Source organism: Papio anubis, chromosome 3, assembly GCF_008728515.1.
Source record: "Papio anubis isolate 15944 chromosome 3, Panubis1.0, whole genome shotgun sequence".
Taxonomy (NCBI): domain Eukaryota; kingdom Metazoa; phylum Chordata; class Mammalia; order Primates; family Cercopithecidae; genus Papio; species Papio anubis.
The window spans coordinates 1,722,571-1,794,287 of record NC_044978.1 but is presented as its reverse complement, the minus strand read 5'-3'; the positions used below and the strand labels follow the sequence as shown (position 1 = coordinate 1,794,287).

Below are 71,717 nucleotides of genomic sequence, written 5' to 3'. Positions count from 1 at the left end.
CTACTCATCAGTCTAAGACTCGGAGCATTCTAAGCACCAATACTTTGACCTGCTTTCTACGGAGACCCCTGAGTGTTCAACTTAGCACATCCCCAGAGGACCTTTCCTCTACACTTGGCTCGTCCTCTGTGCTCCGTATTTCTCTTCCTGACACTTCTATCTCCCCATCTCCCAAGGCGCAAGTTACAGCATCCCATTTTACACTTGATAATAACTGAATATCGTCTCGTATCAATCTCTTGGCCCTTTTTTACTAACACCATCTTCAAATGGACTACAAAAATAGCCTTCTAATAGGATCCTCCCCACCCAGTTTCTGGCTCCAGCGTATTTTGCAAAAGGCTGTCAGTTTGATTTGCTCGCACAGTGCTTTCGGCAATGATGGCAGTGTTCTAGAGCTGCTCCATCTGACATGGCCACAACTAGCCACAGTGGCTACTGGGCACTTACGTGTGCTCAGCAGGCTGAAGAACTGACGTTTGCATTTCCTTTTGTGTTACTCAGTTTGAATTTAGGTAAGTACCTGTGGCTAGTGGCTAGTGCGCTGGTCGGTACAGTTCTAGAAGGAAAGCTCTGAGCCGTGCCCCTCTCTCCAGGTGGAATTAGATTTTACACATTCACTGACTCAGGCCTGAGCAGTTCCTGGACTGGTATCAGCCTAACGGTCCCTCTTCATCAAATAAAAACATAATTTTGTGTATTGGACTGCAAGCTGCATTTGTTCTTTTAATTCTCCTCAAGTAATTGAATAAGAACCTTTTTTTTTTTTTTGAGACAGAATCTCGCTTTATCGCCCAGCTGGAGTGCAGCGGTGCGATCTCGGTTCACTGCAACCTCCGCCTCCCGGTTCAAGCAATTCTCCTGCCTCAGCCTCCCAAGTTACTGGGACTACAGGCACAGGCCAGCACGCCCAGCTAGTTTTTTGTATTTTTTAGTAGAGACAGGGTTTCACCATAGTGGACAGGATGGTCTCAAACTCCTGACCTCATGATCTGCCCACCTTGGCCTCCCAAAGTGCTGAGATTACAGGCGAGAGCTACCATGCCCAGTCAGGAACTGCTTTTTAATGCAAGAGCTTTTCTCACTACTGACCATGGATTCTGGATTATGTTTTTAAGTGGCTGGGCCCCGTTCTACAGATATACCAAAAACCTCCCAATCTCTATGCATTATCTCCATTTGAAATGCTCTATACTTGGCCAGGTGTGGTGGCTCATGCCTGTAATCCCAGCACTTTGGGAGGCTGAGGTGGGTGGATCAACTGAGGTCAGGAGTTCGAGACCAGCCTGGCCAACATGGTGAAACCCTGTCTCTATTAAAAATACAAAAATTAGCTGGGTGTGGTGGGGCATGCCTGTAATCCCAGCTACTTGGGAGGCTGAGGCAGAAGAATCGCTTGAACCCAGGAGGCAGAGGTTGCAGTGAGCTGAGATTGAGCCACTGTATTCCAGTCTGAGTGACAGAGCAAGGCTCTGCCTCGGAAAAAAAAAAAAAAAAAAAAAAGAAATGCACTTTCCGGCCAGGCACGGTGGTTCATGCCTGTAATCCCAGCACTTTGGGAGGCCGAAGCGGGCAGATCACGAGTTCAGAGGTTCGAGACCAGCCTGGCTAACATAGTGAAACCCTGTCTCTATTAAAAATATAAAAATTAGCCAGGTGTGGTGGTGCATGCCTGTAATCCCAGCTACTTGGGAGGCTGAGGCAGGAGAATCACTTGAACCTGGGAGATGGAGGCTGCAGTGAGCCGAGATCGCACAGTTGCACTCCAGCCTGGGCAACAGAGTGAGACTATTGTCTCACAAAAAAAAAAAAAAAAAAGAAAGAAAGAAATGCACTTTCCTGGAAACTTTAGCCCAAATAGCAGAATTATGTGTGACTGAAACCAGGCTGTATTGTCTATCATATGTACAGATAAGCAAAAATTATAAACAACATAACTAGATTCAATACAAACTTGGGTAATTCATTTATGGGAAACCAATAGCCTGTAGCCATATAGCTATTAGAATGATTACATTTGTACTGACACAGAGAGATGTATCAAATTATAATACGAAATCAGTGGGATCTAAAATACTAAATATCCCAATTCTAATTTATCTTTAATATAAAAATACATATACAATCATACAGAAATAAATAGAAAGAAAATACATTAAAATGTGAGCAGCACTGGTTTGTCTCCAGGTGGTAGAATTTGATGCAGTCAAAAAAATCCAAATTTTCTCTATAACTGGTATTAACACTCTTTAAAAATGAAAACAGATTTAATATTAAAATCTTCAGTATACTTCCAAAGCCAGATATTCTTTTTTTATTATTGTTATTTTTGAGACGGAGTTTCACTCCTGTTGCCCTCAGCTCTCTGAAACCTCCGCCTCTTGGGTTCGAGTGGTTCTCTTGGTTCATCCTCCCAAGTAGCTGGGATTACAGGCGCCCGCCACCACGCCCAGCTAATGTTTTATATTTTTAGTAGAGATGGAGTTTCATCATGTTGGCCAGGCTGGTCTCGAATTCCTGAGCTCAGGTGATTTACCCACCTCGGCCTCCCAAAGTGGTGGGATTACAGGCGTGAGCCACCTTGCCTGACCAGATATTCTTTATATTTTGAATTAGTGGCCAGGCATAGTAGCACTTGCCTGTAGTCCCAGCTGCTTTGGAGCAAGGTAAAGGTGGGAGGATCACTTTAGCCCAGGAGTTCTAGGCTGCAGGGAGCCATGATTTGTGCCACTGCACTCTAGCCTAGGTGACAGAGCAAAACTGTCTCTAAAATAAAATAAAATAAAATAAAAATTCTGAATTAGTGACTGTTTTCTGTAAAATTCATAGCTACAACACCAGGTGAACCAGGAGTCCCAAGTATAAGGTTTTAATTTTTTAACACTGGCCATTTTCTTTTCTTTCTTTTTTTTTTTTTTTTGAAACGGAGTCCCTCTGTTGCCCAGGCTGCAGTGGCAGGATCTCAGCTGCGTGAGCCACTGCGCCCGGCCACACTGGCCATTTTCTAATAGAGATTCTGAAAAAGGAAAAATGTAAGACTCTGTATACAGACTCTGTATATAAGTATCATTCTATGTTGGGAGTGCCATTCTAAGGAATGATGACCAATTCTGAAATTCAGAAAAGGATCTATGTAAACATAGCAGTTGAGGCTGGGCGTGGTGCCTCATGCCTGTAATCCCGCACTTGGGGAGACTGAGCGGGGCAGATCACTTGAGGTCAGGAGTTTGAGACCAGCCTGGCCAACATGGTGAAACCCCATCTGTACTAAAAATACAAAAATTAGCCAGGCGTGGTGGTAGATGCCTGTACTTCCAGTTATTCAGGAGGCTGAGGCAGGAGAATTGCTTGAGCCTGGGAGGCAGAGATTGCAATGAGCTGAGATTGTGCCACTGCACTCCAGCACTCCAGCCTTGTGACAGGTAAGACTCTGCAAAAAAAAAAAAAAAAAAAAAAAAAAAAAAAAAGGAAGGAAGGAAGGAGAAAAACCAATTGAAAAGAGAAAAAGAAAACTATTCATTAAAGGGGGGATTTTTTTTTCGATCTCACAGTGGGGAGGATTTGTCCAAACATAATGCAAAATTCAAAAACTACAGATTTGACTACTTGGCAAAGACCATAAGAAGAACATCAAAACAGACAGCTGAGGGAAATCTGCAACTGACATCATAGACAAAGGACTAACTTCCTTAATCTATAAATACCATCTGTAAACCAAGAAAACTAGCCAATGCAAGTGTACACAAGATATCAATACAAGCTGGGTGCAGTGGCTCATGCCTATGGTCCCAGCACTTTGGGGGGCCGAGATGGATCACTTGAGCCAATGAGTTTGAGACCAGCTTGGGGAGCATAGTGAAATCCCATCTCTACAAAAAAAAAAAAAAAAAAGGAAAAAAAGAAAAAGGGAGAAAAAGAAGATATATAGGCCAGGCATGGTGGCTCATGCCTGTAATCCCAGCACTTTGGGAGGCCGAAGTGGGCAGATCACCTTGAGGTCCAGGGTTCAAAACCATCCTGGCCAACATGGCAAAATCTCATCTCTACTAAAAATACAAAAATTAGACGGGTGTGTTGGTGGGTGCCTGTAGTCCCAGCTACTTGGGAGGCTGAGGCAGAAGAATCACTTGAACTCGGGAGGTGGAAGTTGCAGTGAGCTGAGATGGTGCCACTGCACTCCAGCCTTGGGGACAGAGTGAGACTCCGCCTCAAAAAAAAAAAAAAAAAGATATATAAATACAAAATAGTAGTTATTTCAGGGAGGAAGGGAGAGAAAAGCAATCAGGGAGAAGCCCACAGAAAATTTCTAAGAGACTAGTTAATATCCTATTATTTGTTGTATAAAGTAGGTGACGGGTCAGAGGTGTTTCATTATTCTTAAGTCTCTGTGTGAACATGCATATGTGTGTATATACACATACATTTACACACACTAATACACACATATATTTTGTATGTAGAGTAAAAAAAAAAAAACTTAAATGCATTAAAGTTTTGATTACCCCACGGGCCAGAGTAAAGGGGAAGAGAGACTTGCAAGTAAAAATGTATGTGAGCATTTCTGTGGAGAACTATGACATCCGTAAAAGTCCCAGTGCACACATTTCTGATCCCGTATTTCTACCTCCAGGAAATTCACTCTACAGATATAACTGCACATGTATTATATGAAATTACATTATACAAACTATTTATTGTAACATCATGTGTTTTAGTGAAAATTTGAAAACAAATTATTAGGCCGGGCGCGGTGGCTCAAGCCTGTAATCCCAGCACTTTGGGAGGCCGAGATGGGCGGATCACGAGGTCAGGAGATCGAGACCATCCTGGCTAACACGGTGAAACCCCGTCTCTACTAAAAATACAAAAAACTAGCCGGGCGAGGTGGCAGGCGCCTGTAGTCCCAGCTACTCGGGAGGCTGAGGCAGGAGAATGGCGTGAACCCGGGAGGCGGAGCTTGCAGTGAGCTGAGATCCAGCCACTGTACTCCAGCCTGGGCGGCAGAGCAAGACTCCGTCTCAAAAAAAAAAAAAAAAAAAAAGAAAACAAATTATTAACAGGGAGCCTAATATATAAAACACACTAGTGTGCTTTTGAATACACATGCAGCTATAACCACACACACACACACGCACACACAGTCTTTAGATAGAATTTCATGATATCGGGCAGGGGCAGTGGCTCACGCCTGTAATCCCAGCACTTTGGGAGGCCAGGGTGGGCAGATCACCTGAGGTTGGGAGTTCGAGACCAGCCTGGCTAACAAGGCGAAACCCCAACTCTACTAAAAATACAAAATTAGCTGGGCATGGTGGTGCATGCCTGTAATCCTAGCTACTCGGGAGGCTGAGGCAGGAGAATTGCTTGAACCCAGGAGACGGAGGTTGCAGTGATCACGCCACGGCACTCCAACCTGGGTGAGAGGGCAACTTTTTCTCAAAAAAAAAAAAAAAAAATTCATAATATATTATTTGGGGAAAAATATATAGAAAAGTATGACATAATTGGCTTATTCAAAAGAAATATATACATTCAGACTCTCTGCAGACGGATATCTGATGGAAAGATATGGAAAGTGTATTACATATTCAAGAAATAAATTTTAAAAACAAGTTTCCACATAGACTTGTAATTTAATGATCAAACCAAATTAACTGCATCTTGTGATTAAACATAGAATGATTTCAGTCACACAAATTAAAACCTTAACATAGGAAAGGGAATTGCAAAAAATATTCTCTATCAAATTAATTATACTTGTATTGGGTAATGAAACTCAGAGGGGCAGTTTATATTTCTCCATTTTTATAATGAAAGTTCACAGATTAGTAACACAAACACTTGGTGTTTTTCATAAGCTATAGTAGAGAGTTGTCCTGACAATATTTGAAGGAAAATAACATTAGTTCCTTTCTCCTGTATAGGAAAAATATTCAGTTGCTTTTCCAGGTCATTCAACAAAGACCTCTTCTTTCTTTTTTCTTTTTTTTGAGACTGAGTTTCGTTCTTGTCACCCAGGCTGGAGTGCAGTGGCACGATCTCGGCTCACTGCAACCTCTGCCTCCCTAGTGCAAGCGATTCTCCTGCCTCAGCCTCCCGAGCAGCTGGGATTACAGGCATGTGGCACCACACCCGGCTAATTTTGTGTTTTTAGTAGAATCAGGGTTTCGCTATGTTAGCCAGGCTGGTCTCGAACTCAACCTCAGGTAATCCGCCCACCTCCGCCTCCCAAATTGCTGGGATTATAGGCGTGAGCCACCATGCCCCGCCATGACCTTTTCTTTTTTTAACCTCAGCTTTTTATTTTGAAAAAAGCCATATCTCAGTAAAGTTGAAAAAGAATTCAAGCGACCATCTCTACACATGTCCAGGTTTTGCAAAATTTGGCTTATCACTTTCTCGCTGTTCTCAGACACACATACACATTCAGGCTCCGGTTTTGATTTGACAAAATCAGGTAACTCTGTGTAGTCCTCAGTCCTTACAGTATTCTCAGACCCTGGTGTTACAGACCAGCCAGGGTTCTGTTGTGAACTAAAACAACTGTTCTAACTCCTCCCCCACCCGCAGGAGGAAAGCAGTTCACTGGAGACCTGTATATCCATTCTGGTCTACCAGAGAGGGCCTGGGACAGAATTGTTCAGTTCCAGTAAACTGAGGAGGTATCTTTTCGTTGATTCACCAATATGCTCTGAATTGGGATTCTAGTATGTAGGAACACATATTCCAGTGGTAGAAGATCATTCTTATATATAATGTGACCAGGTACAGGAAGATGTAACTTATGGCTAGGAATTTTCTGTGTAAACCTATGCCTCAGAGAAAAAGATGAAATCAGATATATACCTTTCACTGAGGGATTATCAATCAGTCTCTAGGCCTCGAATTCCTTACTAAGATTATGTAGAATATCATCAACCTCCTGTTGAAAATGCAATAAGCATCTTCTACAAAGTTTTTAAATTAATTAATTAATTTTATTTATTTTTTTTTTTGAGACAGAGTCTCGCTCTGTCGCCAGGCTGGAGTGCAATGGTGCAATCTGGGCTCACCGCAACCTCTGCCTCCTGGGTTCAAGCGACTGTCCTGCTTCAGCCTCCCGAGTAGCTGGGATGACCCGCTCAATGCTGTTGTAGCAGAGGGGAAACGTCCCCAGGGAGCTGCAGACTGCTGGGAAGAGCGGCCATGCACACTCGACACAGAGGCACAGACAAACCCTTGGTATCATGAGTGGCACAAGGTCACATGCTGTCTTTCCACGTCAGACTTGTATCGACGCTATTTAAATCATAAAAGCCACCAGCTCTGTGGAGTTCCCAAGGAGGCAGTTCTCCTTAGTACTTCCTGGTCACGCGGTAGTCAGAGCTGCTGGCACAGAGGCTCAAGTCACTCCACATGTCAGTCAATATTGCAAACCGTACATCATAATATACCTAATTAATATATAAATGTTGGCTGGGCGCGGTGGCTAACGCCTGTAATCCCAGCACTTCGGGAGGCCGAGGTGGGCAGATCAGGAGGTCAGGAGATCGAGACCATCCTGGCTAACCCGGTGAAACCCCGTCTCCACTAAAAATACAAAACTTAGCCGGGCGTGGTGGCGGCGCCTGTAGTCCCAGCTACTCGGGAGGCTGAGGCAGGAGAATGGCGTGAACCCGGGAGGCGGAGCTTGCAGTGAGTGGAGATCGGGCCACTGCACTTCAGCCTGGACTCCGTCTGGGAAAAAAAAAAATCACAACAAACAAAGTAGCATTTAACACCAAGAGAAAGGGGATAGGAAAGAGGGTTAATGAACCAGTCCCAGAGAATCTCTGGGCCAGACCCAGGTAGCCCATCAGTCTTGCAAAGAAGAGTCTTTGACGTGGGCAGAGCCTTTGGTGGTGGATTCCGGGTGCCAACTACCAGTGACAGCAAGATAAGATGGAGACTGTTAAGATGGCTGTTTCCAGCTGGTGAAGTCCTGCTCTCTGACGGCCACAGCCTCCTCTGGTGAGGCCGGATTGTGGACGAGTGTGCCTGCTGATGCCCTTGTCTGGCTGGATGCAGTCTTTGTTGATCAGGTGAAACATTTGGTCCCTGTTGGCAAAGTGCTTTGTGAAATGTAAGATGGAGTCTTTTGTTAAGATGGAATTACTTATGTCAAGGGTGTTGTGTACACTTGACAAGGCCGATGACACTCCCAATTTGTTTTTATAAACAGTGGAGAAACTCTCCTGGAGGAGGAGTGTCACACAGAACAAGAGCAGAGGGCTTGGTGCCTCTTCCATTCCAGACGCTACTGAGAATGTGCCAATCAGTGTCACGATGGATCCCAAAGGTCTCATTTCAAACTGAGCCACAGACACTTTATAGTGCCTCACTTACTATTCAGAAATACTCATATACACAGTTCGTCTGTAATATTTCCACTCGTAGGAATTCCACAGGTTTTGGGAACTACCTGGTATAGGAAGTGTCGGCATAACACATCTTTACCCTGGGGGAAAGCAGAGTCTTCCCTCACAGTCAATGCTCTCAATCTTCTGATCCTGGGGGTCTGGTAGGTCCCGTGTCCCCAAGGGATAAATCAATGTATTTTAAAAGTATTAATAATCAGTTTACAGCCATGCATTGTTTTATAATGGGGACATATGCTGAGAAATGTGTCATTGGGCAATTTTGCATTGTGTGAACATCATAGAGTGTACTTACACAAACAGATGGTGTAACCTCCTAATACACCTACATTATATGGTACAGCCTATTGCTCCTAGGTACAAACCAGTCCAGCATATGACTGTACTGCAAATGTAGGCAATTGTAACACAATGTAAGTATTTGTGTTCCTAAACCTGGAAAAAGCACAGTGAAAATACAGTATTATAATCTTATGGGACCACCTTCCTATATGTCTGCTGTTGACCAGAGCCATCATTAGGCAGCATATGACTGTAGTCCATTAATTTTAAGTATTCAAAACAATTTCCATCCATTCACAGTCCAAACAATTGCTCACAATTTGTTTACAGCTATGAATCCGGCAAACCATTAGCCTAGGAAGCCAAACATTTAGTTAGACACAAGTTTAGGGAAACATTTGAGTATTGCTGGAGGACGAAATCACTCACTAAATAACCAGTAGCTGATGACTGGCCTCAGGACCATGCCCAGCTGGAATAGCTCCAGGCCTGCCTTCCTTTCTTTTCTTTCTTTTTTCTTCCCTTCCTTCCTTCCTTCCTTCCTTCCTTCCTTCCTTCCCTCCTTCCCTCCCTCCCTCCCTCCTTCCTTCCTTTCCTTTCCTTTCCTTTCTTTCTTTCTTTCTCTCTTTTTTAAGTTTCGTTGTTACAAGAATAATTTTCTATACTAGACTGTTTTCACTTTATTAAGTTTATCGTAAGTGTGCCAACTTCTGCAAACTTGGAGCAATTGGAATAATCTATTGATTTATTTTCACCAAATTTTCACTTTATTTGCCCAGAATTCAAGCTTGTCTGTTAATTTCCCAGGTCTTCAATGACTTGCCTCTTATTGGCTAGCGTCTCCTCGTTTTCCTTGTTCAATTAGTAAGGTTTCCCCTATTATATTACTTTTTCTTTTTTGGCCTTTCTCTGGAAGTATATAGATTTTCTCCTGAGAGCCAACAATCTTCATAACACCTTAGTCAATATACCTTTTAAAAAATCCCTTATATTGGCTGGTTGCAGTGGCTCACGCCTGTAATCTCAGCACTTTGGGAGGCCAAGGTGGGCGGTTTACCTGAGGTCAGGAGTTCGAGACCAGCCTGGTCAACAAGTTAAAACCTTGTCTTTACTAAAAATACAAAAATTAGCTGGGTGTGGTGGTGGGCACCTGTAATCCCAGAGCTGAGGTCGCACCACTGCACTCCAGCCTGGGTGACAAGAGCGAGCAAAACTCTGTCTCAAAAAAAAAAAAAAAAAAATCCCTTATATTATAATTTTCATTGAAATAATCTGACATTCCTAGTAACCTCTGACACTAAAATTTTCTTCATTTTTAATAGAAACACAATTCATCATTTATACATTATCCATTGTTTTGAATTTAATTTAATTTCATCAAAATAATACATATATTTTAGCACCAAAGATCAAAAAGTACTTGAAGGTTTATAATTTAAAAAAAAAAAAATCAATCTTCTCTCCTCCCCCATTCCTGCTATCTAGATACAGTCATGTCCAACTCTCAGTTCTTTCTTATAGAATATGCACGATATTCCCTCATCTTCCATTTAAGTTAAGGAATATCATGTATATTCTGTAAGAAACAGAATGAGGCATTCTATTTCTATTTCTAAGGAAATAGAAATAGAAATTGGAAATAGAAATAGAAATTGGAAAGATGGGCCAGTTGCAGTGACTTACACCTGTAATCCCAGCACTTTGGGAAGCCAAGGTGGAGGACTGTTTGAGTCCAGAAGTTTGAGACCAGCCTGGGCAACATAGCAAGACCTCATCTCTACAAAAAGGTAAACAATTAGCTGGGCGTGATGGCACATGCCTGTAATTTCAACTACTTGGGAAGCTGTGGTAGAAGAATCCCTTGAGTTGAGGAATTCAAGGATGCAGAATGAGCTATGACTGTGCCACTGCACTCCAGCCTGGGCAACAGGGTGAGACCCTGTCAAGAGAAAAGAAAAAAAAAAAAAAAAAAGGAAGAAAGAAAAGAGAAAGAAAGAAGGATTATCTTTGATTACCTTTTACTTGCTGCAGATAACTTCCCTGCCACATCATTCCAATATAGTCAAAGCAACATTTTTTAAACCATCAACAACTTTGTTTTTTATGGAGTTAGCAGTTATCTCTCTATATGTTTCGGTTTTCTTTTTCCTAGTGTACCAAACACAAGTTCATCCCTTATACTGTCCTATGGAGCTATAAAGCTTTTCTTGACATAGCCAAACGGCTAAGAAATAATCAGTTCTATTTATTTTTTCCTTTAAGTTACCTTTCTGTGAATCTTCCACCTTTGCTCTAATTGGGGCCAGCTGGTGCTGTCGTCCTGGGAATTTTCTCATACACCATCACTTTGTTAATTCCTTCACCTCTTTCCTTTCATGCACTCAGGAGGCATCCTCGGCAAGACTTAATGGTTGCTGGGTCATGATGAAATGTTGTAGGCATACTAGAGAAGCTCTTTCACTAAGTAGCTATCAGTTTGACAAAACAAATACAAAAACAAACAAAAGCTAATTTGTAGAGAGTTTTTTAGATAAAATTGTACTGTAAAACTTCAAAATCAGGCTGCCTCATCTGTTCATTAATGCCAGAGATCTTTGTTTTGTTCCTTCAGGTAAGGCAAATACCTGACATACAGGGATTGTTTAATAAACACTTTCTGGGTTTCTTGTTCATTCATTTAACGCCTTTGCCATCGTGGGGTTTCCATTCCAGACAGGAAGTGAAGTACGTAAAGTTAAATCAGGTCATGATTAATGCTACAAAGAAAATAATGTAGGGCAAGAGGTAAGAGAATGAGTGGGGACTGGAGAGAATGTTCAGGGAGGGCGCTGTTTGTGGAGGACAGATCAAGAAAGGCCTGTGTGGTGGCAGCCAGCTGGAGCCTAGCACTGCGGTCCAGACTAAAGATCACAGTCTCAACTAGTGGGTCACAAGGAGGATGGTGAGCGTTTGCTGAGGAACATATATGGGTGGTAGAGCCAACAGTCGTTGCTGATGGATTGAACACAGAATGGCAGCAAAATAAACGATGGCTCCAAAGTCAGTGCTGTCAGAATGAGCCTCCGAAGCTTTTCGAATGCACGGGGTCCCTGCGAGAGTGACACATTTGGGAATCTAGCTGGCTCTGACTGAAGCTACAGAGAAACATGGCAAAGGAGTGAGGAAGAAAGGATACTGAGGCGGGCTTAGGAGGCCCTTTATTAAAGCCTGGCTGGGTTTATAATCGCAGGCAAGAAGGGAAGCTAATGTAGTAATTCAGAAGGATGAAGAGAACTAAATTGAGGAAATAGGTTTTCATTTTTATCAAGCAATTCATCATTGACTACGACTCCACATTAATTCAGCTCTACCCATAAAGCAAATTAAATTACCCCAAGAAATCAATAAAAACACGGGCAGGGTAGGGAAGACGTTCTCAATGAATATTCACACGTCTTTTTTATAAGTATTTGGGAACAGATTTTGGTCTGAAGGGGTGAAGCATGTTCCCTACATCACTGCAGACCTAGGAAACGAATTCTGTATCTCCTCTTCCCTCCACACAAGCAATCTAGCTCCACAAGGAAGATACAGATAGCACATTCTCAGAGGAAATTTACATAGATAGTTCCCGGACTATAGTTTACTCCTATCTGAAGCTCTGAATGTTAACATCCAATGTTGCAATGGCTTTTAGCTTCAGAAATTCCACAGGCCAAAGAGCAATGATAATTGTTAAGATGACTGCAACAGGAGCTTTCACCTCTACCCTCTATTTCAAATACAAAGTTCTCTTGTATCTCTGAGTATCTGAAATGACCACATAGTTCTCCTATCTGAAACAAGACACACAAAACAGGGTAATTTAGCTGACTAGAGAGTGCTCAGAGGATAAATGCAAAGCTCATTAAAACAGGGAGGGAAAAAGCTTATTCACATGGTTTTAATCTTTTTTTTTTTTTTTGAGACAGAGTCTCGCTCTGTCACCCAGGCTGGAGTGCAGTGGCACAATCTCGGCTCACTGCAACCTCTGCCTCTTGGGTTCAAGTGATTCTCCTGCCTCAGCCTCTCAAGTAGCGCTCGCCACTGCACCCGGCTGTTTGTATTTTTAGTAGAGATGGGGTTTCACCATATTGGTCAGGCTGGTCTTGAACTCCTGACCTTGTGATCTGCCTGCCTCAGCCTCTCAAAATGCCAGGATTACAGGCATAAGCCACCATACCCGGTCTGGTTTTAATCTATTTTTTTATTTATTTTTTGAGACGGAGTCTCACTCTGTTGCCCAGGCTGGAGTGCAGTGGCGCGATCTTGGCTCACTGCAAGCTCCGCCTCCCGGGGTCACACCATTCTCCTGCCTCAGCCTCCCAAGTAGCTGGGACTACAGGAGCCTGCCACCATGCGATAAATGGTGAGCCCATTTTTTTTTTTTTTGTATTTTTAGTAGAGACGGGGTTTCACCGTGTTAGCCAGGATGGTCTCAATCTTCTGACCTTGTGATCCGCCCGCCTCGGTCTCCCAAAGTGCTGGGATTACAGGCGTGAGCCACCGCGCCCGGCCCTAATCTATTTTTTAATTAAAAATTTTATTTTACATAAATACACTTTTGGAAAATAATTTTAAGTTTCCATCAACGGCTTCCTTTGAGTAATGTGAACCTCACCTCCACGTTTTTGCCAGGCCTCAACTTCCCTTACTCTCCCCTCCAGTGAGCCTGTTATCCGTCTGCAAATCCTTTTAAAGAGATTCAATTTGTGTGGTTGGAAAGAATAAACAGCCTGGGTTTCAAGAATCTGAGTATCACTCTCGGGAGATTTTGAACATATTGGCTGTATTTCTGACTCAGTTAAGAAAAAAAAAGTATCTACCATTTAGGGTAGATGAGGTAATAGAAAGCATTCTGAACCTTACCTGGCAGGTAGCAAATGTACAACAAACTTAAATTGCTATTTTGAACGGAGAAGTAATATTTAAATTCACATCTTTTTTATTTATCATTCTACCACATCCATCTATCGTTACAGAGAATTCCTTTTTCTCATGTGAGGTTAAATTTCCAATCTCATACTTGATTCTTTCCAGGTCAAAAGGCCCATTCTCTTATATACGTTCCAATTTGTCGAGGCATAACTAAAATGCAAACTTATCCATCTTTTGCTGTTACCCACCTATGCGTTTTTTAACCTCCATGTACTATTGATAGCATTTATCACATTCCAATCAGAAAATCCGAAAAATCAAAGCTTCAAATTCCTTATTCCCTGTGAATTCTTTATCTCCTCTCTCTCCTGTAATTCCTTTCCTTGCTTTGTACAAGATCAAAAAATTAACGGCAGTGAGTTCACTCACCTCTCCTTCTTTCAGCCCTACACAGACTATTTTGAGCTGACTGTGCTGCCTTTCCATTGAAGACAGAAGGAGCTGGTCCAGATTCCTATGAGCTGTGAGACTTCCTGAGCCTCTCCTGCTAATCCTTAACCCAGAAATGTGTTCGTCGTTTGGCTATTAAAAAACTCACAGCTTGACATCCCTGCACATGTATAGAGCACTTTTTCCAAGTTATAACTACAGAACAAAACTAGATATTCTACTTTATTGATACATGTGTTGTCCAAAGTACATTTACCACATACAAATATAGAGAAATCTTTTCAGTGTAGAGATGATCCCAGGCATTCCATAGCACTGGAGGCTCCTCTGGCCAAAGGTGTCCTAGGTCTGCTTAGCTCAAATATCCAAGACTTACACCCTTTTTCTGTTTTTTTTTTTTTTTTTTGAGACAGGGTTTTGCTCTGTCACCCAGGCTGGAGTGCAGTGGCATGATCTTGCCTCTCTGCAGCCTCGACCTCCCAGTCTCAAGTGATCCTCCCACCTTAGCCTCCTGAGTACTTGGGACTACAGGTGTGTGCCACCATGCCAGGCTAATTTTTGTAGAGAAAAGATTTCGCCATGTTGCCCAGGCTGGTCTGGAACTCCTGGACTCAGGCAATCCTCCTGCCCTGACCTCCCAAAATGCTGAGATTACAGGCATGAGTCACCATGCCTGGCCACTTATTGCTTCTTTTTTTTCTTTTTTTTTTGAGATGAGTCTCGCACTATAGCCCAGGCTGGAGTGCAGTAGCGTGATCTTAGCTCACTGCAACCTCCGCCTCCCAGGTTCAAGCGATTCTCCTGCCTCAGCCTCCTGAGTAGCTGGGACTAAAGGCTTGCACCACCATGCCCAGCTAATTTTTGTATTTTTTTAGGGAGACGGGGTTTTACCATATTGGTCAGGCTGGTCTTGAACTTCTGACCTTGTGATCCACCTGCTTTGACCTCCCAAAGTGCTGGGATTACAGGCGTGAACCACTGCGCCCAGCCCACTTATCACTTATTAAAGCTACTTCCAGTTATACCTTGCCCAATTAACAATCTTCCTAAAACAGCCATTTCATTATTACTAATCCCTAGCACCTTCAACACATTTTTACATTTAAACAGTAAATCGTACACTACACGAAAGGCTAGAGCCACTGAACAAACCAGCTGTTGTTTTCGATTTCTTGCTTCTGCCAACTTTGTTGCTTGTCTTGGTTGGATACTGTAATCACCTAAGGAGCTTTGAAAAAAAAAAAAATGATGCCTAGTTTCCAACCCCAAAGATTCTGATGTAATCCTTGGGAGATATGGTTTAGATATTAGGATTTATAAAATCTTCTCAGGTTGGCAGGGTGCGGTGGCTTACGCCTGTAATCCCAGCACTTTGGGAGACCAAGGCAGGTGGATCACGAGGTCAGGAGTTGGAGACCAACCTGGCCAAGATGGTGAAACCCTGTCTCTACTAAAAATAAAGGAAATTAGCTGGGCGTGGTGGCAGGTGCCTGCAATCCCAGCTACTCAGGAGGCTGAGGCAGGAGAATTGCTTGAACCCAGGAGGTGGAGGTTGCAGTGAGCCGAGATTGCGCCACTGCCCTCCAGCCTGGGTGACAGACCGAGACTCCGTCTCAAAAAACAAAAACAAAAAGTTCTCAGGTGACAGGATTTGCAAGCTTGAAGGTATACATGCAATACTGTTTTTACACCAACTTTCTTTTTTTTTGAGACAGGGTCTCGCGCTATCACTGAGGCTGGAGCGCAGTGGCACAATCATGGCTCACTGTAACCTTACATCCTTGGGCTCAAGCAGTCCTCCTACCTTAGCCTCCCAAAGCACTGGAATTCGGCATGAGCCACCAAGCACAGCTCATTTTCATAACAACTTTCTTATAGGCTCCTTTGTGTTAATTCCTTCCACTTAGCCCCCAAAATTGATGTGTTAAAGTCCTGTTATCGGCCAGGTGTGGTGGCTCATGCCTGTAATCCCAGCAAGCTGGGATCACTTGAGCCCAGAAGTTTGAGACCAGCCAGGGAAACATGGTGAAAACTTGTCTCTACACAAACACACACACAGACACACACACACACACATGCACACAAATACACACACAAAAAAAGAAGCAAACAAAAAAGAAAAGAAACAGACATGGTGGCACACACCTATAGTCCCAGCTACTCAGAGGCTAAGGTGGGAAGGTCGCCTGAGGCTGGGAGGTCGAGGCTGCAGTGAGCCGAGATCCCACCACTGCGCTCCAGCCTGGGGGACAAAACAAGACCCTGTCTCAAAAAAAAAAAAAAAAAGTCCTAATTCCTCGGAATGTGACCTTATTTGAAAACAGCATTATCATTGGGTTAAAATGAAGCCATATTGGCCGGGCGCGGTGGCTCACGCCTGTAATCCCAGCACTTTGGGAGGCTGAGGTAGGGGGATCACCTGAAGTCAGGAGTTTGAGACCAGCCTGACCAACATGGAGAAATCCTGTCTCTACTAAAAATACAAAATTAGCCAGGCGTGGCGGTACATGTCTATAGTCCCAGCTACTTGGGAGGCTGAGGCAGGAGAATTGCTTGAACCTGGGAGGCGGAGGTTGTGGTGAGCCGAGATCACACCATTGCACTCCAGCCTGGGAAACAAGAGCAAAACTCCATCTCTTAAAAAAAAAAAAAAAAAAAAAAAAGAAGCCATATTGTGGGGCAAGCCCTATCACAATATGACTGGTGCCCTTATTTTTTAAAATGCCCCATGGAGAGACAGAGCCATACAGGGAGAACACCAAGTGAAGAAGAAGGTGAAGCAGGGAGTGCTGTATCAGCAGCAGGTCAAGGAAAAACCAGGGACTGCCAGCAAGCCACCAGAGGCCAGGAGAGGCCTGGAAAGTCCTCAGAAGAAACCAATTTGACACTTTTAGCCTCCAAAACTAGGAGACCATAAGTGTCTGTAGTTTAAGCCACCACGCTTGTGGGGGGTCTGTTATGGCAACCCTAGCAAACGAATGCACCATTTTGCCTGAATATCCTTTACTCACTTTTTAGTTCTTATGCAGGCATATTTCCCCTGGAACCCCAACATCACTCACCCAGCTCCACTATTTCATTAATATTACTTTATTGCATTTTCCTTTTTCTTTTCTTTTTCTTTTTTTTTTGACATGGAGTCTTGCTGTCGCCCAGGCTGGAGTGCAATGGTGCGATCTCGGCTCAAGGCAACCTCCACCTCCTGTGTTCAAGCAATTCTCCTACCTCAGCCTCCTGAGTGGCTGGGATTACAGGCACCCGCCACCATGCCTGGCTAATTTTTGTATTTTTAGTGGAGACAGGGTTTCGCCATGTTGGCCAAGCTGGTCTCAAACTCCTGGCCTCAGGTGATCCACCTGCCTCGGCCTCCCAAAGTTCTGGGATTACAGGCGTGAGCCACTGCGCCCGGCCATAATTCAAAAAGTTCACACTTGTGGCAGTGTGAAACTCACACATGTCAGGAATGAGAAATGGAGAAACCAGGCAAGTGAGGACGGAGACTTGGCCTGGATGGTGGCCGTGAGGATAGCGGAAAGCAGACAACTTTGTGAGTATGCTGGAAAGGAACATTTCTGGGAGCACAGGATGACCACTGGGTCTAGCAGAAAAGATACAATTTTGAGGTATGTCGAAAAGTTCGTCACACAACTATAAAGCTTAAAGAAACACTTGGGCAGGGCGCGGTGGCTCACACCTATAATCCTAGCACTATGGGAGGCTGAAGTGGGCGGATCACGAGGTCAGGAGTTTGAGACCAGCCTGGCTAACACGGTGAAACCCCATCTCTACTAAAAAATACAAAAAGCTAGCCAGGCATGGTGGCAGGCACCAGTAGTCCCAGCAACTCGGGAGGCTGAGGCAGGAGAATCACTTAAACCCAGGAGGCGGAGGTTGTAGTGAGCCAAGATTGCGCCACTGCACTCCAGCCTGGCGACAGAACGAGACTCTGTTTCAAAGAAAACCCAAAAAAAACAAAAAAACAAAAACACTTGGGGTAGAGCAATGTCTCTCAACATTTTTGTTACGTTAGATACAAAACTGGTTAAAATCCCACAGCGCTGTAAAATGAAAACCTTTGAGATGATCCTAGATCCTTCTGCAGATTTTTTGCACTTTTTTCCTTAATCACTTCCTCCCTCATGAAATTTTACTACCACATATATACTGCATATGTTTATGGACTGGGCTCTTTTGGAGGGCCCTGGCCACTGTAATATATAAGACTTTTCTCACCTCTCATGAACTGATTTTTACCAATGGAACTCATGGGTTAGAAGTACAGTCATGTGTGTCCCCCCAGCTCCTGAGAAATGCATCCTTAGGCGATGCTGTCCTTGCGCATATGTCAGTGTACTTACATACCCCTGAGTGGCACTTCCTGCTGCACCCCCAGGCTATATGGTGTAGCCGGTTGCTCCCCCAGGCTGTGTGGTGTAGCCTGTTTCTCCTAGGCTACAAACCTGTACAGCAGGTTACTGGACAGCACACTGTAACACAACGTGTTTGTGTATCTAAACATAGAAAAGGTACAGTAAAAATACAGTATTGTAATCTTGTGGGACCACCGTCATATATATGATCTATCATTGACCAAAACACTATTATGCAACACTTAACTGTATACATTTAGGGGTCACTTCTGAGGAGTTGATAGTTTCTGCTGTGGACATGAGGTTCACTTAGAGAAGTGAATGAGAAATGAGATCCTAGGAAGGAACAGGAAGTATTTACCACAAGTTTAAAGGGAAAAAGATGCATTTGGCACAAGGGTAGGAAAATGAGGACAGCACGCATCCTGTAAGTCAACGGAGAATTTATTGAGGATAAAGAGATTAATAGCATGGACTACTTCTGAGAGCTTGAGTAATATGAAATGGAAGTGGCCGGGCATGGTGGCTCACGCCTATAAACCCACCACTTCGGGAGGTCAAGGCAGGCGGATCACCTGAGGTCAGGAGTTCGAGACCAGCCTGACCAACATGGAGAAACCCTGTCTCTACCGAAAATACAAAATTAGCTGGGCGTGGTGGTGCATGCCTGTAATCCTAGCTACCTGGGAGGCTGAGGCAGGGGAATCACTTGAACCTGGGAGGCAGAGGTTGTGGTGAGCTGAGATCGCACCATTGCACTCCAACCTAGGGAACAAGAATGAAACTCCATCTTAAAAGGAAAAAAAAAAGGAATAAAATCAGTTGGATTTAGCAATATGAAAGCGATTAAGGCCTGTAGGCAGAAAGAGACAGAAAGCAGATTGGACTGAACACAGAAGTGGATAGCATAAACCAACACACACACCAGAGTGCATTTGGGAGGCCAAGGTGGGTGGATCACAAGTTCAGGAGTTCGAAACCAGCCTGGCCAATATGATGAAACCTGGTCTTTACTAAAAATACAAAAACTAGCCAGGCTTTGTGGCACATGGCTTTAATCCCAGCTACTCGGGAGGCTGAGACAGGAGAATTGCTTGAACCCAGGAGGTGGAGGTTGCAGTGAGCTGAGATCACGCCACTGTACTCTAGCCTGGGCGACAGAGCGAGACTCTGTCTCAAAACAAAAAAACAAAAACAAAAAAAAACAGGAGATACAGTTACACATACGTTTTTTTGGAGACATCTCTCTGTTGTCCAAGCTGGAGTGCAATGGTGCAATCATAGCTCACTGTAGCCTCAAACTCTGGGCTCAAGTGATCCTCCCACCTCACTCTTCCCTGTAGCTGGGACCACAGGTGCAAGCCACCATGCCCGGCTAATTTATCTTTTGTAGAGACAGGGTCTCCCTGTGTTGCCCAGGCTGGTCGCAAAGTCCCAGCTTCAAGGTATCATCCTGCCTGGGCCTCCTGAAGTGCGCATCTTACAGGAGGAACCACCACATCCGGCCTACGTTAGCTTTTTAAAAGTTAATTTTAGAAGGTCCTGATTGAGGAATCGTTTCAATATTGAAAAGAGAAAAGGAATCATCTATAGTAGGGGTAGGCAAACCGTGGCCCCTGTTTTTATAAATAAAGTTTTATTGGAAGAGTAGAGCCACATGCATTAATTTAAGCACTGTCCTGGCTGTATATGCACTACAGCAGCAGAGTTAGTTTCAAGAGGGACAGTACGACCAATAAAGTCCAAGATATTAATTACCTAGTTTTACAGAAAAAGTTTGCCAAGCCCTGATCTCCGGGTGAGGATTTCCTAAAAGCCCACAGGAATTTGGAGGCAATATAAGGTAGGAAAAAAATTGGTTGATTGCAAGAGAGAAGGAGAAAGAATAGGTGAAGGTGAATTTGTAATTATTTGTTGCTCAAAAGACGAGAAATGTTGACTGCTGGACTCCTTGGAAGATCATCCGAAAACCCAGTTGGTCGAACAAAGCTCTAAGTCAGGCTCTCTGTCATAAGAACACAACCCCGACAGTCTTATCCGTGTGTCAGAACAGAGAAACAGGGGGAAGACATAGGGTCTGGGTTGGAAGGTTCAAAGGGGGTCTTGCAGGAGGTGGAACTCGTTGGAACTGGAGTTTTTGGACATTATGAATGTATTTTTTAAAATATGGATGAAAGGCCAGGCGTGGTGGCTCACGCCTGTAATCCCAGCACTTTGGGAGACTGAGGCAGGTGGATCATGAGGTCAGGAGATCGAGACCATCCTGGCTAACCCGGTGAAATCCCATCTCTACTAAAAATACAGAAAATTAGCTGGGCATGGTGGCGTGCCTGTAATCCCAGCTACTCGGGAGGCTGAGGCAAGAGAACTGCTTGAACCCAGGCGGCAGAGGTTGCAGTGAGCCGAGATCGTGCCACTGCACTCCAGCCTGGGCAACAGAGAGTCACTCTCAAAAACAAACAAACAAACAAACAAAATGGATGAAAATGTATAGAATTATGACCAAAGTATTTAACTAATAACCTACTTATTAATTATGATATTCACAAGGTCAGGTCAATATATTAATTTATTCTTTCTCTTAAATTCAATATTCTAAGATAATTAGCTGTTAATAAATAACTTGCAGCCTGACCAATATGGTGAAATCCCGTCTCTACTAAAAATACAAAAATTAGCTGGGTGTGGTGGTGCACACCTATAATCCCAGCTACTCAGGAGGCTGAGGCAGGAGAATCCCTTGAACCCGGGAGGTGGAGTTTGCAGTGAGCCGAGATCGTGCCAAGTTATAAATATAACTTGCAAAGCCCTCACTAAATGGGTACATTAGGAATTCCTGTACTCTGGAGAAAGAATGCAGATAATGGTTTAACGACATTCTGATTTGAGTTTTCAAAGTTTGCTACTCTTGTTTTTTACTATTATTGTTGGTTTAGATCAGGGTTCCTCAGCCTCAGCACTACTGTGTTTTGAGCCGAATAAATCTTTGTGCATCGGGTGCACTGTCCACCGTAGGATACACTGCAGCATCACTGGTCTCTACTCACTAGATTCGGTGGCACTGATCTTCTGGTGACAACTAAAAACCTGCTGCAGACATTGTCAAATGTTTCCTCTGGAGTTGGGGCAATTTTGAGAACCACTAGTTTGGCTTATCATATGTTCTAGCTTATTATAAACAATTTTATTTTTATGTTGGGGGTTGTATAGCAATGTTTGATCCAAAGTATTTATTTTAGCTTTTAATTTGCAGTAGCTAGACATGGAGATGTGTATTATTGGGTTTTGAACATTAATCATACATTTATTGCTAAATCATCTCACATTTTCCTTCATGAGTCATCATTATCTTTTCTTAAAAAATTACGTAAGGGTTTGAGAGCCGTTGCTCTGAATTCTTTTGAGACAGAGTCTTGCTCTGTTGCCAGGCTGGAGTACAGAGCAGTGATACAATCTCGGCTCACTGCAACCTCCACCTCCTGGGTTCAAGTGATTCCCCTGCCTCAGCCTCCCGAGTAGCTGGGACTACTTTTTGTATTTTAGTAGAAATGGGGTTTCACTATGTTGGCCAGGATGGTCTCGATCTCCTGACCTTGTGATCCACCTGCCTCGGCCTCCCAGAGTGCTGGGATTATAGGTGTGAGCCACCGTGCCTGGCCTGCTCTGAATTCTTCATCTCAATGTTTCAAATAATTATCTCACTTTTGGCTCACTTATCTAACCTGACCCTGACTTTTCCAATCAGAGCCACTTCCCCCAATTCTTCACGTGATTCAGCATAAAGACACACTGTGACTTTTCCAAGGGTGTATCTTTACCAGAATATACTTATTCACATCTTTTAAAAGCACATTTTGAGAATTCGAAATCGTCAAAAATGTTGCCCCAAAAGACAGATAAGTAAGATCCTACATCTTCCTTGACTCCCATGAGTCAACAGAGGCAATTTTCTGACATTTGCCTTTCGTTCCTTCCTCCTCTGCCCGTCCTAAAGAAAGAACTTGGCCTCCACGAGCCAGAGCCCACCTACAGAGGGCAATGTAACTGATACGCTGCTTCTATCTTCTGTGGGAACTGACCTGCATTTTCAGAACATCTGAGTAAAACCGGACCCCATTCCACCTGGTCATGCTCATTACAACAGATCCCTGTGTGAGAGGAGTCAAGGCAGAGCTTGCTTTTTGATCCGATGACGGTCTGGATTTAATTCCTTCTCCTTGTTACTAGATACGTAACAGCTAAATAACATTAGAAAAAACAAATCAGCTCTCTGAGCATCAGTTTCCACATGAGTCGTAACCTTAATGCACACGCATAGGTTGTTAAAAGTATTAAAGGAGATAAAGTATAATAAAACTTAAACATGAAAGTCCCTGTGTAGATACTTATTTTCTCAGCATTACACAACCATCCCTGAGCAAGGATGTAAGGGAAAGATCCCTGAGCAAGGATGTAAGGGAAAGATCCCTGAGCAAGGATGTAAGGGAAAGCATTTGCCAGTAGATCACCAAATAGAGAAACAGGGTGAACACCAGGCATCATTGATATTACTTACCTGATTCAAAGCATTACCTCTCGGGCTTCTTCTAATAAATCAAATTGTTCTTATCAGAAAGAGGTAGGCCAGGCGCCGTGGCTCACACCTATAATTCGAGCACTTTGGGAGGCCGAGGCGGGTGGATCACTTGAGGTCAGGAGTTCGAGACCATCTTGGTCAACACGGTGAATCCCCGCTTCTACTAAAAATACAAAAATTAGCTGGGCGTGGTGGTGGGCACCTGTAACCCCAGCTACTTGGGAGGCTAAGGCAGAAGAACTGCTTGAACCCAGGGAGGTTGTGGTGAGCTGAGATCAAGCCACTGCACTCCAGCCTGGGCGACAAGAGCGAAATTCCGTCTCAAAAAAAAAGAAAAATAAAATTTTAAAATATTCACATTTTCCACAACTCCTCCTTCTTATCCACATAAAATATCTATATATATTATTATTCTCTATTTGGAATAAAAATTTTGGGAGGTCCTGATACTCACTGTCAGTAATGGGACGTCTCTGTTCCTCATGGTGGCATGCTTACATCTAAAGTCCTGCTTTCATTCCTGATTATACCTGAATTTGCAAATGTTTTCAGAAATAGATCGAGTTCCTAACCTAGTTCTAACGACCCCAGACTATATTTCTTCTCTAATTCCCCAACCCTATGATGCATATGCGTTTGTTCTCATTAGTGTAGGATTTTCCTGTTATTATCATTCATGATTCAAGTTAAGTGCAACCTCTTCCACTACACACATTTGTGTTGACAGTTACACAAATGCAACGGCTCCGGATATTAAATCAGGCTCCAACTCCTGGAACGCTTTTTATTGGGTTAGTTTACAAAAATTCTTTCAATGTCCTGTTCTCCAACTTTCTGGTCTCTTGTGGTGTTGGAGTTTGCACACAGAAGATTAAGGGCTAACAGTAGCATCACAAGAAGGACCGTGTTGCGGGGAGATGGTGAGGGAGTCTGGACTTGTGTCTCCGTTTGGGATACAGAGGGAAAACACAGGCCTGAGAGCTCCTTGGAAGGCGCAATGGGAGAAACTGTAAATGAGGGATGTCTCGGTCACATTGTAGAATGATATCTGCCCGTGTTCGTAGTCAAGGAAAACCCCAACTGTGTCCAACTTCTTTTTCAGGAAGAGCCTTTTCAGAGGGGGGAAGACCCAGAGGGTCCACTCCGTCCCCATCACCGACCCTGTGAGCAAGACTTTCTCTCCGGAAGCTCTGGCCGTGCTGCCCTTCGTGTCTGCAGAGCCGTGGAATATGCCCACTTGCCACCTGGTTGCCTTTTCCACGTCCACCTCCCAGTAGTGCCGCCCTGAGGTGAAGCTCTCCGCAGCCAGCACCATGGCACTGAAGTCCAATCTTCCTGGGTCGTCAGCCCCATCCTGCTGCCCATGCCTCAGTTTCACAGTTCTCAGGTCCTCAGATAAGACCAGGCAGGGATGAGCTGTTTCCGGATCCAACGTTAAATGTCCTGCCAGGAGAGAAAACCCTCATTAACGTAGGAGTTCACCAATGCCAATGCCAGAGACGTGATTCTAACACGCCTGGGCTTCCCACTGAGTGGGCACAAGCCCCAGGCGCAGACACGGGAGAGGCAATTTGGGAGGGTCCAGAAAAAGGAACCTCTAAACTTTACTTCAATATGGACCTCGTGGAGGAAAAAGTCCATAAGATATGGAAAGGGACACAGTCTGCCTGAGCAGGAAGAATAAAACAAAGATGAATGGGCTAAGGAAGGTTTAGAAACACCTTCACCTGGCCAGGCGCAGTGTCTTACAAGGTCAGGGGTTCAAGACCAGCCTGGCCAAGACGGTAAAACCCCATCTCTATTTTAAAAAATACAAAAATTAGCCAGGTGTGGTGGCGGACGCCTATAATCCCAGCTTCTCGGGAGGCTGAGGTAGAAAATTGCTTGAACCCGGGAAGCAGAGGTTGCAGTGAGCCAAGATCACGCCACTGCAGTCCAGCCTGGGCGACAGAGCAAAACAAACAACATCTCAAAACAAACAACATCTCAAAACAAACAACAAAAAACACCTTCACCCCAGAGGCTGTCAAACTGTCCTGGTGCCAAGTTCCACCCAGATATCACTTGGGACCCAACCCTGGTCTTCTACAGGTCTCCAAGCCTGGAGCGGACGGAGGAGTAAGCTAGCAGCAACTCATTCATGGCCCTCCCAATGATGTACTCTACACATCTTAAATATCTCCACAGGGTAACATAGAGGCCTGGAAATTGCGGACAACAGGCCCTGGACATCAGGCAGTAAGTACATCAGAGAATTCACCAGTGGAGGACAGAACACCTGTGAGGACCCTCCAGCAACTCACGCTGAGAACAAGCAGGCTCAATGAATTCCTCATACCTGCACAAATACACCTTCTTCCTATCTCTGTTCCTCTCACCTCTTTCTGCCCAACCTCTAACTATCGTGATCTTTCACAGGGCTTGGTCCTAGGACCCCTTTCAAGTAGTATATTCTCCTTCGCTGCCTCCAGGTAACTGTGCTTCAGTTTTAAAGACCTTCTCTGTGTTTATGACTCACTCTATAAACAGCCAAATACCAGCTGGAAAAAACACAGGAATTTCAAACATAATACACCCAAAATAGAACTTCAAGGCCAGCCCTCTGCAGTCTCCACTAAGGGAGCTCACAGCTCCCTTACTGCTTCAGCTGTCTAAGCCTTAAACCTGGAGAGCCTTTATTTCCTACTTTCTGTAACGTGGAATCCAACTTAATTTCTAGTATTTGACTGCAGTAAATTTAATTAACTTAAATCTCTGAATTTGAAGGCCAATTCACATTATTAGGTTGGTCTCAAAAGCTACATGTCTTGAATTTTAAATAAATTGTCTGAGACTCTCAGTATTTCCAGGAGACTGGCAGAAACAAATGCAAATTATCTTTGGAAAAATGCACAGCTGTGGCCGGGCATTGGTTCATGCTTGTAATCCCAGCACTTCAGGAGGCCGAGGCGGACGGATCACTTGAGGCCAGGACTTCGAGACCAGTCTGGCGAAACCCCATCTCTATTAAAATTACAAAAATTAGCCGGACCTGGTGGCAGCCTGTAATCCCAGCTACTCAGGAGAGTGAGGCAGGAGCATCGTTTGAATCTGGGAGGCAGAAGTTGCAGTGAGCCGAGATCGTGCCACTGCACTCCAGCCTGGGCAACAGAGCGAGACTCATCTCAAAAACAACAACAACAAGAAAAGGTTGAAGAAGAAAAACCAGGAACATCTCAAGAGAAAAAGAACTTGATAAATTCAACATTGATTCATGATAAAAATTCTTAGTAAACCAGAAATAAAGGGGGACATCCTCAATTTGATGAAAGGCAGTCATAAAAAAAACCTATAGCTAGGGCCAGGCACGGTGGCTCACGCCTGTAATCCCAGTACTTTGGGAGCCCGAGGCAGGCAGATCACGAGGTTGGGAGTTTGAGACCAGCCTGACCAATGGAGTGAAACCCCGTCTCTACTAAAAATACAAAAATTAGCTGAGTGTCGTGGCACACGCCTGTAGTCCCAGCTACTCGGGAGGCTGAGGCAAGAGAATCGTTTGAATCTGGGAGGAGGTTGCAGTGAACGAGACTTCATCATTGCACTCCAACCTGGGTGACAGAGCCAGACATCATCTCAAATAACAAAAAAACAAAATACAAAACAACAAAAAGCCCTATAGCTGTATCAGAATTTACAGTAAAGACTTAATGTCTTCTTTCTTCCTAAGATCAAGAATAAGCAAGTGTCCACTCTCATCACTTCTATTCAACACACTGCAGGTCTGAGCCAGTATGATACGGCAAGAAAAATACAGAAAAGGCTTACAGACTGGAAAGGCAGAAATAAAGCTATCTATACTCATATACTGCATGACTTTGTAGAAAACCCTGAAGGATCTATTTACAGAAATCCACTGTCTAATGAGTGAGTTTTGCATAGTAATAGGGTACAAATGTCAATATATATAAAACAATTCCATTTCTATATACTTGTAATGAACTAGAAATGAATGAAATGTCCATTAGAAATTGGTATTTTAAAATACCGTTTACAGCGGTACTAAAAAACATAAAATACTTAGGGATACATCTCCAAATACATATAACATTTGTATGCTGAAAGTGACAAAACACTAATGAGAGAAATCTAAGACCTAAATAAATGGAGATATTTTGTATTCCTGGACTGAAAGCACTAAATATTGTCAAGATGTCAATTCTTCCCAGATTGATCTACGGATTCAATGTAATATCAATAAAAATCCCAGCGGTCCATTCTGAAGAAGCCAACAAGCTGATTTCAAAATTTATGTGGAAAAGCAAACAACCTACAGTAGCCAAAACTATTCCGAAAAAGAATACATTTGGAGAATGCACAGTACCTGCTTCCAAGACTTCCTACAGAGTTATCATTCAAGCCAATGTGCTATTGGCAAAGGAATAGTCAACCATCAATAGACCTCTTAGAGTCACAAGTAGACCTGGGTCACATGGATAGAGTCAAAATCAATAGACCTCTTACAGTCACAAATAGACCTGGGTCACATGGATAGAGTCAACCACCAATAGACCTCTTAAAGTCACAAATAGACCTGGTCACATGGATAGAGTCAAAACCAACAGACCTCTTAGAGTCACAATAGACCTGGTCATATGGATAGAGTCAACCATCAATGGACCTCCTGGGGAGTCTGCCAAATGGGCCTGGTCACATGGATGGAGTCGGCCATCAATGAGGGCCTCTTAGAGTCACAAATGGGCCTGGTCACATGGATGAGTCAGCCATCCAGTGACCTCTTGGGAGTCACAAATGGAGCCTGATCACATGGATAGGAGTCAACCATCAATAGACCTCTTAGGAGTCACAAATGAGTCTGATCACATGGATGGAGTCAGCCACCAATAGACCTCTTACGGTCACAAATGAGCCTGGGTGCATGGATAGAGTCAAAACCAATAGACCTCTTACAGTCTACAAATGAACCTGGGTCATGGATGAGGCCAACCTGTAGATCCTCTTAGGAGTCACAAATAGACCTGGTCACATGGATAGAGTCAAAACCAATAGACCTCTTACAGTCACAAATAGACCTGGGTCACATGGATAGAGTCAACCACCAATAGACCTCTTAGAGTCACAAATAGACCTGGTCACATGGATAGAGTCAACCACTAATAGACCTCTTAGAGTCACAAATACATCTGGTCACACATACCAGTTGATTTTCAACAAAGGGGCCAAGTAAATTGAATGGACAACGGTAGTGTTTTTAACAAATGAAACTGGAACAAATGGATACACATGTGACAAAAAATAAAAATAAAAGGTGGGGGGAAGAGAGGGTTTGCACCATTCTGTGAACTGTATACAGATATTAACTCTCAATGGTTCATAGGCCACAATGTAAAACCTAAAACCGTAAAACCTAAAGCCATAAAACTTTTAGAAGGAAATCTTTGTTGGCTTTGGCAAAATTTCTCAAATAAGACACAAAAAGCACAAATCATAAAAGAAAAACATTGATAAATTGAACTTCATCAAAATGCAAAACCTCTACACTTCAAAAGACAGTATTAGGAAAATGAGAATATAAACCATACTGGGAGGAAATATTTGCAAAACATATCTGATAAATGACTGCTAAACAGAATATATAAAGAAATTATAAAACTCAAGAAACATACAACCCAATTTTAAAAAGGGGTTTGTACATGTATTTCACCAAAGTAGAGATAGAGGGAAAATAAACACATGAAAATATGCTCAACATCATTAGTCATTCTGGAAATGCAAATTAAAATGAGATACCACTACACATCTATTGGGTTGGATGTAGTAAAACAAACTGACAATACCAAATGCTGGTGAGAATATAGAGTAACTGAATCTTGCACATTATTGGTGGGAGGGCAAAATGGCACAGGTAGTTTGGAAAACAAGTTTGACAATCTCACCCTTAGATAGTTAATCAAGAACTGTGAAGCTATGCCCACAGAAAAACCTGCATGCTAATATTTACAGCACAGAGCTGGAAACAACCCATGTCCATAGAATTGCAAAAGATAAATAAATTATAGTATATTTCTACAATGGGATATTATCAACAATGAAAAGGAGCAAACTACTGATACATGAAGCAGTCTGGACATTCTGTATCTCAACTGCAGTATGCTGTCAGCCTCGAAAGGCCACACACTGTAGGATTCCATCAATAGGACGCTCTGGAAAAGGCAAAGCTATAAGGACAGGAGATACAAACCCTTTGTTATACATGCTGAATTTCTCCCCCTAGAAGTTTACATTTTTAAGCAGTGGAATCTGCCTGCAATCATGTTTCATGGCTGGGAAACTGGTAAAGAATCTGCAGCCAGGCATGGTGGCTCACGCCTGTAATCCCAGCACTTTGGGAGCCCAAGGCACGAAGACCACCTGAGATCAGGAGTTCGAGACCAGCCTGACCAGCATGGTAAAATCTCGTCTTTACTATAAATACAAAAAATTAGCCAGGTGTGGTGGTGCATGCCTGTAATTCCAGCTACTCGGGAGGCCAAGGCAGGAGAATCACTTGAACCCAGGAAGGGGCGGTTGCAATGAGCCAAGATCGTACCACCGCACTCTAGCCTAGGCAAAGTGGAACTCCGTCTCCAAAGAAATAAATAAATAAATAAGAATTTGCATGGGAAAAGCTTTCATATAAGACCATACAGTTATTTTCTTGATCGTTATCTAATATGTATAACATATTCAGCTCTCCAGTCTCCTAAAATTTTTATTTATTTAAGATAGAGTCTCGTTCTGTTGCCCAGGCTGGAGTGCAGTGGTGTGATCTCAGCTCACTGCAACCTCCGCCTCCCGGGTTCAAGCAATTCTCCTGCCTCAGCCACTCAAGGAGCTGGAACTGCAGGCGTGCACCACCACAACTGGCTAATTTTCGTGTTTTTTGTAGAGATGGGACTTCACCCTGTTGGTTAGGCTGGTCTCAAACTCCTGGCCTCAAGCAAACTGCCCGCCTTGGCCTCCCAGAGTACTGGGATTACAGGAGTGACCCACTATGCTGGCCTAAAATTTTTAAACTACTGGAATTTGTTTCCATTTATGGCAGGAAGGTCACCCGATTCTCAAATACAGAACAGAGCCGTGTGAGCGTTCACACGTGTCAACTTACTCTGGAGTACTCTGAACATGCTGCTGAATCCTCTTATGTGGCATAAACTCAAGTCTATGATATGAGCGGGCTCTAGACGCTCAAGCAGCAGTGACTTGCTCCTGAAGGGAAAGGACAGCCTCAGTCATCCGCACAGACCACACACCCCTTGGTCTAGTAGATGGATCCCATTACCTCCTACCAGCAAATGCACTCTCCTTATCCCAATCAACATCTTATTGGACTCTGGTTCTGACCCAATTGTATCCAAAATGAAAACTCACCTTTCTAAAGAGTATTTTGCATTCTAAGGGAAAGAAAAGAGACCAGGTTACTACTGGGTTTTTGAGCCGTCTTTCGCAATCTGTGCCCAGGAAAATATCCTCTACAATAAACTCAATTTCCATGTCATGTCTTCAGCCTCATAATGCTAGTTATCAGATGAACAAATTCTAACATGGAAACAGAAAAAGTCAGAAAAATGCATGAAATCATGTTGTTGTATCCCCAAGGAAAATGTTTTCTATCCTTCACCCCAGCCATCTTATTCAGAGCCATCATTTCTCAGTCTTCAGAACGCGAGCATCTATCTGCTTTCCATGCAGGGGGTGGCCAGAGTTGAGCAGGTCAAGGGGCTGCTGGCTGGGAGGGCAGTGGGAGGCAGGCAGAGCCACACCTGCCTGCATGATCAAGAACTGAGCTGCTTCCTAAGGATTTACCTGCAGACGCTTTCCAGATGAGCGCATTCACTTGCAATTATAAGCCTAGCAGAGGGATATGGACAGTCTTAAAAAGACAGTAAGGCCGGGCGCAGTGGCTCATGCCTGTAATTCCAGTACGCTGGGAGGCCCAGGCGGGTGGATCACCTGAGGTCAGGAGTTTGAGACAAGCCTGACCAGAACGGTGAAACTCCATCTCTACTAAAAATACAAAAATTAGCCGGGTGTGGTGGTGGGCGCCTGTAATCCCAACCACTCGGGAGGCTGCGGCAGGAGAATCGCTTGAACCCAGGAGGCAGAGATAGCAGTGAGCCAAGATCACTCCACTGCACTCCAGCCTGGGCAATAGAGTGAGACTCCATCTAAAAAAAGAAAGATAACCCACTTTTTGAAAAGGAAACGTATGTTACTGTACAAAATTCAAAATATGCAAATACTTACCACAGACTGAGTAGCTTCTTCACAACAGAAATTCATTTCTCGCGGTTCTGGAGGCCGGGAATCTCCAGATCAAGGCACCGGCAGATTCCGTGTCCGCTGAGGGCTCCAGCCCTCCTTGGTAGCCTCCATCTCCAGCCTCACAAGCCGAAGGCGCAAGGTCTTCCTCCGCCTCTTTTATAAGGGCCCTAATCCTACTCACAGGGGCTCTGCCCCCAGGACCCACTCACTACCCAAAGGCCCCACCTCCCAATACCATCACCTTGGGGGACATGATGTCAACATAAATATTTTGGAGGGACATAAACATTCAGACCATAGCAGATAATCTCACCCTTGTTTCAAGATCATCGCAGATGACTATATATTTATTTATTTTTGCCAGAAAGTCTGTGACTGTTAGCAGGCACACATGTATATGTGTGTATATATACTTCTTTTCGAAAGATCAAACGAAAAGCAATCTGCATCTTTTTCACTTGAGTGCTTGAAGATACTCTTGTAGTGCCTATAGAGCTGTTTTATTCTTTATGATTACAGAATATTTCATTGTATGGATGTATCATAATTTGACTAATCAATTAACCACACTGTGTCACATCTCAATCCGAACTTACTGCTTTAAGGTGAGAATTAATCTCATGAAGCAGCTCCACACTATCCCACAAAGCTACGACCATTCCTAATGCTTTTGGCAGCTAAAAAATAGTCGTGCAGTCTTCTTTTGTAGTTGAAGATCATTGGATATTGTGTTCTGGCGGCAACCCCTAATGAGTACTGTCCACTTCTCATTTCTCAAATACTGGAATGAATTTTATTTTCTTTTCCCTAGCATCTTACCTTGAGCAATACTAAGGCGTCTTCCCCACACTTCTTCTCAAGCTCCGTGGTGAGTTTTTGGAGGCTGCAGATCTGTTCAGAAACCCTTGCTTCACTCTCCTTCAGTTTCTTCATGTTCTCTCTCCCCACATGGCTCAGTCTCTGCAGAAGCATCTCTTTGTTACTATTTAACCACCTCAAGTTCAGGAACAAGAGTTTGGTAACTTCTCCTATTGATTCATTCAACCATGTCTTTAAAAACCTGCTTTTCGGCTGGGCACGGTGGCTCACGCCTGTAATCCCAGCACTTTGGGTGGCCAAGGCCGGCAGATCATGAGGTCAGGTGTTCGAGACCAGCCTGGCCAACATGGTGAAACTTGGTCTCCACTAAAAGTACAAAAATCAGCCAGGGGTGGTGGCGGGCGCCTATAATCCCAACTACTCAGGAGGCTGAGGCAGGAGAATTGCTTGAACCCGGGAGGCAGAGGTTGCAGTGAGCCAAGATCGAGCCACTGCACTCCAGCCTGAGCAACAGAGCAAGACTCTGTCTCAAAGGAAAAAAAAAAAAACAAAAAACCAAACAAAACAAACCAAACCTGCTTTTCTGCCTGCTACCCCAGGAATAGACATAATTAGGCAAGACCATGATATTGTTGAAGCAGGATTCCTCTCAAGAGACAGTGGATTCTTTGACCCCATTATGTATGTTTAAGCTGACACAGATGTTGGTACATGCAGCCCTTACTCAAATTAACATGTACCTAAAACATTTCATGTTTTTTCTGTGGCTGCTCAGAAGGTTCCCTATTTTTTCATTAACTTGAAATCAATTAAAATTAAGTTATATAGATTAACTAATAAGAAATACATAATTATGTACTGATATTGGTTTTCTTTTTATCCTTCCAAGTATACTTTACATAGGTAGTCACATAAGCAACGTGAGTATGTTATTTAGGGGGAAAGAACATAAACATAAGTGATAGTTTATTATATTTGATTACTAATCCCACAACGTACTTTTTTCTTGGAGAACATTCCTTATTCATATACACAGAGCCGTGACACCATCGTAACATGCTGAAGAGTATTCTTCCATGTATGTGCAGAGCACATTTTGTGAGTCTTCTATTGATAAATATAGGGTGTTTCTAACCTCTTGCTATGAAATGTTATAATTGTAATATCTCCTACTCATCAACTGCTTAACATGAAGCAAGACACTGTTTAATAAGCTTAGCAGATTACCTCACTCAAATCTCACAATAATTTTATAAATTAGGGGCCATTGTTATGTGCGGTTTACAGCTACAGGAACCAAGTCAAAGGTTAAGCAGCAGGTTGTAGGCCACCCAGGAGCCAGGAAACAGCTGACTCAGATAGGAACTCTATTCATCGGGCTTCAAAGGAGAATTCTAAACCATGGCTCTACACTGAAACTCAGTTTCAGTGTTGCCTTATCCAGGTATCTTTTTCTATGTGTGTAAGTATATTTGAAGTATAATAGAGTAATATGTGTACAAATATATTTATAGGTATATTGTGCTTTATTGATGTCTTTTTATATGCATGTGAAGATAAATTCATAGAAATAGAGTTGCCAGGTAGGTATATAATTCATTTAATACATGTGTGGTTGTCACTGGATATGTTATTCCGGAACTGACATAATGTTCAGCTCTTCTTTTTCTCATTTTTCAAATACTAAGAGGATGTTGTTTTCAACATCTCACCTGCAGCATTTCCTGGAACATCTCCTCTAGCTCTGTGGCAAGTTGGATCACTTGATTCAGAAGGCCTTCTCTCAAGTTCAAGTCAGACGTGCATTCTTGCTGTCTCTGGAGATTCAGCTCACACTCTTCATCCAACAACCGGAGTCTCATACTATACTCAGACTCAATCATCTTTTTAAAATTTTGTTCCTCTTCCTTCCTCATATAGACATGACAGACTTCAGGTTAAACATGATAGATTAACACCACACACACACATTATAATAGTTATATATATATATCTCTCTCTCTCTCTCTTACATTGACCACAATGTGTTCTTTCCATCTCTAACCCCAATATAAAGACAAGGAAGGCCGGGTGCGGTGGCTCACGCCTGTAATCCCAGCATTTTGGGAGGCCAAGGTGGGCAGATCACAAGGTCAGGAGATCGAGACCATCCTGGCCAACGTGGTGAAAACCCGTCTCTACTAAAAATACAAAAATTAGCTAGGCGTGGTGGCACATGCCTGTAATCCCAGCTACTTGGGAGGCTGAGGCAGCAGAATCGGTTGAACCTGGGAGGCAGAGGTTGCAGTAAGCCGAGTTCACGCCACTGCACTCCAGCCTGGCAACAGAGCTAGACTCCGTCTCAAAAAAAAAAAGAAGACAAGGAAATATAAAGTACAGAAGCAATAAGCCCAAAGGACAAATGGAATTTGAGTCAACATCAGCCAAGACATCAACACAATTTTACAACATAAAATGCAGACGAAGAAATGTTCATCAATAAGGAAAAACTAAGGAAGCTACAGCCTCTGTCAACACAGAGGAGGAGACCAGGACATTGGAAAAGGGCCAATGGGATTTGCTGATGCTTGGGTAAGAGGTGTGGGGAAAAAAAGAAGTCATGGACGAAAGACACCAAAAATTTCAGGCTAAGCAACTGGAAGAATGGAATTATCAAAATAGAGAGAGAGAATCTATGGCAGGGCTGGATTCCAGAAGTGAGGCGTGCGCATTAGTTAGGGATGTGATGAATTTGGTTAGTTAGGGATGTGATGAATTTGGTTAGTCAATTAGACATCCAAGTAAAGATAGTAAGTAGGAAACTGGATGTGAAGTCTACTACCTTTTGGAAGTCTGGGCTAGGGATATATATTTGGGAGTAGTCATCTTAGAGATGCTTAAGTAACATCTCTATTAAGCTATTTAAGATTCAATGAAATCGTCCAGGCGCTGTGGCTCACGTCTGTAATTCCAGCACTTTGGGAGGCTGAGGCAGATGGATCATGAGTCAGCAGTTCGAGACCAGCCTGACCAATATGGTGAAACCCTTGTCTACTAAAGATACAAAAATTAGCCAGGCATGATGATGGGCACCTGTAATGTCAGCTACTTGGGAGACTAAGGCAGGAGAATCGCTTGAACCCGGGAGGCGGAGGTTGCAGTGAGCCGAGATCGAGCCACTGCTCTTTAGCCTGGGCAACAAGAGCGAAACTCCGTCTCAAAAAAAAAAAAAAAATTCAATGAAATCAAGATTTATCAAGAACCTGACCACTTCTCACCACCTCTTTACCTGTCCCCCAGCTCACCATCATCTCTCCCTAATTATTGCAAGTCCCTTTACACGTCTCTCCACCTCTGCTTTTACTATCTGAATGTCTATTTTCATTTGGCAGCTAGCATGTTTCTATGAAAATGGAAGTTAAACCATGTCAGTCTTCTGTGCAAAACCTTCCAGTGGTTTTGAACCTTGTATTTCATTGAAGGCTAGCCACCCTGAATGACTGACCATCTTCTGATCTCATCACCTACAGCTCCCATTTCCTTACACAGCTCCAGCCAGATACATGGCAGCCTCCAGGCCTTCCCTCTGCCTAGAATATTCCTCCCCAAGACAACCGCATGGCTCAATCCCTCACCTCCTTCGGTGCCACCTTCTGAATAACAAGGTTCTCATCACTTTATTTAAAAGCTCACTCCATTGCTTTCTTTCTCACTTAAAAAAATTTTTTTAAACATTTCCCATGTAACATACTATACATTAGGCCGCGCACGGTGGCTCAAGCCTGTAATCCCAGCACTTTGGGAGGCCGAGATGGGCGGATCACGAGGTCAGGAGATCAAGACCATCCTGGGTAACTCGGTGAAACCCCGTCTCTACTAAAAAAATACAAAAAACTAGCCGGGCAAGGCGGCGGGCGCCTGTAGTCCCAGCTACTTGGGAGGCTAAGGCAGGAGAATTGCTTGAACCCGGGAGGTGGAGCTTGCAGTGAGCTGAGATCGCGCCACTGCACTCCAGCCTGGGCGACACAGCGAGACTCCGTCTCAAAAAAAAAAAAAAAAACAAAAAACACTACACATTAAACTTATTTTGTTTACTTCCACTAGAATTTAAGTTCCACAAAATCAGAACTGTTTTTTTTTTTTGTTTTCCATTGACGCGCCCCTAGCAGCTTGCATAGTTCCTGGCAAACAGTGAGATCTCAGTATTTGCTGAACATGTGGTGCTTGAAACAAAAAAAAAGGGGGGATTAGCTGAAAAATTCTTGCTTAGCCAGGCAATTCTCCTCCACTATCTTCCCCAACTAGGCATTTACTTCCTTTAAAAACTGAGGGAAAGAAAAGACCCAGAATCGGGGATACCTTGCACAGAATAAGATTAAGTATGAAGACACGGTCTGAAATTAGAAGTGAAATGTGCCTAACAGGTGGTGAACCCTCAAATCTGGATAGCAATTCTCAAATCGCTCTTTAAAGGGTTTCAGAATTTATGTGGCAACCAGAAGTACAAGAGATGCTCCTTCTCCTATGTCATTGTTCCGAATGGTGTCACTAATCTTTTTGATCATTGCAAATAGCATTGCAAATGCCATTTTACTCACAATATAATTTGTATTTCTCTTACCATGAACAAAAGTTCAGTTTCTTTCAATGTATTTAAAATATATTTACACTTTCTTTTCTGCAAACTCTTATTTGATCATTATTTAAAATTAAGTTTCTAGTCTTTTTCTTACTGATTTATTTTTATTTATTATTTTTTTTTGAGACGGATTCTTGCTCTGGGGCCCAGGCTGGAGTCCAGTAGTGTGATCTCAGCTCACTGCAGTCTCTGCCTCCTCTCCTGGTTCAAGCGATTCTCCTGCCTCAGCCTCCCGAGTAGCTGGGGTTACAGGCTCGTGGAACCACGCCCAGCTACTTTTTGTATTTTTAGTAGAGACGGAGTTCCACCATGTTGGCCAGGCTGGTCTCAAACTCCTGACCTCAAGTGATTCGCCCTCCTCAGCCTCCCAAAGTGCTGGGGTTACAGGCGTGAGCCACCGCGCCTAGCCTCTCACTGACTTTAAAAAGCTTTTTATACATTAAGATATTAGCACTTTTCCTTCCTATAGATTTCACATGTTTTTCCTGCTTTGTGATTTGTCTTTTGACTTTGTTTATGATACACTATTTTCTGACAACATTACTGGTAATTTTCCCCCAAGAATCACGATAAGCACTGACCTGAATCATCGCCATTCTTTCTTGCTCATCAGTCAATATGCTTTTAGCTGCTTCAAGTTTCTCCCTCGATGTGTTCAATATTTCCTGGAATAACTTCTAGACAGAAAGCACAGAATTCCAGGTGAGATCATTGATTTACAACAGTTGGATTCCTAACCTTAGAGTTCAACAGCCAACAACTCTGAGTATATATTTTCTTAGCCTTTAGATTGAAGGTTCAATGAACTTATCTAACATTCTTTAATAAACATCGACTAAGATCATGGTTTTGGAGGACTGGAATATCTGTCCATTTCATCCGTATAGGAGTTGGCCAGAGGGTTTTGGGATTTGCGAGACTCTTACCCTGTAATTCTCAGCAGCCTCTTGTATCCCACACACCGTGTGATGTTTGTGCTCCTCGGACTGGAAGCATTTGCTGCAGAGTGTGATTTGGTCAACATCACAGAACAGCTGTATCGGTTCCAGCTGTGTTTCACAACAGGCATCTTCCGTGATGTGCTGTAACTGAGGGCTGAGCCTTTTGGACATCCTGGTAGGTGTTGAAGACTGGACTGTTTGCTTCTGCTGATATTTCCCTGCACTCGGAATGAGAAACAATGGTGGCTTCCTTTGTTTTCTGGAGCAGGCACACACACTTGGCAACTTCAGGGTCCACAAAGATCCAAGGAAATAGTCCACGCAGACAGAGCGGGTCGGCGCTCTGGACTCCTCAAATCCAACAAACTTCTGGCGGCTGCCTGCTTGGGGAAAAGACAGAGTTAGGCCAGTGTTCTAAGATCAGCAGGACTCCCTCAGGTCTTCTGACGATCTTGAGCAATAGGCTGAAAATTAATTACAAGGAACAGCACGCACCTATGAGTCATTTGGGGGAAAACTGCTCAAAAGGCATCGTACGAAAGAAGTTCATTGATAGAATTACAGAAAAAACCCACAACTAGTTGAAAAAGTTATTAAAATACTTTCCCTTTGAGAGACAGGGTCTTGCTCTGTCGCCCAGTCTGGAGTACAGTGGGGTGACCACAGCTCACTGCAGCCTCTGGTGAACTCCTGGGCTCCGGCGATCCTCCCGCCTCAGCTTCTGGAGTAGCTGGGACTACAAGGCGGCTCAAAACACACTGCAACAGAAGGAATGGGGAAGCGAAGAAGTGAAAACAGCTCCTCTTTTTTTTTGAGACCGAGTCTCGCTCTGTCCCCCAGGCTGGAGTGCGGTGGCGTGATCTCGGCTCCCTGCAAGCTCCGCCTCCCGGGTTCCCGACGTTCTCCTGCCTCAGTCTCCCGAGTGGAGTAGCTGGGACTACGGGCGCCCGCAGCCACGCCCGGCTAATATTTTTGTGTTTTCAGTAGAGACGGGGTTTCACCGTGTTGGCCAGGATGGTCTCATCTCCTGACCTCGTGATCCGCCCGTCTCGGCCTCCCAAAGTGCTGGGATTCCAGGCGTGAGCCACCGCGCCGCCGGGCCAAAAACAGCTCTTCTAAGGAGCCATCCATTAAACAGATTTGCAAAACAGTGAAACCAAGCCACTCTTCTCAATAATTTCGTTTCCAAAATAAAATTTTAGGAGTGACGTGAGGCGCAGCCCGCGGTCCGGACGGGAGCGCCCTGGCTCCTTCTCAATAATTTTGTTTCCGAAATAAAATCTTAGGAGTGACGTGAGGCGCAGCCCGCGGTCCGGACGCGAGCGCCCCGGCTCCTTCCTCTTCGACTCCATCTTGGCGGTGGCGGCAGCCGGAAGCGCGGTTCAGTTGCCAACCCGCAGTTCTGGGTCCGCGCCCCGGAGCTTCCTGCCCTGCAGGGGACCGGCCCGGAGACGGTCTCCCGGGTGGCGGCGGCTGCGCCACTGGAGGGCCTCGTCCCGGAAGATCGATCGTGCTCCTGGCAGGCGCGCCCCTGGACCAGGGCCGGGTGGAGGCCCCGACTGCCCGGGAAGCCGCAGGCCCCATGCCGGGAGGCCACGTCCGTGGTTCCCGGCCGCGCTGGGAAAGCGACAGGTCAGACTCTCACTCAGGTGGCCGCACGGGAAGAAGACAGGCCGGGCTGAGCCGCGGATGCGGTGCAAGCGGCGTTTGTCAACGTTGTGCCCGTCTTTGGCAAGAAGAAGGCCCCCAATGCCCTTCTTCCTAAGTCCTTTGTAATTCTGACTTTCTCTATTAATAAAAAAGCCACTTAGCTCGAAATTTTCTTTCAGAAAAAGGTTTTTGTTTTTATTATTTATTTATTTATGAGACAGAATCTCACTCTCGCCCAGGCTGGAGTGCGGTGGTGCGATCTCGGCTCACTGCAATCTCCGTCTCCCGGGTTCAAGCGATTCTCCTGCCTCAGCCTCCCGAGTGGCTGGGACTACAGGCGCGGCCACCACACCCGGCGGATTTTTTGTATTTTTAGTAAGAGACGGGGTTTCACTGTGTTAGCCACACTGGTCTCGAACTCCCGACCTCAGGTGATCGGCCTGCCTCGGCCTCCCAAAATGCTGGAATTACAAGCGTGAGCCACCGTGCTTGGCTTGTTTTATATTATTTTAAATGAATAATTATAAAATGCAGTTTTAAATTTCTAATACAGTAAACATAGATACTAACGATCATAAACAAAAGCTTATTAGGACCTTCATCAATAATGAGTGCAAAGGACTACTGATTCCAAAAAGTTGAGAATCTTGGCCTGAAAAGGCATATTCCCCGCAAATGGGACTGTGAATGAATGCATCCATAATTTTGACATGTTTTGTCAGTTTCCCAAGCACAAAAGTTGTACAATTTTGCACTCCAAGCAACAAATTAAAAAGATGTTAAACTTTTGGATCACTGCCCACTGGCTGGGTGAGAAATAGTATATTCATATATTTTCAACTTCCATCCGTTCTATTATTAATATGTCTAAGCCTTTTATTTTCTTATGCTAAAAAATCATTTTCATTTCTTTTGCTGCCAACTCTTACGTTCAAGCCTATTTCTTAGTTTATTCCATCAGGTTTGGCCTTTTTGGGGGGAGGGATCAATTTTAAGAGATAGTTATAGATTCAAGTTCCTGTATATTACATGAGTTGCAAATACTTTCTCTCTCCTTGTCTTTGAATATGCTTTCATCCTTTGTTCTGCTTAGGTCTTTGAAATCCCTGCTGATTTCCCACATCTTAGGTCCCTGAACATGTCCCAGATGACTCCACTGAGTCACCAAACAAAGAAATTCACCAATTCACATTTTTCCTTGAGCAGCAGTTAACATAGCTAACCACGCCCTTCTTCCTAGAATGTTTTCTTCTCTCATCAGTCTGCAGCTGACATTCCTCTAACTTGACTGGTCATGTTCTCTGTGGCCTTTTCTGGTCCCACATTCTCTGAACCTCTCAATCTTGGGGTGCTTCAAGGTTGAGTTCTGGTCTCCCAGTCCTGGTCTCTCCCTAGGTAATCTTCCTCGTTTTTGAAGATTCAAGTTCACTCTCTGATTTCAATCTCCTGCCCAATTCTCAACACATTTGCAATAGAATGTATAAGGAGCACCCAAAATTAACATATCTAAAGCCGCTCTGGATCTCAACCCAATGGCTCTCTTCCCCCAAACCCATTCCTTTGGAGCCACAGGTTAAGCCTTCCTTTCACCAACTCAACTATTGTTTTCCAAATCTATATTCTGTTCTGCCCTCCTCGCCCATCTCCAACTCCTCTCTGCTCAACCACCAGAATACTGTTTTGAAACCAAAACCAAGGGAGCAGGTTTTTGGTCACTTTCTATGGTATTTAGAGTAAGATCCAAGTGGCTATCCCAGTCCTATAAAATCTGGCCTCCGGCCTTCAGCTGATTTCACTATAGCTTTCCCCCATCACTGTCAATTCCAGTTGCCTCAGATTCATCACAGCCCTTCCCACTTCCATGGCCAAGGAAGCTCTTCTTTGATATTTTTGCAATTCTGGCTGCCTCTTCTTCTCTTCAGTTCTCGGCTCAAATGTCTTCCCAAGAGAGACCTTTCCATCACTATTCAATTTGAAATACCTTCCTACTACTCATCTCCTTATTTTACTTTCTTTGTAGCTAAGTGATTTTCTTTCTAGGAACACATTCACTTGTGGGTCACTCTCCATCCATAAGAAACTAAGTCCTTTAGATGTCCTGTGTCTACATCTGACATACTCCATGCACAATAAATATTTTAAAAGATATTTTATGTCAAACTAGTAAAAATTGAAGGTGTAATGAGAGGGCCAGAGACTAAATATTTTTACAGGAACAACAAAGGAAAATTGATGAATTAAGTCCCCATCATGTTGTCTACCCTTATTTTGTTTTTCCTAATTGTTTTTCTTCAGGCTTTTCCTGATAACACACAGATACACACACAGATTCTAAGATCAAGTTTAGAAATCTAATGAAACAATTATTTAAAAAATGATCTACAGAGGAAATCTCACTTACTTTCTTTGTAGCAATCCTGGGTATTTCCTTTTTTTTTGTTTTTTTGTTTTGAGACAGGGTCTTGCTCTGTCGCCCAGGCTGGAATGCAGTGGCGCGATCTCAGCTCACTATAGCCTCGGGCTCCCAGGCTCAAGTGACTTTCCCACCTTGGCCTCCTGAGTAGCTGGGATTACAGGCGCTGCACGACCACACCCGGCAAATTTTTGTACTTTTTGTAGAGACGGGGTTTCAGTATGTTTCCCAGGCTGGTCTTGAACTCCTGGGCTCAAGCAATCTGCCTGCCTCAGCCTCCCAAACTGCTGGTATTACAAGAATGAGTCACCACGCCCGACCAAGGTATTTCCTTTAGGGAAAAAGCTGGAACAGTGGAGACTGACGAGATTTTATCAGTTCAGTTCCTCCCTCAGCCCCGCCCTCACACCATCAGGAAGGCATCTGTGAAGTTTCTTATCATATTCACACAATTAATCTAGTACAACGCTTAACAAACGCTCATTACGCATTAGAACCACCTGAGTTTATTAAAACTCAAGGCTCTCCACAGGGTCTCTGATTCCAGAAATCTAGGGTGGGGCCTGTAATTTCCATTTTTAATGAACTACCAGAAAATGCTTAATCACCCTGACCTTGGTTGGATAAATATCTTGCTTTATCTCCAGTGCCCTGTGCGGTGCCTAACACCTCTAGCTCCTTCAGGTTTGGGATTTTTTTCTTAATGAGTCTGGTGTATATTGACAATGTCACAGGAAAGAAGCCTTCAAGCTACTACTCAAGAATGTGTTTGTTCCTTAGCAGAAAATAATGCCTGACTTGTTAGTTTCTAGAACGTTTGCTGGAGGGAAGTGTTCATTCCATTATCTGTGGAAAGAAAAACCAAGAGTAGGGATAACTGCCTAAGGAATCTGTCACAGATGGGAGGTCAGGGAACAATTCCAGATAATTCATATTTGATATTTGGCCTCAGTGAGGAGGAACTCTTCACAGCTTTCTAAGTTTTATAGTTTTGTCCCTGAGGGTTTTGATTGCATCAGTCAATCAATCCCCTGCTAATCAAACCAGTGAGTTTTTTTGTTTTGTTTTTTTTTTAATACTGCTGACAGGATAATGAGAATTCTTCTCCTTGGCTTATCTGATCTTTCAGAACCTGGTTCTGCCTTATGGAATCTCAAGTACACCGTTTCTCTTTTTCTTTTTTCTTTCTTTCTTTTTTAGATGGGGGTCTCACTCTGTTGCCTAGGCTGGAGTGCAGTGGCACAATCTCGGCTCACTGCAGCCTCCGCCTCCAAGGTTCAAGCAATTTTCTCAGCCTCCCGAATAGCTGGATTATAGGCGTACCACCACACCTGGCTAATTTGTGTATTTTTAGTGGAGATGGGGTTTCACCATGTTGGCCAGGCTGGTCCCAAACTCCTGACCTCAGTTGATCCACCCTCCTTGGTCTCCCAGAGTTCTGGCCACCGCGCCCGGCCATACACCCTTTCTCTTATCTCAAATGATTACCTACACCCAATCTCTTTTCCAAAACCTAATTCCCCAGTTTGCTTCCAGTAGACCACATTTATTCTTGTGCACCCCTCCCCTCCTCAGCCAGTCCATCCTCCTTCTCTTATTTTTCTAATCCAATCTTCCTTTCTCTTCTAAACCTGGGTATAGCCAACATCTGTGAAGATACTCACACATACTTGTCAGATACTCTGTCATTTATTCTCACCATCCCCTGAGCTTTCATAACTCTTGAGCTTACTCATTTTGTCAAGAAGACTTTGTAATCTTTGAATCCAATGGAAAATAAACATCAAGCATATTGTCAGGTTTTGAAGTCTCTTAAAGCCTGTTTTAGAGTATTAAATACTTATTAAATACTTAAATACTTATTATTAAAGCCTGTTTTACTATTAAACAAATATTTATTAAATGATTAATTCTAAAAGAGTCAATATTTTAAGATAATTCTTTTTTTTTTTTTTTTTTTTTGAGATGGAGTCTCGCTCTGTCGCCTGGGCTGGAGTGTAGTGGCGCGATCTTGGCTCACTGCAAGCTCCGCCTCCCGGGTTCACGCCATTCTCCTGCCTCTGCCTCCTGAGTAGCTGGGACTACAGGCGCCCGCCACTGCGCCCGGCTAATTTTTTTATTTTTAGTAGAGACGGGGTTTCACCGTGGTCTCGATCTCCTGACCTTGTGATCCGCCCGCCTCGGCCTCCCAAAGTGCTGGGATTACAGGCGTGAGCCACCGCGCCCGGCTATTTTAAGATAATTCTAAAAGCGTTTCAAAAAAGTGTGCTAAACTTTTTTTTTTTTTTTTTTTTTGAGACGGAGTCTTGCTCCGTCGCCCAGGCTGGAGTGCAGTGGCCAGATCTCAGCTCACTGCAAGTTCCACCCCCCGGGTTCCTGCCATTCTCCTCCCTCAGCCTCCCCAGTAGCTGGGACTACAGGCGCCCGCCACCTCGCCCGGCTAGTTTTTTGTATTTTTAGTAGAGACGGGGTTTCACCGGTTTAGCCAGGATGGTCTCGATCTCCTGACCTCGTGATCCGCCCGTCTCGGCCTCCCAAAGTGCTGGGATTACAGGCTTGAGCCACTGCGCCCGGCCGTAAACTCTTATATACTGTTACATGCCCCACAACCCTATGAGGTATATCTACAGCTGATAAAGTAGATGACGTAGTGATTAAGTCACTGAATTAAGGGATTGACCAAGAGCACTGGGTGCAGATGTGGAATTTGAATCTGGTGCCAAATTTCATGATATTTCCTTATTATACTTATTTGTCCTTATTAAATGTTAACTAAATGTCTTGACAATTTATTAAAAAGATGCCTCAAATTTGTATGACAGTTTATCACGAGATGCTTTCATAGGGCTAGAGTAATCACATTACAAGGAACACAGATCATTTTAAGGTAGTTAGATTTTTCATAGGAAAGCTTTCCATTAAAATAAAAATCCTGAAGAAATGTAATTTTTTTTTCACTGTCAAAGAACAAACACAATTATGAATGAGTAAATCATGGTTCTCATGAGTCATTTCATGAACTTTTAACAGTCGTATCCCAGCCGGGCACGCTGTCTCACACCTGTATCCCTAGCACTTAGGGAGACCGAGGCGGGTGGATCACTTGAAGTCAGGAGTTCGAGACCAGCCTGGACAACATGGTGAAACCTCGTCTCTACTAAAAAGACAAAAATTAGCCGGAAATTGCTTGAACCCAGGAGGCGGAAGTTGTAATGAGCCAAGATTGTGCCACTGCACTGCAGCCTGGGCAACAGAGCAAGACTTGGTCTCAAAAAACCAAGACAAGACAAAAACAGAACTATCCCATTTGTTAGCCACATTCCCTTCACCACTGGCCCCAGGCTGACATACTCTTGGCTTCCAGGTGGGATGAGTATGGCTGGTGCCAAACAAGGCTGTATTCGTTACTTTGGACCGATTCTGAGGCAGGAGAGTACCACGTCCTCCCATTCCAGAAAGGAACAGCGGGGGGCAGGGGTGCACTGGTTGTGGTCCCAGTGTTATCACTCATCTGGAAGGTGTGGCTTCTCTTTGGCTGCTTTTCTCCAGGGCTGCTCCATTAGAAGCAGGGGCATCGCTCTCACTGGCTTACTTCCTGCAGCTCTAAGAGGTCCAGGAGTCATGTTCAACTGCTTCTTCCTTGCTTAAGAAAGTATTAAAACTTAAGAATCAGGCCAGGCGCAGTGGCTCACGCCTGTAATCCCAGCACTTTGGGAGGATGAAGTGGGTGGATCACCTGAGGTCCGGAGTTCAAGACCAGCCTGACCAACATGGAGAAACCCCATCTCTACTAAAAATACAAAATTAGCTGGGCGTGGTGGCGGGTGCCTGTAATCCCAGCTACTCAGGAGGCTGAGGCAGAAGAATCACTTGAACCTAGGAGGTGGAGGTTGCAGTGAGCTGAGATCGCACCATTGCACTCCAGCCCGGGCAACAAGAGCACAGTTCTGTCAAAAAAAAAAAAAAAAACGCTTAAGATTCAAACATCATGGGGGCCGGGCGCGGTGGCTCACTCCTGTAATCCCAGCACTTTGGGAGGCTGAGGCAGGCGGATCACGAGGTCAAGAGACTGAGACCATCCTGGCCAACATGGTGAAACACCGTCTTTACTAAAAATACAAAAATTAGCTGGGAGTGGTGGCGGCGCCTGTAGTCCCAGCTACTCAGGAGGCTGAGGCAGGAGAATGGCGTGAACCCGGGAGGCGGAGGTTGCAGTGAGCTGAGATCCGGCCACTGCACTCCAGCCTGGACAGAGCAAGACTCCGTCTCAAAAAAAAGAAAAAAGAATCAAACATTATGGTCGACCTCATGATAGCACAGCTGCCCATTTGTTGTTGTAAGTCAGTGCGTGCTTATCTAACCCAACATGTTCAGTTTACTTGTACTCATTTGTAAGGAAGATAATCCTCCTAACAATTCCAACAGAATTAAGAGGTCACCTTCACCTCACCTATTACAACACCGGGGCAAGCCCTTTCTGTTTTCACTAGAGAGAATAGCCTGAGCAAAAGGAACGGGCTGACTTTAGCTGAAATCAGTGAATCCTGAGCAAATAAAGTTCGGATTTTCGCCAAAGCTCACAAGCTGAGGAAAGCATCATGCCTCATTGATGGAGTTAGACTGATGTGGACTCTGATTCCAGCTCGGCCACACACTTGCCACGACCTGCAGCAATCCACTGAGCCCTGAGCATCACTTGCACCGTGGGTCACCATCGCCGTCTTTCACAAGTCTCTGAGCATCAGGAGAGGCTGGACAAAACACACGTAGGAGCGAGGAGGGTGGTGATGAGAATGGAAATTGCTCTCTGAATGAGCGCGCTTCCTCTCCTCCCCAGAGTCGCTCTTTTCAGCCAAGTCAAGCTCACGGCCCTCTCCGTAAGGCAGAGTGCAGCCGGTGGTGACGGAGGTGGCACAGGTGAATTATTGGCATGTGGGAAATAAAGAGCTCTTTGATGCCCTTTTCAGTTTCTTTTGTTTAGTTTTATATATATATAAATAATGTGGTAAACTGTATAATTGATATCAAGGCATATATTCAGCTTTTGTTAACGTACTGTTTATCTGAAAACTTTCAGACCACTGGTATAGATTTTTTTTTTTCTTTTTTGAGACGGAGTCTTGCTCTGTCCCCCCAGCCTGGAGTGCAGTGGTGCGATCTCGGCTCACTGCAGCCTCCGCCTTCTGGGTTCAAGTGATTCTCCTGCCTCAGCCTCCCAAGTAGCTGAGACTACAGGTGCGCGTCACGATGCCCAGCTAATTTTTGTATTTTTAATAGACACGGAGTTTCACCATATTGGCCAGGATGGTCTCGATCTCCTGACCTCATGATCTGCCTGCCTCAGCCTCCCAAAGTTCTGGGATTACAGGCATGAGCCACTGCGCCCGGCTACTGGTATAAATTTTTAAGAATATTTTTTTTTCTATTCCATTGTAGTCAATTACAATAATAAAGCCACATCATCAAGATATTAAAATTGCTGGGCATGGTGGTGCCCACTTGTAGTTCCAGCTACTTGGGAGGCTGAGGCAGGAGGATCTCAAGCCAGAGAGGTCGAGGCTGCAGTGAGCTATGCTTGTGCCACTGCACTCCAGCCTGGGTGACAGAGCGATACCCTGTCTCTAAAATAAATAAATAATAAAAATTTAAAAAGATACTAAAATCTACATGCTGCTCACTATCATTAGAGGATATGCATCTTTACCCTCTCATGAAACAAGGAGTCAAAAAGCTTGCTCCACACTTTAAAGTTATATGGTAATTTGGATACCCTTCAGGACCTGGACCTGTTTAAAACAACTGGCATCAAATGTTGTAAGGGATTGGATCTCAGAGAAAAAAGCTGCTTTATAAATAAATTTGACCAGAGGTTATTGTGCCAGCAATATTAGTTCAAACAGAAAATCTGGCCAAGCATGGTGGCTCATACCTGTAATTCCAGCACTTTGGGAGACCAAGGTGGGCAGATCTCCTGAGGTCAGGAGTTCAAGACCAACCTGGTCAACATGGTGGAAATCTGTCTCTACTAAAAATACAAAAACTTAGTCGGATGTGGTGGTGGGCGCCTGTAGTCCCAGCTACTCAGGAGGCTGAGGCAGGAGAATAGCTTGAACCCGGGAGACAGAGGTTGCAGTGAGCCAAGATTGAGCCACTGCACTCCAGCCTAGGGGACAGAGCAAGATTCTGCCTCCAAAGAAAAGAAAAGAGAATTTTATGTCATCAAAATATTTTTACAAAACCTGGTGTTAGTCTTGCAGAACTTAATGCAGTTGATTTAATTTATTCAACCTACTCAATTTGGTACACAGCAGTGTTGTACAACTGTGAACAGAGTTTCATAGTCTGATTGGAATGAATGAGGAAAGATGGCTGAGAGACAAAATAAATCAATAAATCAGTACTATCCATCTTCTTTCAAAGTATGATGCAGGAAATCCTTCCCCAAATCCACCTTCAAAAGTGCCGAGACCAGCTCGGTCTGGAGACCCTAACCCAGCGGGCTAGAGGAATTAAAGACACACACACAGAAATATAGAGGTGTGAAGTGGGGAATCAGGGGTATCACAGCCTTCAGAGCTGAGAGCCCCGAACAGTTTCCCCACGTATTTATTTATTTATTTTTTTTTTGAGACGGAGTCTCGCGCTGTGTCACCCAGGCTGGAGTGCAGTGGCGCGATCTCGGCTCACTGCAAGCTCCGCCTCCCAGGTTCAGGCCATTCTCCTGCCTCAGCCTCCGAGTAGCTGGGACTACAGGCGCCGCCACCACGCCCGGCTAGTTTTTTGTATTTTTAGTAGAGACGGGGTTTCACCATGTTAGCCAGGATGGTCTCTATCTCCTGACCTCGTGATCCGCCCGTCTCCGCCTCCCAAAGTACTGGGATTACAGGCTTGAGCCACCGCGCCCGGCCCCCACGTATTTATTAACAGCAAGCCAGTCATTGGCATTGTTTCTATACATATTAGATTAACTAAAAGTATCCCTTATGGGAAACGAAGGGAGGGGCCGAAATAAAGGGATAGGTTGGGCTAGTTAACTATAGCAGGAGCATGTCCTTAAGGCACAGATTGTTCATGCTATTGTTTGTGGCTTAAGAATGCCTTTGAGCGTTTTTTCCGCCCTGGGTGGGCCAGGTGTTCATTGCCCTCATTCCAGTAAACCCACAACCTTCCAGCCTGGGCGTTATGGCCATTATGAACATGTCACAGTGGTGTGGAGATTTTGTTTATGGCCAGTTTTGGGGCCAGTTTATGGCCAGATTTTGGGGGGGCCTGTTCCCAACAAATAGTAGCCTTAGTAGTGATGTAAACAAGAGTATTTCCTTAGCATGCTCAGTCCTTTTACTAAACTTTGCACTCCATTTCCTGGCTGCAACAGCTTAGCATGGATCCGTTGATCAGTATTGTCGGTGCAATCCCGGAGAGACACTGCTTTTTTGCCTCTCCTGTTAAAGTGGTTAAAGAGAATGTTAAGTAGAAAAAGGGAGTGGTTTGCTAGGGTGGAAGCAGCACAGAGACAGAAAATGTCAGGGCCACCCTGAGTAATGAACATTTACATTTAACCAGGTAGGATATAAACTATGGAATGCTTCTTAGTCATAAAGTATCTTTTATAAAGAAAACGGAAGCTGGGCACGGTGGCTCACGCCTGTAATCCCAGCACTTTGGGAGGCCGAGGCAGGCGGATTGCCTGAGCTCAGGAGTTCGAGACCAGCCTGGCCAACATAGTGAAACCCTGTCTCTACTAAAAATGCAAAAAATCAGCTGGACATGGTGGTAGGCGCCTGTGATCCCAGCTACTCAGGAGGCTGAGGCAGGAGAATCGCTTGAACCCGAGAGGCAGAGGTTGCAGTGAGCCGAGATCGCTCCACTCACTCCAGGCTGGGCGACAGAGCAAGAATCTGTCTCAAAAATAAATAAATAAATAAATTTAAAAATAAAAATTAAAAAAATGGAAACAGCCGGGCACAGTGGCTCATGCCTGAAATCCCAGCATTTTGGGAGGCTGAGGCGGGCGGATCACCTGAGATGGGGAGTTCGAGACCAGCCTGACCTATATGGAGAAACCCCAGCTTTCCTAAAAGTACAAAATTTGCTGGGCATGCTGGTGCATGCCTGTAATCCCAGCTACTCGGGAGGCTGAGACAAGAGTGATTCTCCTGCCTCAGCCTTCCGAGTAGCTGGGATTACAGGCATCCACCACCACGTCGGGCTAATTTTTACATTTTTAGTAGAGACGGGGTTTCACCATATTGGCCAGGCTGGTCTCAAACTCCTGACCTCACGGATCCACCTGCCTCAGCCTCCTAGAGTGCTGGAATTACAGGTGTGAGCCACCGTGCCTGGTCACTTTGTAGAGTCTTAAAGAGAGAGAGTGTACCCTTCTCCCCTTGAACTTCGATGTAAACATAATGATAGAAACTGGGTCATCAGATATCCTGTAGGATGGAGGCTGTATGTGTCAAAGAAACAAGAGTGGGGGTCCCTGAATTCATCCTGCCTACCGGATATTACACGAGGAAAATAAACTTCCATCCTCTTTAAGCCACCGTTACTTTGCTTTTTAATGTCACTAATAGCTCAAGCTAGTACACGGGATACATTGACTCTCTAAAGCTAAGGTCTGGAAGACCTGACACGGACGGCTGAGCATGGGATTTATCTGAGTTTGGGATAACTGATGGGATCATTCTGAGCTTTTCTGGCAGTGGTGGCGAGGGGAGGTAGCTGAGGGACAGGAGATAAAGCTATGGAAGGAGCAGTGTTAATCCTGGAGAAGGACTCAGACTGTCTCTGCCTTCTAGACTCTGTGGCTTTAAAAATGAAGAGCGGCAATTTATAACCTGCGGACCAAAAGCCTTTTCTCAAAACTGATAGTTCCTGCAAAGAGAGAGGATAGAAGGAAACCGATATTTCTACCTAAGTCCCGTGTGCCAGGGACAGGTTCATTTGATTTTAACCCTGTATGAGTAAGCCTTGGTCTTTTCTCTTGACTGCTCTAAGCTTGGAGGAGCAGTAGAGTGATAGAACAGCCGTGAATCAGGCCAGCTCACCTGTGCCATGGCCGGCTTCGCCTGAAAACTCCCTCTTCCGTTCTTACCATCTTGCTGCACGCTCAGGCCTTCTCAAGACCACCTTGGGGATGGTCATCATCTTGGAATACGGTGCCTGTCAACAACGATGGAGTTACTCTGTTTAGGTAATGCCAAGAAAAGAATTTGTTTTCCTTACTCCTTTCTCTCATTGGATGCCTTCAGTAAGTAAGCCATCCCTTAGATACAGGCAGATAGAGAAGAGGCGCTGTGGTGGGCAGAATTATGAGAATGTCCCCCAAGATTCTCACCCCCCCGTACACATACACCTTCCCCCAGTTTTTCAAACGCACATTCATCTGGGTGCTGGCCAGGAGCGGTGGCTCATGTCTGGAATCCCAGCACTCTGGGAGGCTGAGGCGGGCGATCACAAGGTCAAGAGATCAAGACCATCCTGGCCAACATGGTGAAACCCCGTCTCTACTAAACATCCAAAAATTAGCTGGGTGTGGTAGGTGCCTATAATCCCAGCTACTCAGGAGGCTGAGGCAGGAGAATCACTTGAACCTGGAAGGAGGCGGAGGTTGCAGTGAGCTGAGATTGCACCACTGCACTCCAGCCTGGACAACAGAGTGACAGAGTGAGACTACATCTTAAAAAAAAAAAAAAAATTTCTGCTTGCTGCTGTGAGGGATTTTGCAGATGTAATTAAGGTCAAATCAATTGACCGTAAGGTAGGGAGGTTGCCCTGGATAGGCCTGACCTACTCATGTGAGCCCCAAACAAAGCCTGGGCTTTTGTGGTGTGGAAGACACCATGTGAGGGATTGGTGGCTTGGGAGAAGGATTCTGGAGAGACGCACGGCATGGATCTGACAGTGGCAGACGGTGGCCTCTGAGAGCAACTCTCATTGACAGTCAGCAAGAAAATGGGGTCTTCATCCACTCCCATAACTTTAAGGAACTGAGTTCTGTCAACAATGTAAATGAACTTGGAAGCAGACCCCAAACTTAAGAGAATATATGCTGTCCAACCTACGAGACCCTGAGCAGAGAGCCCAGTCATGGGATGCTGGATTTCTGGCTTGCACAACTGCAAGCTCATTCACCGGTGTTGTTTTCAGATGCTAAGTTTGTGGTCACCTGTTACAATGCAATAGACAACTGACACAGACCCTCCACTGAACTGCTGCTCGGTGACTAAGGAGAGAAAGAAAGAGGATTAGAAGTGGATTCTTCAAGAACGCCTACCTCTTATGTTGGATTCAGAAAACAAATCAAGCCAGGCGCGGTGGCTCACGCCTGTAATCCAGCATTTTGGGAGGCCGAGGCGGGTGTATCACCTGAGGTGAGGAGTTCGAGACCAACCTGGTCCATATGGTGAAACCCCGTCTCTACTAAAAATACAAAAATTAGCTGGGCATGGTGGTGGATGCCTGTAATCCCAGCTATTCGGAAGACTGAGGCAGGAGAATTGCTTGAACCTGGGAGGTGGAGGCTGCAGTGAGCCGAGACAGTGCCACTGCACTCCAGCCTGGGCAACAGAGTGAGACTGCATCTAAAAAGAAAAGAAAAGAAAACAAATCAAGAATTCTGTTCTAACACAAAATTATTTTATTAGACCAAAATGATAGCCTCAACACAAACCTAGAATAGCTTTGACACAGAATTTAACCTAGAAAGAAAATATACTCGGTGAGGATTTTCTCATGAGAAAGTAATAAATGTTACCTCTCCCCTACAAGGGTGCAACCCTCTCCCTGAACCAAAGTTCTTTAGAAGATACAAAGTATTCATTTTCCAAAAATTCACCCTACTTATCTCTATACCTGTTCACACAAGGCAATGAACTAAATGTCTTCACATCTTCGATGAAATGAGCACAAATTGCTACCAGTTTCAGTATTTTTACAATTTTATTTTAAGAATTTTCGTATTTTAAGAAAATGTGGAATGCTTCACGACTTTGGGTGTCATCGTCATGCAGGGGCCGTGCTAATCCCTGTATTGTTCCAATTTTAGTATATGTGCTGCTGAAGCGAGCGTGGTTTCTGTTTTTTTTTTTTTTTTTGGCCAAATTCTGCATGAGCATCTTCTATAGAGAAGCCTCCTGCGGGTATCGACAGATTCTTGCATTTTGATTTTTTGTTTTTCTCCACTTCTTACTCATTCTTGAGAGTTTTCACGTTTGACTACTGGTAGTTAATTGTGTCATCGTGTGGTTGAAGTTCGTTCCATGAAGTTAGTGGTGTACCCCCTCTCAGTATTACCGAGGCTAATACCAGGTACTTACAGATCGTTACCTGTGGCTTTCCACTGTAAGGAGATAAATCCTTCTTCAAAGGAAATCCAACACATAGCACACACATGGATAGTTGAAATTCTCATCCAGCCTTTTGTTTATCCAGCATCTATTTGATGCCCGTCTCCATATATATGCACAGAAATGTTAGAATGCAACGTGTGGAGAAAAAGAAAAATACCCCAAAACACACACACACACGGTCCCCTCCCCTTGGGTCACTTTTTCTAGACTGCAGGTTGCTATGTCAGTTGAATTAATCATGACCGGTACTAAAAAAAATGTAAGAGATTTGGGCCAGGCGTGATGGTTCACACCTGTCATCTCAGTACTTTGGGATGCTGAGGCGGGCAGGTCATTTGAGGTCAGGAGTTTGAGACCACCCTGACCAACATAGTGAAATTCCGCCTCTACTAAAAATATTTAAAAATTAGCCAGGCATGGTGGCTCGTGCCTGTAATCCCCCGCTACTCGTGAGGAGGAAGCAGGAGAATCCTTTGAGCAGGAGGTGGAGGTTGCGGTGAGCTGAGTTTGCCCCACTGCACTCAGCTTTGGCAACAGAGTGAGACTCCGCCTCAAAACAAACAAAAAAAGATTCAGGGCACTTTTTCTGCAGCAAAGCTAAGAGTGTTTCATCAGCTGCATGTCCCATGTCATGTCAAACTGTTTCTTCCAGTGGGTCGTGGTCAGTGGTATGAAAAGTACTGACATAAGGGAGTTACGGTTTAATCCAAGAGACAAATTCCAACACTAAGGCATTGAAGGGAGATACGAAGAACTGTGAGCTCATTTATCAGAGGAGGAATTTAATTATCCAAAGAGATCTGGACATACTTCCTGGAGGAAGCTGAAGCTGAAAAGGCAGTAAGTGGAGTGGATGCCCTTCACCCTGAGGTATCTTCCATTAATCCCTGCAGTTCCCTTCTAGAGGTAACCATTGTTGGGCAAATAGATAAACGCAAGCTTGCTTTCTTCTTCAGAATGATGGGTGGTTTAAAAGGAAAACTATTACCAAGTACGAAACAAATAAATTATTTGTTTCTTCTTTTTTTTTTCTTTTTCCTTTCTTTTAATTTTTTTCTTTGTTTCTTCTTATCATCTAGATGTGCCTTTGGTCTTGTCCTTTCAAAACCTTGAGGGTTTTGCAGAGGTTAGCGTTTGACATGATGGTTCCCATGGCTCTGCAGTGGACCTTCCTATATCGTATGTGAATTTATATACAGGGTAGGGGACCACAAGGGTAGTAGTTTTATACGTAGACTATCTGGAAGGTTCGTATTTATAAAGCCAAACCCCAAAATAGGTTTTCTTAAACTTTTAAGTTTGTTTAGAGTTGTTATATAATTCTAGCAAATTTTACCACTCAAAGACCCTTATGCTTGGTCTCGTTTACAAAGCTAGGCCATTTTATATAGTCAGGTTATAGTTATCAATTAATGTAGTCAATATTTTTAAATACTTTAATTGTCTGACTTGAAAAATATCCTTCCTCAGCACAAAATTCTTTTTTTTTTTTTTTTTTAATTTGAGATGGAGTTTTGCTCTTGTCGCCCAGGCTGGCATGCAGTGACGCGATCTCCGCTCACCACAACCTCCGCCTCCTGGGTTCAAGCAATTCTCCTGCCTCAGCCTCCCAAGGAGCTGGGATTATAGGCGCCCACCACTATGCCTGGCTAATTTATGTATTTTTAGTAGACACGGGGTTTCACCATGTTGGTCAGGCTGGTCTCAAACTCATTACCTCAGGAGACCCACTCGCCTTGGCCTCCCAAAGTGCTGGGATTACAGACATGAGCCACCACACCCGGCCCAAAATTCTCATATGATAAATCAAACTTATAAAAATAGTGAACCTGATATTCTGAAACATCACAATGCTTTGTATATATTTAAACCTCAACTTAGAATCACAACTCTAAATCAATGACTCAATTGTATGTTTTACAATGGAGTTACTTGGCTATTTCCATAGCCGAGTTCTCCTAAATCTCACAAACAAAACGAAATAGATTTTTACATATCTAAAAGTATGGAGAGTCTGGTTATGGTACTTCTTTCAGTTAAAAGGCACTAGCCTTCTAGGGAATCACTGTCATTGGGCTGGACATTTCACTGGGCATGAACTCTAAGGCTGCAGATACCCAGGGTGCTTCTGTTCAGCACCCACCAAGGAAACTAACCTCCCACCAGATGATGTTGATGAATCCCTTCCTGTGTGGTTTTCTGGTGTTTCTTTTGCAGCTTGAAGTGACATAATGACTAGATATGTTTGTAGGATGCTGACTGGGATTTGGTCAGAAGCCCTGGTAGGTGCACTGAATTCTTACCACAAGCTTTCTGTTCATGAAGCTCAAAACACCGCTCTCGGTAACATACACATGTCACTTGATAGATTTTGATTTTCTTGGCTCTTTTTTTTTGAGATGGAGTCTCGCTCTGTTGCCCAGGCTTGAGTGCAGTGGCGCGATCTCGGCTCACTGCAAGCTCCACCTCCCAGGTTCCCGCCATTCTCCTGCCTCAGCCTCCCGAGTAGCTGGGACTACAGGCACCCGCCACCACGCCTGGCTAATTTTTTGTATTTTTAGTAGTGACGGGGTTTCACCGTGTTAGCCAGGATGGTCTCAATCTCCTGACCTCGTGATCTGCCTGCCTCGGCCTCCCAAGGTGCTGGGATTACAGGTGTGAGCCACCATGCTCAGCCTTTTTGACTCTTAATATACTCAAATGCCTTTTTCATTTAAATCTAGAGTTTGATCTTGATGAAATACTGCATTTTTCCATATATAGGCATTTCTGCTACGTGCAATGTATTTTCCTAAAAAGCAAACAAAAAGACACCCCACTCTGCCAAATAATGTATTAAAATAATAGTGCTTCCATAAGAGTTAGAGTGGAACACTCAATCCCTAGACAACTCAAACCAGATGCTTACAAAATGTTAACAGCCCTTAAAAAAAAGCCACATGTAGAGTCGAAGACACATAAACTTCTAACAACAACAAAAACAAAAATACCAGTAACTATTGAAACTGCTTTTTTAGGAAGTGAGAGTTATTTGATAAGAAATTTGGGAAAGGGTTGAGGCTGCTGAGTTAGGGTGCCAAGGACAAGATGCACATAGGAACAGCAAAATCCGCATCTCTATGACAGAGTATCTGGTCAAACTGAGCCAAGAAGAGTGCGGTGTGGATGGCCATCGCGATCTCATCATAGCAGAGAGATCACCCCACTGAGGGCTTGCTGCACTTGGCTGCGTTAGTGTTCTCTGCCTTCGACTGCTCTCACTTACAACCAAACTTCAGTGTGCCAGGGAAAGGTCCTGTTGAATCAACATGACTTTCTTGTCATACTAAAACAAGTCCTTTATTTTGCATTATAGAAACATGCTATTTTTAGCCCTACAGTTGATTTCCAATCCTCGTAGGACAATTTCCAAGGATGTTTAAGATCTATTTGAACTTTGAGTTTCACCTGCCTTCTATAATCATGACAATGGAGACCCTCCATTCGACATTTTCTTCCTGGACAGCTACCTGTGATCTAGTCTTCAGCTATCTTCTGTATGCCAGGTTATCTCTAGTTTAGGTCCCTCTGTTCATCTTCAGACTCATACGTATGTACATACCAATCACTGGAACTCTCTATTCAGATATTGTGCAGGGCATCTCAAAGTCAAGGTGTCCAAAATGAAACATATACATATATATACACATCACTCTCTCCCCATGTCAAAGGCAACCACGTCCACTTGGTTGTTCAGGAATACCAGTATTGTCTAGGAAAGACTATCTGCTTCGTATTTCTATAGTTAATTACCAAGTGTTATTATCTAAGACTTTTTTTTCTTTTTTTTGAGATGGAGTCTCGCTCTGTCACCCAGGCTGGAGCACAGGGGTGCAATCTTGGCTCACTGCAACCTCTGCCTCCTGGGTTCAAGCAATTCTCCTGTCTCAGCCTCCTGAGTAGCTGGGACTACAGGTGCCCGCCACCATGCCCGGCTAACTTTTGTATTTTTAGTAGAGACAGGGTTTCACCATATTGGCCAGGATGGTCTTGATCTCCTGACATTTTGATTTGCCTGCCTCAGCCTCCCAAAGTGCTGAGATTACAGATGTCAGCCACTGTGCCTGGTATATCTAAGACTTTACACAACATTAAATTCCACTTCTGTCTATCCCACTGCCACTACCCCAGCCCAGCTTTTAGCTGAGAACTGCAACCAACTATCAAGTTCTCTGACAGTGTAAACTATTTTGATCCCAACCTGAAGCCAGTCAAAAAAATAAAAAATAAAAAATAATCTCTCTCCCTGCCGGTCTTCTGTTTAACACTTCGGTGGATATATATTTACTGTGGAATTAAGTAAACGTTTTTTAGAGTGTAAGGCCCTGCCTATTTTCTCCCAAATAACTTTTGTTGATGAGGAGCTTGACTTACTCCTCCTTCCAGTCCTTCCTACATAATAATGGTGCCCTCTGAGCCTTCTTGTTCCTTCAAACCCTATTAGGGTGGAAGAAGTGACACTTGAGTAGAATCCTTAACTATTTCTTTGAAACTGTTTCTGGCTTTGGTGCTTTGTATCCACTATAGCCATTTTACCACAGTTTCTAGATCATGACTGTCCAGTGACTTTTCTGGACAGTGACTGTCCAGTGACTTTTCTGGACTTTTCTTCCATGAGGATAGTTTCCTTGAGGCAAGAACTCGTTATATTTTCTGGCCTTTATATAGTTCGGGTGCCCGCATTTGGGCAAATCGGTGTTTACACCGTGGTGAGGAGAAGCTGCAGCCTGTGGCCCTGAGCTCACTGAAGACCCCTCCGTAATCACGCAGCCGTCCTTACTCGGAAGAGCCCCAGGCATACTCACCTGTTCATTTTTCTCTGCCGAGGCAGTTGTCCGCTTGTGAGACCGTTGCCTTGTGTAGAGAACTCAGGATTTCTTGGGCCTCATTCTGAAAAGGATAACTATTATCCTCTCTTGGAGGTTGCTATGCTAGAGCTATGAAGTCAAAAGTAAGCATAAATTTAGGCATGAATTAGAATGTGAAAATTAGCATTACCGTCAGTCAAAAGGGGGCTTTTGGGGCTTCTGAGTCTCCATTGTTGACAGGTCAGGGATAGAAAATGAATGAGCTAATGGGAATTATTTTGAAGACACCATGTCTTAAAGAAGGAAAGAATGATTAAGAATGAACCCCTGAAATTTTCTTTTATTCTTTTTCTTTCTTTCTTTCTTTCTTTTTTTTTTTTTGAGACAGCGTTTCACTCTTGTTGCCCAGGCTGGAGTGCAATGGCACTATCTTGGCTCACTGCAATCTCTGCCTACCGGGTTCAAGCAATTCTCCTGCCTCAGCCTCCCGAGTAGCTGGGATTACAGGAATGTGCCACCATGCCCAGCTAATTTTGTATTTTTAGTAAAGACAGGGTTTCTCTATGTTGGTCAGGCTGGTCTTGAACTCCCGACCTCGGGTGATCTGCCTGTCTTGGCCTCCCAAAGTGCTGGGATTACAGGTGTGAGCCACCATGCTCGGCCTGAACTCTTCAGAGAAGACAGTCTTACCTTGAAGATGACTTTTGCCTTCCCAGTGATGAATTTTGAGAGAGACTTGTGTTGCTGAAACAGAACACCAGTCTCACACAGGAGCATCTGATCTGTCAACACAAGCCTTCAGGCTTTTTGGGTGCATCTCACATGTGCTATTCTTGAAATCCGTTACATGACATCTCAGATGCTTTGCCATCTCAGCCATCATCCCCTAAAGCACAGTACACCTCGGAGCACAGGTGCCATCGCCAGGCGTTCCTTTCCATCTCCTCAGAGGCACTCGCAGCAAGGTCTGCGTGCACCTGCAATTACAAGTGGTTTGATCCAATGATGTGAACAGATGGAGGAAGTCAGCTCTTTCTTGAAATCTGGTAGATCCAAGCTATAGCCTTCATGCTTTTCAGGGAGGAAGAGAAGGATTAAGGAGAGAAAAATCAATAAAAACCACTCATCTTGACCTGATTTTTTCCAGCAACAGGAATTTGTCTTTAATGTCAGCTCACGATCACATTCCTTCCTCTTCTGAGTCACACTTGCCATTCTTAGCCTGTGTAGAAGTTGTCTGGGACTTTCCTCCCTCCACCCGAGACCTCCCTCAGAATGTTACTGTCTACCGGCATTCATGCTGGGAACTCTCATTTGGAATGAGGGGACGGAGACACAGTTTTGCTAAGAGGCAGATTAAAAGCCTGTCCCGGGAGCCAGCCTGCAGCTGCCTGGGAACCCAGTCTTTGTGAGGTGGTTTTATTTGTGAAAGCTGTGATTCCTAACTTCGTAACTTCATTGCGTGTTAGAATCACCTGAAAAGTGATAACAATTCTGATTCTTTCTTTTTTTTTTTTGACGGAGTCTCACTCCACTGCCCAGGCTGGAGTGCAGTGGTGCCATCTCGGCTCACTGAAACCTCTGCCTCCCGGGTTCAAGCGATTCTCCTACCTCAGCCTCCTGAGTAGCTGGGATCACAGGCGCCCGCCACCATGACTGGCTAATTTTTTGTATTTTTAGTAGAAACAAGGTTTCACCCATGTTAGCCAGGCTGGTCTCAAACTCCGGACCTCAGGTAATCCGCCCACCTCAGCCTCCCTAAGTGCTGGGATCACAGGCATGAGCCACCGCGCCCGGCCAATTCTGATTCTTAAACCTGTGGCTCCCAGACTTCCGTGTGTTGGACTCAGAATCACCCGGAGGGCTCCATAGAGCAGAGTGCGGGGCCCACCCCAGAGCCTCTGACTCCACAGGTCTGGCGGGGGGGCGGTCTCAAGAGTTTAAGTTCCAGGTGAGGCTGACAGCCACCCCCGGAGGGCTGCAGACTCATTAGGATGCTCCACTTGTTTACTCAGAACCCCTGGAGGTGGGACTCGGGCTCCAGGTGGCTGTAACTCCTCAGGTGATTCAGAGGCCCAGGTACGTTAGGGAGTCACTATTATAAGGGACTGTGGAGTTGAAAGGGGACATGGCGGGGCGTCTATCGTAGAAGACAGAGCCGTGAAGTTGTACTGAAGATGTGGCGTCAGCGTCCTGGCCCAGCTGTGGCCCCAAAGTATTCCTTGTCCCCCCAGATGCAGATGCTCTGTCAGTGAGAATTTCAGTCTTCTGGGGTGCTTTTCCTCAAATGTTCTCGAAGTCTTCCTTTAGATTCCCTCAGTTTCAACCTTGCCCGCCCCGCGCCTCACAACCCCTTGAAGGCATTCAGCGCTCAGGCTCCCAGCCATTCTCCCCAGAGAACCTGACGTGGTGCTTGGTGATTGCCATGAATTCCCACAGGCCTGACTTCCCGGCTCGATGTAAAACCATCCTTCTTTTCTAGGGTTCTCTACGACCCTACGGCACCCTAGCCTAACACATTTCCTTACATCTTTGCACCTCAACATCCACGGAAGAGAGACGGTGGAAAAGGCTCCAGTTAGCTTTTTCTCGAGAGGCTTCACTCACTCCGTTTTTTTTTTTTTTTTTTTTGTTTTTTGTTTTTTTGTTTTTCCGAGAGGAGTTTCACTCTTGTTGACCAGGCTGGAGTGCAATGGCATGATCTTGGCTCACCGCAGCCTCCGCCTCCCAGGTTCAAGCGATTCTCCTGTCTCAGCCTCCCAAGTAGCTGGGATTACAGGCACGTGCCACCATGCCCGGCTAATTTTTGTATTTTTTTAGTAGAGACTGGGTTTCTCCATGTTCATCAGGCTGGTCTCGAACACTGGACCTCAGGTGGTCTGCCTGCCTCGGCCTCCCAAAATGCCCGGATTACGGGCATGAGCCACCGTGCCTGGCCTTGCTGGCTCCTTTTGAAAGCCCTGTCATAAACTCACCTAGAAGTAAGCGCTCTCTTCTCTGGCCTCACCAACTGTGGCTACAAGTAATCAACCAGCATGGGAGGATCCATGGCAGCATCCAGCACCAATTATTATTGGATAGTTCAGGGATCCGGGGACCTCAGCCCATCCACTGTCAGGGACCGACTTGACAGGATCCTTGCCCTTCTGGTCACAAAACTCAAGGAGTCTGGCTGCCAACCAAACTCCGTGAGCTTTGCATTTGCGGCTCATTCAGTTCTGTGGAAACGGCAGCCTGGCTCTGCGGTTGATAGCCAGGACTCTGAAATCAGGCCGCCTCTGGGCCATGCGCAGGGGCTCACGCCTGTCATCCAAGCACTTTGGGAGGCCAAGGCAGGCAGATCACAAGGTCAGCAGTTCGAGACTAGCCTGACAAACATGGAGAAACCCCGTCTCTACTAAAAACAAAAAAAATTAGCCGGGCATGTCGTGGGCACCTGTAATCCCAGCTGCTCTGGAGGCTGAGGCAGGAGAATCGCTGGAACCTGGGAGGCAGAGGTTGCGGTGAGCAGAGGTTGAGCCACTACACTCCAACCTGGGCAACAAAGGGAGACCCCGTCTCAAAAAAAAAAAAAAAAAAAAAAAGCCCCCTCTGTGAATCTAAGACAAGTCACATAACTAGATATTGTTTTCTCATCTGTCAGTGGGGCAGGAACTGACGTCCGCCTCACGGGGTCATGTGTTGAAAGTGTTGAGAATGGTGTCTGGCATGAAGCAGGTGCCATTAGAACAACTAGTCTCATGTTTCTTTCCATTAAAGATCCTATTTTTTGCAGTGGGGGTGACTGGTAGAGTCTTATGAATAAATGTTAAGATTTCCAGGCCAGGTGCGGTGGCTCATGCTTGTAATCCCAGCGGTTTGGGAAGCCGAGGCAGGTGAATCACAGGGTTAGGAGTTCAAGACAAGCCTGGCCAAGATGGTGAAACCCCATTTCTATTAAAAACACAAAAATTAGCTGGGCGTGGTGGCAGCCACCTGTAATCCCAGCTGCTTGGGAGGCTGAGGCAGAAAATTGCTTGAATCTGCGGGGAGGAAGTTGCAGTGAGCCAAGATCGTGCCACTGCACTCCAGCCTGGACGACAGAGAGACTGTCTCAAAAAAAAAGATTTTCCTAAGAAAAGCAAAAAGTGGACTTTCTCATTAAGGAAGTTGTGTGCACTTATAGTCCCAGCTACTTGGGAAGCTGAGACAGGAGGACCCCTTGAGCCCAGGAGTTCAAGGCCAGCCTGGACAACATAGCAAGACTCTGTCTCTACAAAAAAAAAAAAAAAAAAAAACAACAACAAAACAACAAAACAAAAAACAAACAGATGAGGAAACAACGTGTATATACTTAAACATCTGTTTCCCTATAAAATACAAGTTTAATGTGGCATGATGATTTATTTCCTAATATACTGGGTGTATTACACCACCTAGAACTTAAAAGGTTTTTAATAATTCCTGCAGACGTAAGTGACAGGCGTCTCAAAGGGGATCATATGATAGAAGCAAGACACAGAACAAGTGACCATGGCTTTCAAGGGTTTTTCTAAATTAATCTGCCATTATTCTTCACCAATATTAAATTCTATACACATGGCAATAATTCAAATTATTTATCTCTAATAATCTCAAACCCCAGAATCTGCATTAGAATGAGGGAAGAAGTTAGACTCTAACTCCTTCTTTTTTTTTTTGAGACGGAGTCTCACTCTTGTCACCCAGGCTGGAGTGCAGTGGCGTGATCTTGGCTCATTGCAACCTCTGCCTCCCAAGCTCGAGTGATTCTCCTGCCTCAGTCTCCCAAGTAGCTGAGAATACAGGCGCCCACCACCATGCCCGGCTAAATTTTGTATTTTTAGTAGAGATAGGGGTTTCACCATGTTCGCCAGCTGGTCTCGAACTCCTGACCTCAGGTGATCCACCCACCTCAGCCTCCCAAAGTGCTGCGATTACAGGCATGAGCCACCATGCCTGGCCTTAGACTATAACTCCTAAATGTCAACCAAGTGTTTAAATTCTTATTTGTCTTGTTTGTTTGAACTGCTTTTCAAAGTTTCCTGCCCAGGCTCCCCAACTTACACAACTTCTTTTTGACTTCCCCCTCCTCCACCTTTTTTTTTTTTATCTCTTCAAGAGACAAGTATATAAAGCGCCCAGCAGAAAGCCTGAAACAAGGAAATGTTCATCGTTTAACGTTTATTAAAGCAAGGGGATGAACAATATAGCCTTTATTCTCCAGAAACAAACAAAACACCTCCCCGTAAATCCTCAGGGAAGCTACCTGGATTGAAGCTCTTGGAGAGCGCCTCCCAGTGGCCAACCTGGGCAACTGGTTGAGAGTGGCTGGGTTCAGCACCCCAGGAAACCCGTGCGCTTCCAGTTCCCCGACCCTTCCCCACACGTCTGGCCCCATGTCTTGCTGTGTAATGTTAAAGGCGAATATTGTCAAGCTGAATTGGGTCTTTTTTTTTTTTTTTTTTTTGAGACGGAGTCTCGCTCTGTCTCCTGGGCTGGAGTGAGTGGCCGGATCTCGGCTCACTGCAAGCTCCGCCTCCCGGGTTCCCGCCATTCTCCGGCCTCAGTCTCCCGAGTAGCTGGGACCACAGGCGCCGCCACCTCGCCCGGCTAGTTTTTTGTATTTTTTAGTAGAGACGGGGTTTCCCCGTGTTCGCCAGGATGGTCTCGATCTCCTGACCTCGTGATCCGCCCGTCTCGGCCTCCCAAAGTGCTGGGATTACAGGCGTGAGCCACCGCGCCCGGCCCGGGTCTTAATTAAATATTTAATTTCCGAGATAACAAGAGTGTTGCGACTTTTTGTTTGTAATATTTTGACTCACCATCAATCAGATTTCGTATTTTATTTCTGAAATATTCAGTTAGTTTTCTCACTCCTAAATAGTAGCTTATCTCTTCAGTTGAAATACGTGTTAGCCCTTAAAGGTCCAGCTCGAATGCCATTTCTCCAAGAAGTTTTTTATAATTGTTCCAGCAAGAATGTCATGTTCCCGCCACTAAAATGCCACAGCAGTTAATTCATTTAAATTCTACCACTCTCAAGGCACACGTCCTTTCATTTTGTAGATTTTTCTTCTTCTTTTGCACACATATCTTCTGCTCCCAAAGAAGAGAAATAATTTTTAGTCACTTTCAGCACTGAGCTCATTGCTGTCTCTATAATAGAGGCTCAATATCTATTCGATAAATAAATAAAAGCTGCCATTGAAATTGCAGACTACTAAAAAATTTTATTATATCACAGCTGAAACCAATCTTCAGAGACAATTTTATCCTTAAAGCTGAGGAAAATAGCTTCATTAATTGGCTTACTCCAAGTCACACCTCACATTTCTCAGCTCCTACTCCATTCTCCAGTATTTCTTTACTGAAAAAACTGCTGACAAATTATTTAGAGAGTGTGTGTGTGTGTGTGTGTGTGTGTGTGTGTGTGTGTATTTGGAGACAGGGTCTTGCTCTGTCACCCAGGGTGGAATGAAGTAACAATCAGCTCACTGCAGCCTTGAATTCCTGAGCTCAAGAGATCCTCGTGCCTCAGCCTCCCAAGTAGCTGGGACTATAGGCACACATCTCATCTCCACACCTAGCTAATTAAAAACAACAACAACAACAAAATATATATATATACACACACACACATATATATATAGTAGAGACAGGATTTCTTTATGTTGCCCAGGCTGGTCTCAAACCCCCGGTCTCAAGCTGTTCACCCACTCTTTGTTTTATTTATTTATTTATTTATTTATTTATTTTTTGAGGCAGAGTCTCGCTCTGTCTCCCAGGCTGGAGTGCAGTGGCCGGATCTCGGCTCACTGCAAGCTCCGCCTCCCGGATTTACGCCATTCTCCTGCCTCAGCCTCCTGAGTAGCTGGGACCACAGGCGCCCGCCACCTCGCCCGGCTAGTTTTTTGTATTTTTTAGTAGAGACGGGGTTTCACTGTGTTAGCCAGGATGGTCTCGATCTCCTGACCTCGTGATCCGCCCGTCTTGGCCTCCCAAAGTGCTGGGATTACAGGCTTGAGCCACCGCGCCCGGCCTATTTTTTTATTTTTATTTTTTTATTTTTTTTTGAGATGGAGTCTTGCTCTGTCACCGGGCTGGAGTGTAATGGCACAATTTCACCTCCTGGGTTCAAGAGATTCTCCTGCCTCAGCCTCCCAAGAAGCTGGGATTACAGGTGCCCACCACCATGCCTGGAGAATTTAAAACATATTTTTAGTAGAGGCGGGGTTTCTCCATGTTGGCCAGGCTGGTTTCTAACTCCTGACCTCAAGTGATCCGCCAAGTGATCCACCCGCCTCAGCCTCCCAAAGTGCTAGGATTATAGGTGTGAGCCACTGAGCCTGGTCTCCCCGACTCTGTTTAGTACCTTCTCATTTTTCCCTCCCCCTTGTCCCTGGCAACCACCCTTCTACTTTCTGCTTCTGAATTTGACTATGTCAGGTAACTTGTAGATGGGGAAGCATGTGGTATTTGTTCTCCGTGCTTGCCTTATAGTATAATGTCCTTAAGGTCCATCCATGCTGTAGCGTATGACAGGCCTTCCTTTTCAAGGCTGACTACTATTCCATGGTACGTATAGATCTCATTTTCTTTATCCATTCATTCCTCAATGGACATTTAATTGTTTCCTGATCTCCACTATTTGTTTTTTAATTGTTTTGAGATGGAGTCTTACTCTGTTGCCCAGGCTGGATTGCAGTGGCACCATCACAGCTCACTGCAGCCTTGACATCTTGGGCTCCAATGATCCTAACACCTCGGCTGGACTCAGGACCATAAGCATGGACCACTACACCTGGATAATTTAAAAAGAAATTTTTTTGTAGAGACAGGGTCTGGCTGTGCTGCCCAGGCTGGTCTTGAATTCCTGTCCTCAAGCAATCCTCCTACCTTGGCCTTCCAAAGTGCTGAGATTACGGCATGAGTCACCATGCCTGGTCCCTCAGGACGGATCACCTGAGGTCAGGAGTTCGTGACCAGCCTGGCCAAGACGGTGAAACCCCGTCTCTACTAAAAATAAAAAATTAGCCGGGTGCGGTGGCACGAGCCTGTAGTCCCAGCTACTCGGGAGGCTGAGGCAGGAGAATCCCTTGAACCCGGAAGGTGGAGGTTGCAGTGAGCCGAGATCGCGCCACTGCACTCTAGCCCGGGTGACGGAGCGAGACTCCATCTCAAAAAAAAAAAAAAAAAATTCTGTCTCAAAAAAAAAAAAAAGCTATTATTTTAAGTATACATTTACGGAAGTCCTCTCCCTAATTTCAGAGTATGTGTTTGACACCTGTTGCGAATTCTCTTTCCTAGAAATATATAAATAAATAAGGTGAAAAAAGCAATAAGAAAGGAAATAATATGAGTAGAAATTCATATTTAGAGGGGAAAAAATAGACACGCCCCCTCCCCCCCAACATACACACACACACGTATCCTGTATGTATCTACCTGGAATATACTTTGGTGCAAGTTACGAGATAGAGATCAACTGAAAGTATTTCTCCAGATGACTCCCCGACGTTCCCTGAGCTGTGCTGAGTAACCTGTCTTTTCCAGACTGCTATGAAATGACAGATGTACAGATGACCTTTGAACAACGTGGGTCTGAACTCCTCAACATGGACACTTATACATGGATTTTTCTCCATAAAAGTTACACCAGGAACGCCTGCCTCTCCTGCCCAGCCCTCCACCTCCTCTACCTGCCTGGCCTCTGCCACCCCTGAGACAGCAAGGCCGGCCCTCCCGCCCTCACCCCCTCACCCCCTCCTGCGCAGCCTCCTCAACGTGGTCACGGCAAGGGTGAAGACTTTTATGATGATCCACTTCCACTTAGTGAATAGATTTTCTCGTAATAACATTTTCTTTTCTCTAGCTTATTTGACAAGAATAAAATAATACATGTAACACAAAAATATATTAATTGACTGTTTCTGTTATTGATAAGGCTTTTGGTCAACAGTAGACTATTAGTAGTTATGTTCTGGGAAAGGTAAAGATAATTTTTGATGTGCGAGGGGTCAGCACCTGTAACCCCTGCATTGCTCAAGGGTCAACTATAGTTTTTTTTTGTTTGAAATCTCGCTCAGTGCCCAGGCTGGAGTGCCCCGGTGATCATGTCTCACTGCTGGCTTTATCTCCTGGGTTCAAGTGATTCTCGTGCCTCAGCCCCGAGTAGCTGAGATTACAGGCACCCGCCATCACACCCGGCTATTTTTGTAGAGACGAGGTTTCACTGTGTTGGCCAGGCTGGTCTTGAATTCCTGACCTCAGGTGATCCACCTGCCTCGGCCTTCCAAAGCACTGGGATTACTGGCGTAAGCCACTGGGCCCAGTTAACTTTATTTTTAAAACCAGGCTTTCAAGCAATGTATTTTTCAAATAAGCTCCCATCTAGTCCACTGCCGCATCAACAAATAAGCCCTTACTAATTATATCTATAAAGTTCCTTGTTTTCTGCATGTACCAACCCTGATGGCATCTGGGTGATAGTTGATAGTTGTGACTGTGACCCTCTTGGGGTCCCCCTAGCGTCACCCTCTCAGGAGAAAAAAGCCAGAGAAGAAACTACTTGAGTTGTTGATCTCCGAAGCTGTGTCTGGTAGTGCGACTGGGTCATATATTTTGGGAAGGCTGGTCTGCTCTGTGAATGCATTTCATCCATGAATTAAGCCCAGGTAATATATTTAGAAAGACGGTAAGGAAGTCTGCCTTCCCAAGAGTGAATGTGGCCAGTGATTTCAGATGCCTGTCGCACCATCACTCCATCGTGACAGCTGTCTGACTCCCTTCTGACAGCAATTGGGCAATGTTCATTTTATCGAGAAAACTGGAAATTTTCACCCACTCACCAGTCAATCAGTGAGACGCAGTATAGTGTGTTGACAAAACAGAAAGACTGGGAGGGAGGCACTCCAGTTTCCTGTCCTAATCTGGCCTATGTAGTAAGTAAGTATCAGGGGACGAATTCAATTTATTCGAGCCTCAGTTTTCTTCAGCATCTGTGGAAGGTTGTTGGACTATAAGATCTCTTGACTTCCAGCTAAATATAAGACTATGATTCCATAATAACATAGTTCCTCTATTCATTTGTAACTCATTTAGAGAAAAATCGAGCCGTGTGCAAAGAGTTCTTGTAGTCACCAATGAATAGCACACGGTCATTGTGTTACGATGCTTATAAACAATTTATCCAGAAGAGGGAAGCGGGAGGGATCAGATCGGTGTGACTTGAAGACAGACTATGCCAGCTTCCCTATTCCAAATTGGAATACCGGCTCTGTGATGTGCCGTAACTGCATTGTGAGGCTTATTCTAACAATTTCGGTAAATGGTAAAGACTCCTCCTGGGGCTGTGTTGGAATAACACACGGAATGGAGGTGCTGGCTAGTTCATAAACTCTTTTTCTAGTGGTGGTAGTTAGTGTTATTGTAGACTTTTTTTTTTTCCTTCTTTGAGATGGAGTCTTTCTCTCTCTCCCAAGCTGGAGTGCAGTGGCGGGATCTTGGTTCACTGCAACCTCCACCTCTTGGGTTCAAGTGATTCTCTTGCCTCAGCCTCCCAAGTAGCTGGGATTACAGGTGTGCGACACCACACCCGGTAATTTTAATTTTTAATTGTTTCTTTTGAGACAGAGTTTCGCTTTTGTTGCCCAGGCTGGAGTGCAATGGTGCAATCTTGCCTCACCCCAACCTCCGCCTCCTGGGTTCAAGCAATTCTTCTGTCTCAGCCTCCTGACTAGCTGGGATTACAGGCATGCGCCACCACGCCTGGCCAGTTTTGTATTTTTAGTAGACACAGGGTTTCTCCATGTTGGCCAGGCTGGTCTCGAACTCCTGACCTCAAGTGATCTGCTTGCCTCAGCCTCCCAAAGTGCTGGGATTACAGGCATGAGCCATAGCACCCGGCCTAATTTTCATATTTCTAGTAGATACAGAGTTTCACCATGTTGGCCAGGCTGGTCTTGAACTCCTGACCACGAGTGATCCACCCACCTCGGCCTCCCAAAGTGCTGGGATTACAGACGTGAGCCACCGCGCCCGGCCAACTTTTTTTTTTTTTTTTTGGCAAGCCTTACTTAAGACTAACTCGTAGCAATATTCCGAAGCTGTGACAAGTCAGTATCCTGGAAGCTATCTCGGTAGAGGTTTCGCGACACCACCCTGGTGCCACCTCCCTTCCTCTTTACGGTAGTGTAACTTTCGCTCTGTTTTTTTTTTTAAAATAGTTTAAATTCTCATCCTAATAACTCACGTATGCTTTACGAAGGATGTATACAGGATTTAAACATTTTGAATTAATGATTTCAGAAAGGTGAGTTTTGACGCGGAGAAAGGAAGGTGAGGAAAAAACATTCTCAGCCAGAAAACTCCTTTTTCCCAAAGTTCAAGGTAAGAAAACATGTAACATCCTCTTGGAGGTAAGTGGAAGAGAAGCGGCCGTCGGAGCCTTGACAGTGAGAAACCAATGAATGGGAAAACCTGAGTAACGGACCCGCCCCCGAAGGTTGCCAAGCTGGAGAGTGAGGGACGGAAACAGAAACACGGCGTGATGGGTGAGTGGGGGGGTCAAACGCTCTAGCGTTTGAGGAACAGCTTTTGAGGCACCACTTCCCGGCGTGCAGCGAGCGGAAGGCGGGTCAGGACGGGAGCTGACTCCCGAGCAGGGGACACAGTGAATCTGTGGCATTTGGCCCCAATCTCGGTGTTCACTGTGCACATTCTCTACACTAGGTATTTATTTTTTCATAGGTTTAAAAAAAAGTCTGCACACTTCATTTCTGTCCAGTAAGAACTGATAGAGAATCAGGGATTTGAAAGGGCCTAGTCTGGAAATTTTCAATGGGTGAAAATAAGTGAGCAAAATTACATTCATGCTAAAGTGTCATTCTTTCCATCTGCTCCATAGTGGGATAGCCTCTTGAGGCAACTTCCAATTACAATGTCATTTTAGATGCTTTCCATGGTGGCAGGTGGGTGAGGACTAGGGTCTGCCGCGAAGAATAAGAAACACAGCTCTGGCCATCCGTGGTGCTTCTAACACCAAGGACTACTCCAGTGGAAGAGTTCTCATTTTGTTGGGATGAATAAAATTAAATAAAAGTACACAGTACCCAATAAAGGACCAGAAAACTTACGCTTTGGTCAAGCAGAACAAAGGGCGAATGAGAAAAGGACGATGTATTACAGTTTTCTTCTTTCAGTTCAAAACTAGGTTTTATTAGCGGAGTTTCCCAAAAGATTTGGACCAAATTTCCAATTCAGATATTATTAGAGATCATCAAAACTCAAGTCTCTTTACTGGTTTACACCAAATCACCCAGACTTCCAGCCCAAAACCCACACGTTCACATGGTTCCACAGTGCTGTTTATGGACAATAACCAATTCTCGAAATGGTAATCCTGTTAGAAGCCAGAGCCCTCAGCCTCTAGCATGTGTGCTTTGCACAGAGATGAGTCTCCAAGTTTGGGGCTGGTGAGGAGCCCAGTGCACAGGAGTTCCACATTAAGTCATAATTGGCTTTGTGTTGGACAGTGGATGTCAGCTGGGGAAATCAGGCACAGAAGAGGTAAGGGTTTCTTGTAATAACAACATAGCAACAGGTCACCCACGTGTTACTCAAAACTGTGCAACTGTAGGGAGGGCTTTGCTAGTCCCAGAACAGAGGTGACCTTGCCCCATGTCCAGCCTCGAGAAAATGTCTACAGCAGATTTGATGGAGAATCTCAGGGAAGAACTCACCTGTTTCATCTGCTTGGACTATTTTAGCAGCCCAGTGACCACCGAGTGTGGGCACAGCTTTTGTCTGGTGTGTCTCCTCCGGAGCTGGGAGGAACATAACACACCTTTATCTTGTCCTGAGTGCTGGAGGACCTTGGAGGGCCCGCATTTCCAGCCGAACGAGCGTCTGGGGAGACTGGCCAGCATCGCCAGGCAGCTGCGGTCCCAGGTGCTGCAGAGCGAGGATGAGCAGAGCAGCTACGGGAGGATGCCTGCTGCTGCCAAGGCGCTCTCTGATGACGAGCAGGGTGGAAGCGTCTTCGCAGTCCAGAGCCATGGTGTAAACAGAGTGCACCTCTCCAGCGAGGCTGAGGAGCATCACAGGGTAAGACAGCTGCTCAGCGTGAACCCCAGGACTCATCACAGGCTCCCCCCGTTAGCTTTCCTAACGTCCTCTATGGGGGACAGTCAGGAGTGCCCATCTGAGCACCACATCACAAACCAGTGTGAGTCCCGCTTACACCCCCCTTTTCTTTTATTTTCTTTCTGTCTTTTTTTTTTTTTTTGAGATGCTCTGTCGCCCAGGCTGGCGAGAAGTGGCGTGATCTCGGCTCACTGCAACCTCCGCCTCCTGGGTTCAAGCGATTCTCCTGTCTCAGCCTCCCAAGTAGCTGGGACTACAGGCGCCCGCCACCATGCCTGGCTAATTTTTTGTATTTTTAATAGAGATGGGGTTTCACCATGTTGGCCAGGCTGGCCTTGAACTACTGACCTCAAGTGATCTGCCTGCCTCGGCCTCCCGAAGGGCTGTGATTACGGGCGTGAGCCACCGCGCCCGGCCTGCCCTTTGTTTCAGAGGCCTAGTACTGTGCTGTTACCGGTCTTCAAAGCCACTTCATGACCCAGTACTCTGCTCATTTGCCACAAAGGGTTTGTTTCTATTGCAGGAGAAACTTCAGGAAATCCTGAATCTTTTGTGTATAAGGAGAAAGGAAGCTCAGGCTGTACTAACCCACGAGAAGGAGAGAGTGAAACTGTGCCAGGTCGGTGTCTGTCTGACTTTTGGTGCTTGTATATGACCCCAT

The 71,717-nt window shown here is 44.7% G+C and overlaps 2 protein-coding genes and 1 pseudogene across 3 annotated transcripts in view; 1 reads left to right on the top strand and 2 right to left on the bottom strand.

Moving 5' to 3' along the window:
* Nucleotides 1-23,287: 23,287 nt before the first annotated feature.
* Nucleotides 23,288-38,497, bottom strand: TRIML2 (tripartite motif family like 2). The gene is made up of 7 exons (XM_021939053.2): nucleotides 37,635-38,497; nucleotides 37,290-37,385; nucleotides 33,803-33,997; nucleotides 32,091-32,231; nucleotides 30,378-30,400; nucleotides 30,115-30,215; nucleotides 23,288-24,413 (listed from the first exon to the last, which is right to left on the bottom strand). Exons 1-7 carry the CDS (start codon nucleotides 37,818-37,820, stop codon nucleotides 23,842-23,844), a joined length of 1,314 nt encoding a protein of 437 aa, XP_021794745.2. The 5' UTR covers nucleotides 37,821-38,497; the 3' UTR covers nucleotides 23,288-23,841.
* A 14,185-nt stretch (nucleotides 38,498-52,682) lies between these two features.
* Nucleotides 52,683-52,782, bottom strand: LOC116274277 (annotated as a pseudogene).
* Nucleotides 52,783-68,994: 16,212 nt separating this feature from the next.
* The window catches only part of TRIML1 (tripartite motif family like 1), a 9,645-nt gene continuing 6,922 nt past the window's right edge, over nucleotides 68,995-71,717 (top strand). The window contains exons 1-4 of one of the 2 annotated variants that reach the window (XM_003899441.5): nucleotides 68,995-69,100; nucleotides 69,221-69,465; nucleotides 70,681-71,017; nucleotides 71,580-71,675. In XM_003899441.5, coding sequence (XP_003899490.3) covers nucleotides 70,901-71,017; nucleotides 71,580-71,675 — 213 coding nt within the window. In that variant the 5' untranslated portion in view covers nucleotides 68,995-69,100; nucleotides 69,221-69,465; nucleotides 70,681-70,900. Of the gene's footprint in view, nucleotides 69,101-69,220; nucleotides 71,018-71,579; nucleotides 71,676-71,717 lie in introns of both variants that reach the window. The other variant, XM_021939054.2, reaches the window with a different exon arrangement.

Excerpts from the sequence above, each read along its gene's own strand:
- TRIML2 (XM_021939053.2), bottom strand. The coding sequence starts at position 37,820 with ATGTCCAAAAGGCTCAGCCCTCAGTTACAGCACATCACGGAAGATGCC. Across the intron at positions 33,998-37,289 it reads AAAGAATGGCGATGATTCAG|GAAGAGGAACAAAATTTTAA; the intron begins GTCAGTGCTTAT and ends TATATGAGGAAG. Across the intron at positions 30,401-32,090 it reads ACGCCTTAGTATTGCTCAAG|AATGCAAAATACTCTTTAGA; the intron begins GTAAGATGCTAG and ends TCTTTCCCTTAG.